Source organism: Silene latifolia, chromosome 9 (assembly GCF_048544455.1).
Source record: "Silene latifolia isolate original U9 population chromosome 9, ASM4854445v1, whole genome shotgun sequence".
Taxonomy (NCBI): Eukaryota; Viridiplantae; Streptophyta; class Magnoliopsida; order Caryophyllales; family Caryophyllaceae; genus Silene; species Silene latifolia.
The window spans coordinates 16,615,831-16,686,160 of NC_133534.1; the positions used below are offsets into that span (position 1 = coordinate 16,615,831).

Here is a 70,330-nt window from a genome sequence, read left to right on the forward strand (position 1 = left end):
TATAATATAAAGACGGTATTTAATTATTTTAAATGTTTTATACAAAAAAAGACGGAAATAAATTATTTTAAATGTTTTATACAAAACGAGTCGGAAACAAAAAAAAAAAAAAAAAAAAAAAAAAAAACACGGGCTGGGCCTTGGACGAAGGATTATTTCATCCAAAACCAGGCCTGGACAAAAAAAACCCTTCGTCCATAATAATGGGCCTTGGACGAAGGATTTTTCGTCAGGGCCTGGTTTTGACGAAAAAATCCTTCGTCCAAGGCCCATTATGGACGAAGGGTTTTTTCGTCCAAAACCAGGTCTGGACGAAAAAGTTCTTCGTCCAGGCCCAGTTCGTTTATTTTTATTTTTATTTTTTCAATTGCATTTTCAAATAAATCCGTCACAAATTCTATCATAATTCCGTCTACATTCATGGCATCTATCCTAATTCGGGATTCAAACGATAATAAAACATAAATTTTTAACAAAACTAAATCGTAAACTAACCTCGTTACTAGCTTCATTGTTGGAATCGTTGTTAAAATCGTTCCCGTTCATGTTGTTAATTACAAAACCCGACTTTTTTTTTGTTTGAAATATTTTAGTGAGACGGTGACTTGTGTTTTAGTGAGACGGAAATTGCATTTTTGTTTTGAGACGGAAATTGCATTTTGGTGAGACGGATATGGAGTTATGATATGGAGGGCAAACTTGGAAATTTACGTTAATTGTCGACGATATTTAGTAATTTGTCGACGACGTATAGCAGGACCCAATAAAATACCCGGTCAATTTCAAGGTAAATTTGAGTCAACCCAGAATCACTCAGTGAATTTCAAGGTAATTTTTTTTTACCCTCAGTTACGATTATTTTCGCTTGATCAAACCGGATGATTGATGCGTAGTTTATTAATCGTTTTGAATTGTAATTGTCTATGACGATATGAATTCGTAAAATCTTGAACATATGAATCATACCTTTCAATTTCTGCTAACAGTTATGTGCGCACCTTTAAATTCGAGTTTGAGTATAATCTTTTTGAATTTTTGACAGTGTTTTGCTTAATTTCGAAATAGTTATCTGTACATGGCGAATTATGATGATGTAGTATTTTCGGGTTTTGGAGAATTAAGTGTTTCTTTTATCTTCTTGTTTTAGTATCTTATTATGTTTTAACAATCGACAGCAGATGCAATGTTTCTTGTGTCCACTGTCCCTGTCCGATACTCGGATATTGATACGTCGAAACTCGTTTTGGTAATCCAATCGCGTGTCCTTTCGTGTTCTTGTCACTTGTCGATATCATGAAGCTTAAAAGTGATGCACTTTAAGAAGCGTTACTCATGGTTGTATAGATTTTAATCTTATGGATGTTAGTGAGATTCATATAACCCATATAAGCTTCACTATCAGAGTGGAAAGTGAGGAGATTTATCAACGAGTCGTTATTGTAGATAACTATTGGAACCTGTAGTAGCAAGCTAGTCGAGAATGTTTCCTTGATGCGGCATTGCGGTGGAATGTCATAGTTGAGTTATGAATTGTTTTGGTAATTTTGTCGAATTAATCAGAAAGAAAATGAATGTCTATAGTATAGGAAACCCGATTAAGTGCATAAAATTAAAAAGGAATGTATACGAAGGATATTAATGTTTGTTCTCTTGGCTTTAATTTTTTGAGTCATTTGATCTCAAATTGTATGCACTAATTTCAAATCTTCTGAACTAATGTAAAAATACTGAGCTTGAGTGGAATTTTCTAAAATAAATCGAAGAGAACAAACAGTTTACTCCTTTAGTATTGAGTATTGACGTTTGTGTACACCATTTTCATCTTTTTGATAGAACTACCTGTCTTTCTTGGGTGTAAAGAGAGCCACATAGTTAATTTAGATGGGTTTAGACCCCTTGTCGTGAGTTATGAGCACCAGTCCGCACTGGATTACTAGCTGGCTTAGCTTCCATCTGCATATGAATAATTGAATATTGCGTGTATGAAGTCTTGGCTGTTGTGTATCCTATTAGTTTTTAGCTATTGTTAGGACTGATATCATTAGAGCTGACCTTTGTGAAACTTCGACCAGGATGCAGCGAAGAAACAAATCTGGAAATTCATCTGCAAGGAGTGCCAATGTTAATACGTTAGACATGGACCTAAGGGACATACTAAGGGAGCACGTTCTTCGCCTTCTCCCTGCAAAAGCACTTTTCAGGTCCCTTACAGTGTGTAGGGACTGGAAACTTCAGATATCAACGCCGTTCTTCATCCATAACCAGTCTGTTGCCTGTAAGGGGTCTTTATCGGGGCCTTTCTTCCTTCCTCTAGATCATCAATTGGCTTATGGGGTCCCTGATCAACAACTCAAGTTTTTACCAGAACCAGTTGATGTCAAATCTTCAGAAAACGGGTTACTTTGTTGTGTTGGACGTGGCCCTGAGCGGGCATACTATGTCTGCAATCCTGTTAATCAACAATGGAAAAAACTCCCCAAGCCTTCTACTGACCATGGGCCTAACCCAGCTATTGCCATGGTGTTTGAACCATCGGTTCTGAGTTTTGGTGTTGATTTTAAAGTGATTTGTGTTTTTGCTTCCACCGACATTGAGGAAGCCTATAAGTTTGAGATATACTCATCTGACCGAGACTCATGGGAGGTATCTTCCGAGATGTACTTCATGAATTCAAGAAATTTGTATGGGAGAGTCAAAACTCAGGGCATTCAGTTTGGAAAAGTGATGTATGCAGAGGGTGTTGTGTATTTATCGATGAGTTGTGGCACGATTTTAGCTGTGGATATAAGGACACAAAAAGCGGCTGAAATAACCAGGTATGGGTTTGGATACGGGAATGTATATGGAGGGCTTGTTCCACTGAATATGGGAACAATGGACGGGCATCTATGCACTCCGTTTATTAGGAAACAGTCTGTTAATGTGACCGTTATTCATAATGACAGACATGCCAATACAATGTCTTCGGAAGCCAGAGGAGCCGATTTAAACAAAAACCATGTGTCTCGTCTTAGTGTCAGAATTAGCGGTCATGATGTTCCTCAAGTTATGTTCACGTGGGATGGAAACGTAGTGTTCCGTGTTGGAAGGGATGTTTTTTCGCATGATATGAAAAGGAACAGGACTAGAGCATTGGTGCAAGGTGGACGGGAGATCGATGATGGGTATACAATCGTTCCTTATGTTAACAGCCTTGTGCCCCTTATGTGATCGGACTGATCGCCCCCGTATGTCTGTTATTATTCAGGTTTCTGCAGGATTTTTACCAGACTAGTTTAGTTTTCGAGTTTATAGTAGTATTGAATTCTCTACAGTTTGCAGCATTTGTGGTAATGCATGCACTTATGAAAGAGTTTCCTTGACATGTTATGTTTGTATTTGACTAATTAGCTTGTTAATCTCGAATTCGTCGTACAACAGTTCTACCAGAGACTCCTGGTTGATATATACAGCATGTTAGCAAGTTATTTAACAGCTTATCAAAGAGGCCTAATTGCCCATACCCATTGTCCTATGTAATTCTGATTTTCGGTTAGTCCTTATGTAAGACTGTTCTGCACAAATATTTTGTAAAGCGGTTTTACACAAACTGGGGGGTTGCGTACTTGCATTCCCCCCGTCTAGTTGCTATTTAGTTTCGTTTTATTTTTCGGGGCTTTGCTTCTCTTGCGCACCATAAAAAAAAAATATTTTGTAAGACGGTTTTACACAAATGTTGTATAAACCGATACAATTATCAAGAAATTGTGATCTTTGTAAGTGGAAAAGTAAATACAGAACTAATCCGTTTATAATAGTTCGAGTATAGACTTCTATCAGCCTATTTTCTTAGACCAACTCATACAATGATCTTATGTTCAAACATCTCATCTAATGTTGGTCGAAATATGTTGTAATTTAAACCCATATATACAACACTCTTATTATACACAAAAAACTTTAGAGAGATGGTCTCTCAAATAAACATATTAACATCGTAACATCTGCAATACCAAATGATTAAGAAATCGAGTAAGAATTAAGAAATTAGGGCTTAGTGATATTAAAACTGATAACCGTTTAAACAAACTGCATTGATAACATTGAACCTATTGGTCATAATAGCAACCCTACCAAAAATAAACATCTAATTAAGCAAACATTAAAACAGAAATTAGGGCTTAGTGATATTAAAACTGATAACCGTTTAAACAAACTGCATTGATAACATTGAACCTATTGGTCATAATAGCAACCCTACCAAAAATAAACGTCTAATTAAGCAAACATTAAACAAAATAAATATACGAGTATTACTTGTATACTATTCCCTCCGGTTCGTTGCACAATTCAATAACCCGTATTCGTCTCCGTGTTACTGGCTGTCGAACCCTAGACACACACTCTTCCAATACCCATTGTCCCTCATTAGCCTGTCAATTCCATGAATGCAACTCACGAAAGCATCATGGTCCAGAATAGCATCCATCTTTATACAAAGGTGTAATCCACTAACACGACACATGTCAGCCGCTGATTGGGCTTCCTGGAGGACCATAGCGACCAGTTGGTCATGGCCCTCCAGGGTTAGATTACTCTTCTCGTCCTCCCATTGAACCTTGACCAATGGAAACGGAACATTGGTTCTGATGTCGGATATAATAGTGGATATGGAGGGAGTAATATTTTCCGATTTGAGCATATCGCGAGATAATATGTAACTCCCATCGTCTTTTTTTGGTTTGAATTTGACGATGATTGGTGCGGCTAGGTTACCACTTGTAAGACGAAGTTGTAGTTTGAGTTTAATCTTTGGTTCGATGAATATTACGCTTGTGTCGTTACATGACGGACATGAAACGCCATTGTTGTTGACAATTTCACGAGTAATTCGTGAAGCTCTAGCCTTGATGCAATAATAATTTTGTTGCATTATTGTAGCCATGGTAATGGTAGTTTGATGACGATGTGATGTGAGGAATTATAATTTCAATTTTAATTGTTGAGTAATTATATATAGGCAGCCGTAAGAAAAAAAGAGAGAGATTTTGTTAATTTTATGTTTCCAAATAATATTCTTGTTTGACAAGAAAAAGCCAATGGAGCATATTTAGAATAGGATTTGGAAATTAATATTTTTCTGATTTTCTTGGCTTGAATTTGGAAAGTACATGCAATTGTATATTGTGTCTTGCTTGGAAACTTCGCAAGATACTCATTCTACTCTATTGCATCGACTATGTGCATCGACTATGTACAATTACAAATCAATTTAATATTGAAATACATAAAATTACTACTCTCTCCGCCCCAGTTTATTTGTTTAGCTATTCTATTTTCGAGTGTCTCGCTCAATTATTTACCTTTCTATTTTGAGAATGTATTTGATAGACAATTTGATCCTGCACATTTAATTTGGTTCATTTGTCGATAATTGGTCCCCTCCACTTTCCTTAGTCTTTGTCCAAATTTAAAGTTAAACAAATGATTAGGACGGAATGAGTGAAAGAAACTCGAGTAAAAACTTAAAATGGACAAGTTACAATGGGACTTGAAAAATAGACGAGACCAAATTGAAACGAGTCAAATAAAAAGGATGAGACAAGAAACTTGTTTCCTCTATTTAAGTCGGCAGGTTGTTCATTCAATGGTTCGGACCGGCGGTGGAATTAGACCGCATAATTTGGTATGGACCAGGCCAAACTATTTATGTTAGTTTGATCGATCCTTAGATTAAACAAAATGAATCACGACCCAACCGTGAACCAAACCTACGTGTAACAAGGTTAAAGTTGTACCGACTACCAACTAATAAGTATTTCTCCAAATATAATAATACAGACAAATATTTGTTCTATATTATTTGACATATTAGTTTTTGAACCCGTGCAATATATGGGTGGTAACCTAAAATGTTATTTCGAGTGCATCTTAAATATCGATATATATTATGAATAGAAGGTGTAATGTTATTAGTAGATTTTAAAAGGTATTGTCCGTGTTTTTATTTATTTTTTGGTAAAATATAAGTATATATCAAAAGAAACGGTCGATATACAACGAGATCGAGCCAAACAGTCAAATACGACATTTGTGAATTAGTCCAACAAATAACGAATACAAAGTACCGAGTCCAATCACAAATTAAACACTAAGACAAACAAAACCCGATTAAAACCATGGGGATATATTGTCCTAAATCTATACCTCATCTTCATCTTTATCCCAAAATGCATCATTATCCCATAACACAGCCAGAAATGCATCCCTATCCCGAAACTCGTTTAAACCCGATCAAATGCATCCGTATCCCAGAATCCGCCTCTCTCTCTCCTGATCTGTACCTCGTCTTCATCTTCCTCAATTTCATACTTTCTTCCCAACGTCTAAATCTCATGACATCTATACCCTTCAATCCAAAAACCATCACACCTATCATGTTTCCTCTTATCAAACCTCTAAAATCAATAGCAAGTCGGATCTGGGTTTGCATGCAGCGATTGGCCTTCCTCTCACGTCAACGCACTCAATAAACTAAATTTCGATCCTAACATAAATTAATCATTGAAATAATTAAGTAATATAGTAAGCAATATAAATATTGTCCGGTTGATACATTTTCAAGATCGGAGTAGATCAATATAAATATTCTCCGGATTAGAATTCAACAGTTACCTTTGGTTAGTTTTCGGGCCATAAATTTTGGTCCAGTCTAATCACATACCAGATCAATGGATATTTCTATTTGTCAAATGATATTTAATCCGTTTGGATTTTAACATAAATATTCGTATTTCAGATTTTCTAATGAGTGTAAAGCAATAATTTTACGCAATTGCTAAATCGCGCACACCTTTTTACTAAATCCCACGCACTTTGTCCTAATATTCCATAACTACCCTTCGCCATAAAAAACGGAATTACTTTTTCAAATACGGATTTTACTCTTTCACATATACTTTATCATTAACTTTCCGTCTAATACCCTTCTATAATTAAAAAAAAAAAAAAAAAGCACCACCCAACCCACCATTGTTTCCACCGTATGCATCCCCTCCATGATGATAGTTTTGTAAAACTTCACCTTTTCAAACATTAGTCAGAATGCTATCACTGTTATGTTGGCAAATGAAATTTTCATGAACAAATATAAATCTTGAAAAGTTCTCACTTTTATGGAGATTAAGCCAAACATACTACGGAGTATAAGCATCTTATATGCGTATTGCGATCTGGGTAATATTCCTCCGCCCTTGTTGACTAATTGTGCCCCAATTTACCCTCCTTTGTTAAACCCTAACTATAATTAATTAATATGATATAAAAATATAAAAGTAAATCATGGAAATAGATTTATTTTTGCCCGATATGAAGTCGGTCAGAGCGAGGTTGGTTGGAGTAATGTCGACTGACGGCTGGACTGACCGGTGGTGTTGAACGGATTTGTTGTTGGTGGTGAATGGAGAAAACAAATCAATTGGGTGAAGGAATGGACAAAAATGACAAGGGTAAAATTGTAAAAGACGTATATAAAAGAGTAAAACTCGTATGTGAAAAAGTACATCCCTAAAGACCTAAAAGTAATTATTTCCGTTCTCCCTCACAAGCCTAACCAATTCATTAACAAGTCGACAATTATGGATCGCAATTCGCACATACCATACGTAATTTTTCCATTTTATCAACAATTTTATTAATACCATCTTTAAATTAATTCAATTAATATTTTTTTTATTTAAAAAAGTTTTTTTTTTTTTTTACAATTAGGGTTTAGATTGAGGTTGGATTAATTAATTGATTAAATTGTATGCCGGTTACATAATTAGTTGGATAGTCATTAAGTAGATTAAATTGAAATGGCAAAGGCTTTTTGACATATGAAATCATCTGCAAATTGCATTGATGCAAATATAAGATGTTGCACATATTAAACTTTTTCGCCTTTGATTTAATTGATGCTAATCAAATTAATTGATGCTAATTAAAGATGGTGTGTTATCTTATTTTGGATATTGAAGCGTCCAGATTTGGTTGCTGCAAAATATTCATCGTTGTCAATCACCATTGCCGGAGTACGGCGTTAAATAAGAGAAGAGAGGGGGAGGGGGAGGGCTGTTCACTCAGTGGTCCGGACCAAAGACCAGACCGGACCGGACCATTTGGTCCGGACAAGACCGGACCGAATTTTGTTTGGTCCGGTCCACGGCCCACCTATTTACTTTACTTTGGTCTTCGGTCCGGTCCTGGACCAACCCGAATGGACCGCGGACCGGACCATGGACCGAAGTTATATAATAAAAGAATTTGTAAATTTGTAATATTATTAATTTTATTTTCTACTTTATTTACACGTATTATAAGATGTGTAATTATGTAGTTAAATCTCGTAAGAAAATAATGTTATTTATTTTGATCATTACGAACTTCTCGAGTTCTATGATAACACACGTCAATGACAATAATATTTGGTCCACTTTGGTCCATTTGGTCTGGTCCGGTCCAGTTCACGTGTTTTTGTGGTCCAGACCGGACCGGGCCAATATTAATATGGTTCGGTCCTCGGTCCACCTCTTAACCCTTATTTGGTCTTCGGTACAGAGAGTTTGGTCCGGTCCCGGACCAATGAACACCCCTAATAGGGGGGATAGGTGATTGGCAGGGGAAGAAGGAGAGAATGAGAGTGTTAATTTTTAGGTTTTTCATTTTTGTCTTGATGGGTATAAAAAATGAGAAGGGTACATAAGTACATTCGAATTAAGGGGAAAAAATGTGCGGGATTTAGTAAAATGATGCGCAAGATTTAGCACGTCTCATTTTAAGACCCATCCACTAAAAATGGTAATAATAAGAGCAGTAAGTGGATTATACAGTATAGTTTTTGAGCATTAAAATAAAATATTTGAGTTTAATTTAAAAAATTTGAGTTTTATTATAAAATTTTTGAGTTCGTTTACTTAAATATTAATCTCAAAAAGTTAGATAACTCAAAAAAAATACATATAAGCTCGGAAAAATTTGATTTTTGAGGTCATAAAACTCAAAAACTTATTAAGTGTGAGATAATACATATGTACAATCCTTTTTCTCTAATAAGAGTATTTTTTTAAATTTTTCATGATAAAATCTTAAAAATATTTCCATATATCACTTTTTATTATCGTATGTTCTTAAGAGTTTAGGCTAGACATTAGGAAAACCGCTCCTATTTCAAGAGAAACTAACGGGTGGGTAATCCCCAATTGACTGAAAATAAAAAAAATCCAATTTATCATATCGGTATCTATATAAACCTTCAGACGGTCTAAAGCCCAGTAAGTGGATTATACATCTGATGTAGTACATCAGATGGTATAGTTTTTGAACATTAAGATAAACTTTTTGAGTTTTAATCTAAAATTTTTGAGTTTTATTATAAAGTTTTTGAGTTTATTTACTTAAACTTTAATCTCAAAAAGTTACATTATAACTCAAAAAAATTACATATAAGCTCAAAAAAAATTGATTTTTGACATCATAAAACTAAAATGTAATTTATAAACTCTATAGTACTCGAAAAAAATACACAAAAACTCAAAAAGTGATTAAGTATGATGTAGTACATCTGATGTACAATCTTTTTTCTCGTCTAAAGCCCGTAGCAAGACAAAGATTCACGGGCAATAGTACACGTTTGTATGGTAGTTTGACTATGTAATCTCCGTTTTTATAGTTTCTATAAAATAGTATACGTTTGTCTAAAAAAAAAAAATCTATATAAACCGGGTAATTTCGGACTGATGATCCAATAGCGCCCTTTTTACTTTCCCTTGCGAAGTTGCGAACACCCCCTTCCGTTCTTCCCCAAATCGTGAAAACCCTAATTTCTAATCTAAGTCTACTTCTCCTGCAATTCTTCCGTGTATGATGGGAGACCGCAACAATGTCCCGAATCGCTCCAATGTTCAACAGCTTAAAATGGTAAGACTTTCTTTCTTGATCATCTTAATTTTGCGTATTTCTTTTTTCGCTGTTCCGGTAATTAGTGGAAATTGTTATAGAGGCAGTTCTTGTTGATTGAATTTTCGTATTTAAGAATAGGTAGTCTTGTGTAAGGCGGTTTTACACGAGTTCTGGTAAAAGTAGTTATGAAAGACCCGTTTTACGATATACTTGTATAAGGCCGTCGAATCGACGAGTATTTGTGATTTAAGAATTACTGTTTGGGTAATTGGATGTAATTGTTGTTGAGTTACGGTTGATTAATTACTGCAAATTTGTTTAGCCTTACGCAAGTGTTTGTGATTTAAGAATTGCTGTTTTACGGTTGATTAATTACTCCAAATTTGTTTATAGATTGGGCAGGGTCATCCGACTGGTCTGACGAACAATTTACTGAAGCTTTTCGCACCACGGCCTCCGTTGGAGTTTAAACCTCCAATAGAGAAGAAAAAATGCCCTCCCTATACTGGTGAATTACTGCCCCTTTTTTGCACACGCTTGTTCTTTTCGTTTAAGTTAAACATGACGGAGGTGTTTTGTGTTCAAACTAATGATTCGGTTTTTTGATATAGGGATGGCGCAATTTGTAAAGAATTTTGCTGAGCCAGGGGATCCTGAGTATGCCCCACCGATCAAGGAGGTCGAAACTCCGGTATGCTGGCATTTGTACCTCTTGCACATTTTTTTTTGGTGTAAAGCTTAAGTGTTCTATTCATTATGCCAACGTTCGGATTAATTGTTGAGCTTCACTAGTCACTAGTTGTGCTGCTTGTGCACTAACACCCTTTGTTTGGATGGAATGATGGATGGATGGATTTGGTGGGAATGGGAGGCTTTCCTTGTTTGGCTAACAAAATCGATTTGGATGGAATCGAGGCAGGGAGAAGAGCGGAATGTGGATCCACCATTCCACATTCCCCCCCTTTCCCCTCCCGCACCGAGCTATTCAAAAATAACTTCGGAAATTCGATAAGGAAAAAGCGAATACGTAGGACTCCTTTTTGATAAATATTGTTGTCTGATGTCGTTTGTTAATTACATTAATAGATCTAAGCCGTTTACAAAAGTTCTGATTCATAAACAGGAAAAACAATGAGTTTCAAAATCAAATACTCCTTACCTATCTCTTTAATTTCATCAGCCTTGGCCAATTTACCTTGTCTAGGCCTCTCATTACGTTAAAAAAAGTGACTTTTTTTGTGGTCTACCTATGATGTTTCGAATTCTAACATTCACCCCGAGTCTTCTATAATGGTACTCCTGAACTCATTGAAAAATTCTTCAAATTAACACAAATACTCCAATAACCCAAATCCATCCTTCCCCTCATACAAGTAAAATTGAACCCCTTTTTAGCATGGGAAAAATTTGCAGGGAGTTTGACATTGATCCATCCCATGATTCCCATCTTCCCTCCCTTCCCTTTCCTTTTGTATTCAAACAAAGGATAGCTGTCACTTGTCACTTTCTATGAAGCAATAATATAGGCTATTTAGGAAGTGTGTGTGTGTGTGTGTGTGTGTGTGTGTGTGTGTGTGTGTGTGTGAGGATATGTTATTTAACTTATACATGTGGTATGGTCTTTTTCCCCTTTTCTTATGCCTTTCTTCTCCCCTAGCATGCAAGAGATAGGAGTATGAGATATGGGTTGGAAAAACTTTACTCTCTGCCTAGGTTGTTGAGTTTTAATTCACTTCCTTTAAAAAAAAAGGTCTTAATGCACTTACTGCCAAAATGTTTTTGAACATAAATTGGTTTGCAATCTTAGTTTGAATGGCGCGAGGCGTAGTGAGGCTATGGGGTCCCAAGGGGATGAGGTGCAAGCCGCAAGGCGAAGGTGTGCGCCTTTTGGACACGAGGCGCACTGATTTCTCAAACGTACATCCATATTTTACCATCAAATTTTGTGCGAGAATAGTCCCTTTTTGTTTTAATGAGGGCTAACATGTGTTTTCACCTTGTGCGCCTTAGCTGCACCTTGTGTATCACTTTAGGCACTCTGATGCGATTTGGTTGGTGCCTCAGGCGCGCTTTTCTAAACTAAATTTGCAATTAGTTTTTAAAGAGTTTGGGAGTTTGTCTTTTGTAGAGGCGTGTATTACTTTATCTGAATGGTTGTATTTGGTACAGTTTATAGCTAACCTCCTAAAGAGAGCAAGAGAGGGGTACAATTTTATACTCCTCGTGACAGATATTTGACATTCGTTTTAGTTCATTTTTTATGTAAGCACATGCAAAAGCGTTAGGGAATTCTACATTCACCTCCGAAGTCCCACCACACGAAATATGCTAATAAAAGGGACATGCAAACTATTGACTGTGATAGATTAAAACGGAATACATAACTTTTTGATGTGATGTAGGGAGTAGGAATTAACAAAGAACTGATTTGAATGTTGCCGGTTCTCCTTTTGTTGTGTTCTTTTATTAGTCTCAAGACTTTCAACAGCGGCTGATCTGCTTCATGCTATGCTGTTCTATAATGTGAGGTTTGGTTGTTGTTGAATGTTCTGAATGTCGTCTTTTATCTGTAACCATTTAAGTACTTAAACAGGTTAGGACTTATTGTGTTTATAATCACATCTTGCACTGCTGCTTGTTTTTTTATTCCCCCTAATCCATTTTTCCATTAACAGGCACAAAAGAAGGCCAGAATCCACAAATTGAAACTGGAGAAGGGTGTCGCAAAGGTTGCTGAGGATCTAGAGAAATGTAATTCATCTATCTACGATATATCCACTCCATTTCATCTATCTTTCTAATGATGTTTTTTTCACACCAAAATATATTTAATGTATTCTTGTATTCCACAGATGATCCGCAGAATGATCCCAATGCCACCGGAGACCCATACAAAACTCTGTTTGTTTCTAGGCTGGTAAGACTCGTTGTCAACTAAAGCGTACATAGTGCTATAAGGAATCCACGACCTACATAGTTGATATATTAAATAGCAATTTAAAAATTTATTCGTTTAAGTGATCAACATAGGTGGTAGTCAATTTTATGGTAGAGTGGTTGGTTTATAATGTATCTAAGCAATTGATGTGCTTTCATGCAGAATTTTGAGACATCAGAGAGCCAACTGAAAAGGGAGTTTGAATTGTATGGGCCTATTAAGCGGGTAAGTATCAATAACCATTCCCCTGAGGGGATCGTTATTGTGTTTTACGGTAAGAGGTTCACGTGTTTTTTGGCCAGTGCCTTTCTCATTCTTTTCTTTTTCTCCATGAAACTTTTTCAACATTCAAAATCAGAATCTTTGATAACTTCCCTTTCATATGTCTAAAAAACCTTACTTTTATTTGTTGTCCATCTGTTTCAAGCTCTATGACACACTTTTAATAACTGCTCTTGAGTGTTTCTTAAATCTATTTTGTTCTTCCCAGGATTAGAACTTCACATATAACGTTGCTTCGTTCATCTGTTCTATAAAAAAAGTAAAATATGAAGAAGTTAGTTGAATTTTTGATTTTGGTAAAGAAGTGGTGGGTTCAATGTCAATCTACTTAGATCTCAATTATGAACGTCTTGCATCCACGAGAATTATTTTAACATCTTTTGAGCCCCTGAAATTAAGTTACTAGTTCCTTAGATTGCAATCTAGTGTGTTCATGTTACGTGGTCAAGTATCTTTCCAAAGGTTGGCTTAAGTATATATATAAAACTATTTGCTGGAATAAGGAGATATGCGTTTTAGTATATAAAGCTCGCCAGCATATATTACACTAATGTTCTTTTGTTCATGATATACTGCATTCTGCTTTTCTGCATGAAGTGAAATGATGGATTGGGTAAAATGGTGTATACTCTTTATATTATCTCGTTCTGTGTGCAACACTCGTTACTCGGACATGGCATGATACTCGTGCATTCAGTTTTAAGCGAAAAACATGTGGTTTTTCAAAATATAGTGGAGTCTAATAGTTGGACAAGTCCGGTACGGTCAACTAAGTCTAGGTAATGTGGATTTTTTTTAAGGGTTTGTGCTGTGTTTGATTCATCTCTGCTTAACAAATCTGTGGTAGGGATGGGAAACTTCTAGGTATTGTTTACAAATATAAAAATACCCTCATCATTTGTATCACGTAGTTCAACTTCTTTCTCTTTAGTTATATAATCTCCTCGATGGAGAATTGGTAACTGTGATCTGAGTGGAGTCCCGGGGTGAGTTTTTTCTTCTTCTGAGATTTACAGCAAAGGTACCACAATAACAGATTGCCTTCCTTGGACATTATATGGGTCTGTGTTATGTATGCTTTGACATAATTTCTTGCCTTAGATGATGGGTGGGGTTGTTGAAATTGGTTCTTCGTCTTCATTTTTAGCACCTACTTTTTAGATTTTGATCCAATGGTAAGATCATTCTGGTAAAATAAGCACCATGGTAAGCTGATATACATTTTCTTCCCACATACCCTTTAATTGTCAAAGCCGGGGCATCATTCTCAATCGCAAAGCTGGAACTGTAAGTTTAGCAGCAGATTTGCCTTGAGGGGTTTCTCGAGCAACAAAAGCAGACAGCTTTAGCTGCACAGGGTAAAACATGCGGGAGTATCATTCTCTACCCTTTCCTTTGATTGTCAGTTATGCTAATACTTTACTGGGCTTTTTTTTTTTAATCCGAAGGCCACCAAAAAACTATACATTGTGGAGAAAGGATCCTGGTATTTCTATTCCTAAATACTTCCTTTTGTTTTAAATTTTCCCTGGTAAGGGGAATCATTCTCTTTAAATGCGTTGGTAAGGAACAGTAGTCTGTTCAAGGTATAGTAAATTCGGCATGCACATCAGTTTTCTACGGCTTGGCAATGACGGTTCAACTCACCTGCGAAGCTTTATCGATTTAAAGGTGAGGGCGGCTAGATAGGCACAGTGTCTTCTGCCGTGCCTTTTAAGGAATTTACTTCTTAAAAGATATTTTGGCTTAGCTGCTTCAGATGCTAAGCAGATAGTCATAAATGTCCGTTTTTAAGGAGTTTTATTTGCACTTGTTTTTTATCTATAGTTTTCATCTCTGGTGTTTCTCAGGTGAAAATGATCTATGACAAGGAGACGAAGAAGCCAAAGGGCTACGCTTTTATAGAGTACGCTCACACAAGGGACATGAAAGGTTCTCTTTGTATACTTTGAGTTACTTTTTTGAATTGTTTTACTTGACGATTCTGTTTGAACATTATTTTTCTATGCTGCTTTTGTACAGCGGCGTACAAACAAGCTGATGGAACGAAGATTGATGGAAGAAGGGTTCTGGTGGATGTAGAGCGTGGAAGAACTGTTCCGAATTGGCGGCCTAGGAGGTTGGGTGGTGGATTGGGAACAACTAGAGTTGGAGTTGAAGATGTCAATCAGAGGCGTGCCGTGGGGTAAGTAGCATTCTAAGATGTATAGCCATGTTGGCGCCTCTATTTTTGCTGTGAATTTCTATGGCTTATTTTAGTTTTTATGTTTTGGAAGTAGAGGAATTTGGGGCCTGTTAGTAATTTCTATACTGTGCACATGGCACACCATGTCTATGGCTCATATGGCTACACTCATATCTTTTTGTCAAATTTGGCAGCGTTCTTCTTATTGATCAATATGTGATGGTTAAATTGTATTGTTTTAGTCGATTTAAAGTTTTTGAGATCCTGTTGGAAAGATGTTCGAACTTATTGTTAAGCTAAGCCTGTAGTTCATTTGCTTCCTTAACGTGTTTCAGAGATGTGTTTGTGTTCTGTGATGGCTTTAGTAACGCCAGTGATTTTGTAGCAGAAATTTATCATGTGGATATGCCTGATTTTCCTGCATTCAATTTTTACCCTGGTAAACTTGTCCTATGTATTTACTTCAGGGAGCTACAATCAGGAAGGGGGTCTCGCTCACAGGAGCCTAGGGGTAGAGAGGATAGGTATGTTTTTGTTACATTTCTCATTATTTGGTGATGTTTCGTAGTTTAGTTGTAGATCTATGCAAGTTTTTCAGCTTCTAATGGTAGGATATTCGTTCTCTTGTTTGAAATGACTGTCCCTGATAATTGGCATGAGCATTATAACTTGGGAAGTCATGTACTCATATCGGTTTGTCTGTATATCTCCTTTTAGTAGAAGCTGTTTTCTTTTCCCATCCAGCTGTTGATTTTCTGCTCATCATATTGTTTCTACCTAATTTGCCCTGTATTAATGCCAATGTCGAATTTTCAGGGACAGGGAAAAATCACGTGAAAAAAGCAGGGAAAAGGAAAGGTCTGGTGAACGATCCCATGATAAGCCTAGGGACCGCGATCACAGAGATGATAGGCGACATAGAGACCGCGATAGAACCCGAGACAAAGACATGGACAGAGAGCATGGTCGTGATCACGATAGACGTGATCGCGACAGAGGTAGAGACCGTGGTAGGGGGTATGAACGAGAAAAGAACCGCGATCATACTCGTGACAAGGACCACGACAAGAACAGAGGTTATGAACTTGGAGAAGTAGAACATAATCGTGGACATTCTTATGATAGGCGTGGTGAAAGGGAACGGGGTTATGATCACCCTGAAGCTGATGATGACCAAGGGTGGTCTGCATCAGATCATGGCCACAAACAGTCTGAGGTTGAACCTGATGATAATCATTATGGGCGTCACCATAGTCGTGGACATCACAATAGGAAGGATGCTGATACTGATCGGTATGATCGTTATGATAATGATGATGGTGATCACCATGAACAATATGATCGAATGGAAGAAGATAACTAGATTAATGTCGATGAAGCTATGAACGACAACTTAATGTTAAGACTCTGCGTAATTTTAGATATTCCAAATATCCTTTACCCTGATGTTTTTTTGTTTTTCTTTTGCGACAACATTTTGGTGTTCGCTTTTGTTCTCGACTCTTCCTCAATAATATCGTGGTATATTAGTTTGAGTACAAACCATATTTCAAAGTGCTAAGGATTTACAAATTGGGAATTGCTGAATGTAAATAAGAGTTAGTTTGAAGTTTGTAATTTTTTAGTTGCCAAACTTTGTGGGGTTTTGCATGACAATTTAAGGGAAAAAAATAAACGACAAAAAATATGAACAAGGGTTACTTTATGTTCTGTAATTTTGTAGCTGCCAAACTTATATAGTTTTGTAATCAGGGAAGTAGGGAAGTAGCAAATTGCCCTAAACGTTTGGGTTCATGTGCAATTTAGCCCCAAGTGTCTTAAAATATGCAATTTACCTACAAACGGTTGACACTGTGCAATCAACCCGTGAACATTCCAGCAATTTATCACCCTTCCCACCACTTTCAAACACTCCTCTACCCCATATCCCACCCTAAGTCTCCTCTATCATTCAAACTCCTAATTCCACAATCGGGGCTAGGGGTTTGAATTACCTGCAGTAAGGAAATGTCGCTCATGCTCAAGTTCATAAGTTATGACAACAATGAATCACATGTATTGCAATCTTATTCTTCTGTTTATAAATTCTCAAATATGGGGCAATTGGTCAACCAATTTTTTATTTTGTTGTACAATAGAGACGTAGACTGATATCATTATGCGTTACTTGAGCCCAATCTTGAAACTTCTATATTTTAAATAACTATTAAGATGTAGATGATGGTAAATTTTATCTTATACTTGCTTTTCCGAGTACAACCGCCTGAGTGACCTCTACTCGGTCCACTATCTCCCCCACTCGGTTCACTGCACATTCATTAGGTCCATTGTATGTCATACCTCACTCCCGAGTGGCCTCTTGTCTCGCCTAAGGTCCTCTCACGCATCTCAAGTTTGCTTTATAAGTTTCCAAATATCCGGGTATTACAGAATATAAATTAAGATCAAGTACCTGAAACCTCAAATGTTACTTTAGATAACATTTCATTTTAGGTAGCTTATTTTGGCAAACAAGCTATTTGCCAAACATTTGCAAAAAATAGAAGCTACCTGAAATTTTGATCAAATAAGCTACTTTTGACCAAATAAGGTACCTGAAATGCAATGTCAAGCAGAATCTTCTGGGTTGAGTTTAAGCCGATGCATAATTGTGCACAATGTCTCATGATTGTCTGATTGAGGTCGTTAGGATTTTATTATTGTTTTTTTCATGTTTATAGTATCAATATTTTTATAACCTTTTCTCTTATAAAAATTGACGGAATCGGAACAATGTTAGTCATAGGTACAAAAATGGAATACTTCGTACTCCCTAACCCTCCATTCAACTCCACTTTGCATGTTTCTCTTTTGCACACTATTAACAAGCGGACATTCAACTTCAATTTTCTCTCAATACAAGTTAAAATATATTCACGTAGGATCTTATTTGATTCATCTTTAAGAGTACATTAAAAATATCTAACTTTTATAATTTTTGCAAAAACGTAGCTAAAGATATTTACCGCGTAAAAATCGCGTTGGCAAACGTGATAAAGCAAACATGTAAAGTGGAGTTGAACTAGTATAGCAACTCGTGCTAGAGTATGGTAATTTTATAAAGGTTAATTCTAGAGATTTAGTGTATTAATATTATTTTAATAAATTGAATATGAATTTAATTTAATGTAATTGTGCTTTTATATATAAAACGTAACCATAAGACATATTCCATATATGGAGGTATAGTGTGATTGACGACAATATTATTATTGATTGATTGTGTAGAATATTGTAATAGAAATATTTCATATATGGGTTGACTAAAATATTTTGACTACAATATAGGAATATTCCGTATGGGGGGAAAGATGAGCGAAAATAACACAGATATATTATTCTTTTAGTCTATAGGGGATGGACGGAGTTTTGCGATTAAGAATGAAAGACCCGTCAAACTTGGGATAAATAAAAGAAAAAACTTAATTATCCAACCCATGTCCAATGTACACTTGTACCCTTTACTACACCTGTAAAATGTACCTTCTCCAGTTCTCCTCCAAAAGTGGGTAGAGAAAACAAAGGGGCAAAATTGTCCGAAAAAAACAAGATTTTCCCGCCCAAAACGCATGTTCCGATTCATTAAATAAACAATGAAAACAATCAAATCCATTAATAAACCCCTTTTTAATTAATTAATTCCTCCCAAAAACCACTCATACTTGTCTTTGTATTCCTCCCCTCCACAGTCCACACTTCTTCCATTTTCTCTGCCTCTTCACTTCCCTTTCATTCCTGGTAATTTTCTCTTCCTTCCATTTTCTCCAGTATACACATATTTATTCGACACGGTTGTAAGCGTGAAACGGATCTAAAACAACTCATTGTTCCGGTGTATAACCAGCACTAATATTTTTTGTGTCCGTTTCACTCTCACAACGGTAGATATTTACTATTTTTTCTTTACTAGTACGCCCTCCTTCTCAATCATTTGTTTACCTTTGATTAAAATACCCTCACGATGAATATAAAAGGTAAAAAAATGAATGAGACGGAAATAATAGGTTTTTAATTTAATTTTGTTTGGAGATACTCACATTTGTCATCTGTTTGCATAATTGTTGTACATTTTTGTGCGTAATTATTTGAACATGTGTTTGAATTGCTGTTGATATAGTGCAGAAATTAGGGTTTGTATCAAATGGCGGAGAATGACGAGGTTAAAATCGATTCCGCAATTGATTCTCCAACTTCTGTCCTCGCCGACGAGGTATACTTCGTTTTCCCCCAATTGTCTTCGTTCGATTATTTTATGCATTTGCCTGATAAATTCTTAGATACATTGTGTACCGTGTCATTGTATACCCTAATTAACGAGTGCCTTTTTTGCTTAGGTTTTGCTCTGTTAGTGTCTGAAAATGTTGGCGATTCTAATCTTCTGCTGGTTTGAGTGTACAATGTGGCGTCAATTACTTACTCCTGTTGTTTTGTTTGTTATTTGATTTCTAATACGGAACTCTTTTTTTTTAATTATCTGTGTTGCTATGGCCCAGATTAAATGTCTGATTCCTATAATTTTTATGCTTTTTGGATAGTTTGAGTTGATGAATGGGCGTATGGCGCTGTCTGTAGTACTCCGTATACGATTTTTGAAATTTTGAAACATGTCTTTGTAGACACGAGTACTTGTGTATTATCGTGTTCAGAGGTATTTACGTAAAACCATATACTTGTAGATCGAAGTATTCCATGAATACGAGTTCTAGTTACTACCATAAATGGTTGCATGATTATGATTGTCTTGGAACATGTTTTATACCTAAAATGGTTTTATGTAGAACTAATTCTATCTGATTTAACAGGTTCTTTACAATTGTTTTTTTGTTTTTTTGCGAGAGAGATTTTGAAAAAAATGTAGTTGAACAATATGCGGTTTTGTTTAATGTAGATGTTTGTCATGTTTTACAGAAGTTAAATTGTTGTGTTAAGAAATTGTTTGAAAAAAAATTATTAGTGAAATGTAACTTTTGCTACTCGATTTCGTTGTTCTTATATGTTTCAGTTGTATTTGTTTCTTGATTAACCAAAATTGATCCTCAAAATGTAGTCATCTTTCCCTTCTGGGTTTGTATGACCTTCTAGTTTGATGATATGGTATGTTTTGAGTGTTGAATACAGTTTGAAGCATTAGTGCAGTCGGCCTAGTTCGTTATGAATTAGACCTGGCATTATTACATATGATGAGGAATTCACTTTTATGCATTCATAGGATGATCCTAAGGAAGAGGCTGAAGTAAAGTTAGAGGATAATGTGCTCATTGATGCCAAAAATGGGGATTCTATTCTCATATCCAAAAAGATGGCGGAAGAAGAGGAGAAGCTGCTGGAAGCTAGAGTGAAGGAAGAAGAAACTGAGGTAGAAATTTTGCCTGAGGCTCCTGTACAGTTAAATGACACCCAGTTTTCGAAGCTGGACGATCTTTTAACTCAGACACAGCTATACTCGGAGTTCTTGTTGGAAAAGATGGATGACATAACGGTATGTACCAAGTGAATTTATTTCAGTTTATGTGATGGCCTTTTCAGTTAATTCATGTTATTGATGTTCATTCTGCTAATGTGGATGATTACTCATTTTGGTGGTTGTAGAATAGAGTGGAGGAACAAGAGGTACAACAAGAAGAACCCAGTAAGGAGACAAAGAAAGGTCGAGGTAGAAAGAGGAAAGCTTCTCAGTATGATGACGTGAGCCTTCTCTGCCTGTACTTTAATTTACATCACAAGTGTTACTGTCTATTAAGTTCTAAACTTGCTTTTGCTAGAAATTTTGCAAAATGTGAAAACTGGGGGAATATACTGTTGTATTTCAGATCATAGCTTGATATTTCATGTTCCACCAATTGTTGATGGGTAGGTTTAGGTGTAATTAAGCTTATCTTTTCATTTTTACATGCACGGGCACTTTAATTTACTTTTTGACAGTCAGTACGTTAGCTGTATATGTCCCCTGATATTGCTTTAATTTGTAAATTAACACTCAAAATGCTCTGACCTACAAATTGATTTTTGTTGTGAAACTAAACCTTGCAATTTAAAGCACCGCTTCTATGGAGTTAGTTGGTATTCATGTACACTTCTCTGGCACCTGTTATACCTATAAGAATGTCGTTTTTAAGATACAAGATTAACTAACATCTACTCTAAGATGTGGGATCTCTAACCTAAGTCGTGCTTACGATTGTTTTTTGTTGCGAAACGTGGTTCTGTCTTTCTGCAGAAGAAAGCAAAAAGAGCAGTTGCAGCTATGCTGAATAGATCTAAGGAAGGGACAGCTGCTGAAGATACTGACCTTACTGAGGAGGAGAGAATTGCAAAGGAGCAGGCTGAGCTCATACCCCTTTTGACTGGTGGGAAGTTAAAGTCTTACCAGATTAAAGGAGTAAAATGGCTGATTTCGCTTTGGCAAAATGGTCTGAATGGTATCCTTGCTGACCAAATGGGACTTGGAAAGACTATTCAGACCATAGGATTTCTGGCACATCTTAAAGGGAACGGTTTGGATGGGCCATACATGGTGATCGCTCCTCTGTCAACTCTCTCTAATTGGGTAAATGAGATATCTAGGTAATATTCATTGGTGCTCATGTTTCACAAAATCTCACTTTAGACGGACACTATCCGTCTAAAGTTCTAGACAGGTCAAATATGTCACCACTTTCATAATAAGACAAACAACAAATGGAATGGTGGGGGTTGTCTTATTATGAAAGTGGTGACATATTTGACCCGTCTACATCTTTAGACGGATATACCCGTCTACAATGAGACTAATTGCTCATGTTTATTTGTCTAATGTTGAGGATTTGTATTTCAATATTGTATATTTTTCAGATTTACGCCATCAGTGAAAGCGATCATCTATCATGGTGACAAGAAAGAGAGGAGTCAGTTACGTCTGAAGCATATGCCAAAAAACGTTGGGCCTAATTTTCCAATTGTTATTACTTCTTACGAGGTTGCTCTTTCCGATGCTAGGAGATTCTTAAGGCACTACAAATGGAAATATCTTGTTGTGGATGAGGTAAGTTTTTGATGTAAGAGTCTTCTGGACTGGCTATCCCTTTCTGTCTTGCCATTTTTGTCTTGTTTCTTTATTTTCATGTATCTGCGCCTGAAGATTCTTGTGACTGCTTGTTCTTAATAGGGCCATCGTCTGAAAAATGCAAACTGCAAATTACTGAGGGAGTTGAAGCTTTTGCCTATTGAGAACAAACTTCTATTGACAGGCACTCCATTGCAGAACAACTTGGCCGAGCTTTGGTCGTTGTTGAATTTCATTTTGCCTGACATTTTCTCTTCTCATGAGGAATTCGAATCCTGGTTTGTTTATGCACTTTCTCCGCCTCATCTGACTTGTTTGAATAGTTTTCTGTCTGTCGAAGCTTATTTATTTTACTTTCTTTTGCCTGGCTTCTTGTCAGCATTTGTGAATTTTGTTACCATATCTGCGCTTCTTGTCAGCATTTGTGAATTTTGTTACCATATCTGCATAGTGACATAACCTGATCACTGTGATCAGTCTCCGAATAGAAAGTGTCTATTTCAGATAGTTTTGAACTAATGTAGTTCCATTATTCTTTTCCTTTGGCCTCATCATTTGTTTTTTGCTATCTTCATATTCATTCTCTATGAATGTTGTTACACGTGTGATTTGCAAAAATGTACCTCCAGTACTTGTTGCGAACTTTTGATATGGATAGTGGCTTGACTGTTCATTCGGTGTCATCTCCATGAATACAGGTTTGATCTGTCAGGAAAGTGCAGTAATGAAGCTGTCAGGGAGGAAATGGAAGAGAAAAGAAGGCTTCAAGTATGTGAAATAAATGTTTGTCTTGTTATGTCTACGGCTGTACGCCATTTCAACATTATTCCTTGTCATCTAATCTTTATACTATATATAGGTAGTGGCTAAACTCCATGCAATACTTCGCCCTTTCCTCTTACGAAGAATGAAGTCTGACGTCGAATTATCTCTTCCGCGCAAAAAGGAGATTATTTTGTATGCTTCCATGACTGAGCATCAAAAGAACTACCAGGAGCACCTAATTAATCGCACTCTGGAGAATCATCTTATCGAGAATGTTAGTCTTGGTAAGGGCTTTGTTTCTTTGGTTATGTTTCTTTTTTATGCTTAGATTGCTCTCTTGGATCTAATAAGATATCGCATTCATTTCTAATTTTCTCATGTATATCATGCTGTATATGTTTTTATGTGTCGCCGCTTTTCATTTTCATCTTTTTAAAATTAGCACATCAAAGCTATTTTTTTTAACCCATTGGGCATGTTGATGGCAAGGGATAGGTGAATCCGGGCTGTTGTTGCATGTGGTTCAGTTATCTGTACACTGAAGAGCGTAGCTTTGTCTTCTTTCTTAATTTGGGGCCCAAAACAAGAGGGAAGATATATTAGGCTAGGAAGGAGTTTTAGATTGGACTATCATGGTTTCTATAACATCGATATATTGACAGAAGACTCAGAACATCTCATACCTTTAGAGCCCCACTTGAGACGGGGATTTGGGAGAGATGATGTCAATGCCATGGACAACAATGAAGGAATTTGTGACGTGTATTTTTTTGTTACGTTAGATGAATGATCTCATTTTGAAATTTGCACACTGTGACATTACAATAGTAGGAGATGTTTGGTTGACCATTACTATTGCCTCATTTATCATTAGCAGATCCATGATTTGAATGATCTCATTTTGAAAGTTGCTGTAATGTTGTGCGATGCTCAGTAGTTATAGTGTATACTGTACCATCTCAGGAAATGTTTCCCTTTTGAACTATAAATTTACCTTTTCTGCCATGCCTATCTACTGATCATAATCCTTTTTTATGGCAAAGACACATAGTTTTTGAGCTAGTTTGCAAATTATGCTACATCTTTTATGGACTCTAGTCCTCTACTTATTGCTCATTTAAAACATGCAGGGACAGCACCACGTGGAATGAAAGGAAAGCTGAATAACTTAATGATTCAGCTCAGGAAAAACTGTAATCACCCTGATCTATTGGAGTCTGCCTTTAATGGAACATGTGAGTTCCTACAATGCTGTTATTATTATAAAACACACATTGCGTTCAATTGCTTTAATCTAGGACATAATGCATCTTTTTGTCAGACTTCTACCCGCCTGTTGAAGAAATAGTTGGACAGTGTGGCAAGTTCCAGTTGCTGGATAGGTTGCTAACTAAGCTTTTTGCCCGCAAGCATAAAGTGAGTGTTAGATGCCAGTCTCATTATAATTATAAACTAGCATGGAATAGAGCTGTGCTAATCATTTGCATGCTTTTCATTTTCCCAGGTTCTGATATTTTCACAATGGACCAAAATTCTGGACATAATTGATTACTACTTCAGTGAGAAAGGATTCAAAGTTTGCAGAATTGATGGCAGTGTGAAACTTGATGACAGGAGGAGACAGGTTAGCGCTTTTATCCTGCCAAGAAGCTATTTTAGAACTTTTTTCTGTTCTATTATATTGTTCCTCTAAGCTCTGGCACTGCTTCCTTATCAACGTGCCTCTCTTGTTTGGGCCATTAAGGCGGTTTTTGTTTTTCTTTCTTCTTCCGATTATGTAGTAACAATTCTATCTTCCTCTCTTCAATAGATTTGTTATGCCTAATATAGCTTACTAGAGTAAACTTTCATTTGAATCAAACAGATACAGGAGTTCAATGACATCAATAGTGACTTTAGAATATTCATCCTCAGTACAAGAGCTGGTGGCTTAGGAATTAATCTTACTGCTGCAGACACTTGCATTCTTTATGATAGTGATTGGGTAAGTTTTTCTTTTCTGACGGTTGAACAGTGTCAAGTGGAAATGGCCAATAAATGCGTAATCGTGTTTCAAGTTTTGGGTTTTGTTGTTTTCACTGGATTTATTTCACACTATTTTCAATATTCCTTCTTTGGTACCCTCTTTGTTTTTCCCTTTATTCTCCTTGTTTTTGCATACTCACAACTCAGAAGGCCCAAGGCTTTATTGCCTTTGTCATCAATTCATCAACGTAATATTCTTTTTCTATTGGTTCTATTCTCATGAGCATGCTTTCCTTGTGTTCTTTTTAGAATCCCCAAATGGATCTGCAAGCAATGGATAGGTGTCACAGAATTGGTCAAACCAAGCCAGTTCATGTTTACAGGCTTGCCACTGCACAGTCTGTTGAGGTCCTTTCCAGCTCCAGCCAACAATTCTGTTACTCTCTTTAATTACTGTTCTGTCGTTAACAATGTTTCCCTGCAGGGTCGGATGCTCCGAAGGGCCTTTAGTAAGCTGAAGCTTGAACATGTTGTGATTGGCAAGGGGCAATTCAAACAAGAAAGGACCAAGAATGACATTATGGAGGTATTGTGGCTAACACTTCTGTTGTCTTGCTTACTACCATATTCTTCCGTCGTTTAATTGCCGGTGCCTGGTGCTCATCAGTTCGGTCTTGACAATTTCATGACTCATTTCCTGTTCATCTTATGGTGGCTCCTAGTTTATACATTTAATTGTGATCTGAATAGTATTATACGGAGTATTTTCTTTTGGTAAGATATTTTGTTTCCATTTTCAATTACCCTGTACATTAAAGGTTACATACATTAGACGCCTCCTCCCTTTCCCTCCATTTGTCGTGGCCCTTTCGGCATCATCGGGGGTAATGTTAAAATCCCATTAAACTTATTGATGTTGTAAACAGGAAGAAGAGGATTTACTGGCACTTCTCCGGGATGAGGAAGACCCTGAAGATAAGATGATCCAGAGGGATATCAGTGATGAGGATTTGGAAAAAGTAATGGACCGAAGTGACTTGGTCATCACTCCAAGTGACGAAGAAGAATCTGATGTCAAGAAATACGTGCTCCCTCTCAAAGGACCAGGATGGGAGGTGGTCGAACCAACTCCGACTGGGGGTGTCTTGTCAACACTCAATAGCTAGTCGTGATTCTAGTCGACATGGGACTTACAGAGAACTGATCTTGCTCCTTTCATTTTGTATATTTGGCATTTAAACACTGGGGTGCCTTAGAGAAAGGAAATTAGTTTTTGTTGGTCGCACTGAACTCTTTATCATTATGTCCCATGTTTAGACATAATTGATACTGCTTGTACGAATGTTGAATCGTAGCTGTTTTGTTTATTGGTTATGTTCAGACAATTCTTATATCCTACACCGGTACACCCATGTGTATGATACTCTATACTCCCTCCCACTCCCCCACTCCACAGTCCACACTCATCCTCAACTTCCACTTTTTTTTATTTTTTTTTTAAACCAAAAATTAACTTCCACTTTTAAGAAATGGTTACCACTACCATATTCAGTTTAAGTGTTTTGTAATGTTTCATTCATGATATGACACTATCATATTAATTTTAGTGAACATGACAATGTTATTGTATAATGAATATGTGCTTTATACTTTATAGTGCGATATTCACAATATAACACTATTATATTCACTTTTAGTTTAGTGAATATGATCGTGTAGTTTGATGAATATGTAGTATGTAGTGTGATATTCATCTCATTACACAAATACTCCCTCCAATCCTCTATTTTCTTCCTCTTTACTTTGGGCACAAGAATTAAGAAATTGAGTATTATATTGATAAAAAGTTGGGTGGGGTTTAGTAATAGGAGAGAGGGATGGATAATTAAGAGTTAAATAATGAATTGTGGGCCACAAATATTAAAGTAAGGAATAAAATAGGATTAAAAGAGTTGGGTGGGTGGGGTAATAGGAGAGAGGTATGAATAAAATAAGAGTAAAAAGTTACCAAAAATAGAAAGGGGAAGAAAACCTGAATAACCGTTTTAGGAAATAGGGAAGAATATGGCGAATTGGAGGGAGTATTAAGAAGGGTGAGGTTGGGTGAAAAATATTAGAAGACGCCTTCCGCAAAGAAGCGAGTTAAATTCTAATTGACTTTCTATTCACTCAACGGTTGCGGTATTTTGATAGTTTACTGGCTTAACCTTTTTATGCTTATTTAGCCCAAATGCCCAATTACTCTCAACTATACCTGCTTCGGTTTTCTTTTACGGATTAGATTGTTGAATGGTTTATTCAGTCGTTTTTCAACTTAATAGTGGTCTGTATATGGTCACGGTTAATTCTCCCTCGCCTTTGTACCGTATTATCCTCGCTTGTCGGACCCCTTTATTATACCAAAAAAAAAAAAAGAAAAAAAAATCGAATATTCATTATTAAAGGTCCCGTTTTGTTTTACTAGTACGTATTTTTTACTGGCTTTCAATTTTAACAATGTTACTGACGGCCCAACTTTTGTCTTACTGTAGGAAGAAGTGGTTCTGCGAGGTCAAGATCTCGAAAATGCTATTTCGGACGCTGATTATGCCAAAGCTATCCTGCTCGCCTTGGAGCTGAAAAAACTTCACAAGCTCTTCAAATTGCTCTCAGAATTATACAGGTAATACTCGATTGTGTCTCTAGCCCTTTGTCTTAGTGGTGGCTTTTGCGAAGACTTGACTATTTGCGCAACATTTTTGCAGGAATAACATCGCCGTTGATCATGTGAGAAATGCTCTACAACCTCTCAGGAAAGAGTCAAAGTTAATGCACATGGTAAATGTTCTCTAATTTAGCAAGGAAATTATTTAGAAACCCCCATAGGTCTATTTTTTTTTTTTTTTTTTTTTTTTGTAATAGTTGTAAAATATTTGACCTGGGTATTGAGTGTGTTAATAACAAAAAAATATGTAGAGGTGAAAGGCATAGGAGAGCTTATTGAAGGGCTCATTCCGTATTCTCAGAGGCACTATAACAGGCTCGAAAGGGTAGAAAGAAGCTTGTTCTTGCTAGATTACACTCTTAGTGGCATGTCTGTCATTGAACCAGTGGACGATAATAGAGTTACAAGTAGCATTTCTGAAACAAATTTGGATAGAGAATATGCACATGACGTTCAACAAGTCACCCTCACAAAAACAATCCAAACAATGCCAAACAAGAGAGAGCTCAAAGAAACAAAAAACTCATAAGTTTGTTAAAACTTTTCTCAACCCAAGAGCTTCAACTGAATCGTTCGTGACATCTTGTGTCAAGAACTCAAACGGATTCCAAATCAGTTACCTGATGTATCCTAGTCCACTTTAGTTTTTCTGTCTTTAGCCATCGAGTCGGTCGGGATGGGTCGGGTTTTAGTGCCATTTATAAGTACTCTTGTCCATTTTACTTCTTTATTTATTTACGTAGCCATTTTTAATTTGGGTCGAAACTCGTGTTCTTCATTGGGCTGCTTTAGTGTCATTTATAAGAATTTGATGAACAAGGTTGAAATCTTGTTATATTCGATAATTTTCGCTAAATTAGTTGTTGGACTGCGGGCTGTCCCCCAAACTCCGAATACAAATACAATATAATTGCCACAAAACAAAATTGTTAAATGCCTTAAACAAACAACATTTCTTTAAAAAAAAAAATTGTAATATCATAAAATTGTAATATCATGAACTAAACTGAACTGAATGGAGCTGAACTGAACTGAACTTAATGAAGCTGAACTGAACTTATAAAAACTGAAATCCCCACTAAACTAAGAGAATAAGAAAATTTAATGTTTTTCCCGCCTAAATGCATTCTCCTATAAGTGAGCCTACTTTTTTGTCATCTTAACTCACTACAATTCAATACATTAGTGGGCCAACGAAAAAATCAATGGGTAAGGCCCTGTTCTTTTGGACTTAATTTCAGTTCTTATAAGTTCAGTTCATTTCAGTTAGCCTTTCAGTTTTCAGCTACCTTTTCAGTTAGTTTTACCAAATAGAGCCTTAATAATACTTTCTGTGACCAACCGTGCAGTGCACGAATTCCAAAACTAATTTGGTTCATTCCAAACCTGTATACTATATTGTAACCCCTCTCATCCATGAACCCCAACACCTATGTCCAACAATAGAGGGTTTGTAGACAAACCTCTAAGGGGGTGTTTGGTTCACTTGAAAAGGGTATGAGGTATGGGTTTAGAATGAGCTAAACTCATACCATGTGTTTGGTTGACAAATATAAGGGTTTCATACCCATACCTCAAACCCATGAGGTATGGGTTTCTCATACCCAAGGAGGGGGGGTGAGTATGAGTTTGATACCCATGGAAATGAAATTAAAATAAGCAAAAATGTGAAACAAAAATTATGGCATTATGTAAATCATATCTCCTATACACTTATTTGATAAAATTTTTATTTTCATAATTTTATATAGATTTAAAATATTTTATTTTACTGATTTTAACTTTTAATTTAACTCCAAACCCATACCGCTCGGAATTGAAACAAACGCATGGTATGGGGAATCAAGTTCCAACCTCATACCACCCAGGTATGATTCCTGATTCCAAACCCATACCCATGCACGAACCAAACACCCCCTAAAATAATTGACACATCATTCTACAAACGCTTTGACAAACCTCTATGGCTAATGCCCTAAAAGTTTGACAAGCCACCCAAAACAGAAAGTCAGAAACCTCCTTCACTTAGTTGTCTCCTCACCCATGGCTGCTGTAACCTTGAAGAGAAGCTACAAGTGCACCCAATCAGTACTTTCCTTATTTCTGCTAGCCACAGTCGCCAGATCAGGGTTTGGGACCTAAAGTCGCTCAATTGCGTTCGCTCTTGGAAGGTAAGGTCTCGTTTTAGATTTATCACTTGTTCGTGAAGACAGGCTAACAAAAGCGACTCTTTTAAATGTCTCAACAGTGAGTGAATTCCTAGTGACAACTGAGCATTCAGTTTTGGGTACCCTTCAGTTTGCTTGCAACTGCTGGAGCTAAAGGGGAAGTGGTTGTCTGGGACATAGATGGTGGATTTTGCACACATTATTCTAAGAGACATGAAGGGATTGTTAGTTGCATCATGTTCCATCCTGATCCTAATAACCTCATTGTAATTCAATTTTTTTTATTTTTTTTTTTTGTCAATTTTGCTTGTTTAATCACTCCATTTTTTAATGAATTTTATAACATTATTGGGCAATTCTATAGATTTTTTCTGGAAGTGCTGACACAACTGTCCGTGCTTGGAATCTTGCAACTAAGAAGTGTGCTACAATGAAGAACCACTTTTCTGATGTGGTGTCATTAGCAATTTCAGAGGATAGAAGGTTCCTGCTCAGTGCCGGAAGAGATAAGGCATGCTTTCCGATGTAACCACTTCATAGTCTTGCTGCTCATGCAAATTAAACATGAGAATCTATATCAGCCTTTTGTGTTTTTTTTTTGAGGCTATTGTATCAGCAAAGCATACAGGAAAACATAGCTTTAAGGACCCAAAGTATAAACGTTAAGCGTTCAGGACCTCATATGACATTCCCCCTTAAATCTAAACTCTAACTTTATCTCTTCCTCAATTTCTATATTTTGTTTAGGTCATTATATTACACTTTGAAACATTGGCTTATCTCATAAAAATCAGAATAGTTGTATACATGTTTTCAATCAGTAACTCTTTTACAGGGTACCTTTATATGTAAAACTAAATGTAATAACTTCTTCCAGGTGGTCAATGTGTGGGATCTTCTCAGCTATGATTGCAAGATGACCATACCAACATACGAGGCTCTTTTTGCTGTTTGTGTTATTCGTTCTGGAACTCCATTTTATGATGGTTTATCCTTGAACAGGTTTGGGAAGAGTAAAAGTATGCAGGAGGTGTATTTCTTAACTGCGGGTGAACGTGGGGTGGTTCGTATATGGTAATTGTTCTCTTGTTGTCATTGTAGACCTGTCTACAGTTGTCCCGGCCCATTTTTTCCCATAAATCTTGACCTGCAACCTGAACACAATATGACCCATTAATTTAGGGTCAAAACCACGACCAAATGGTTCAAATATAAGTTTATGTTATGTGAATATAAAGCAATTGTAATTATTGACTACTATGAAGCATACGGGGTGAATTTAATTCCGTTTCTATTACAGGGAAGTTTGTTTATTAAAGCTGAAGGCTTCTGAGGTAGCTTTTAGCTCGGACAAGGGTGACTATAAAATAGGCTTCACTTCGGCGCACCTGCTGCCCTCTGATCAGGGATTAATGTGCATAACTGCTGACCAGCAGTTCCTTTTTTACTCACCCTTGAAGCGTTCTGAGGAAGTTCCAGATTTGGGCCTTACTAAGCGACTAATTGGATACAATGAAGAGATAATAGATATGAAATTTGTAGGTGAAGATGAAAATTTCCTTGCTGTTGCCACCAATATCGAACAGGTTTGGCCGCCAAATCATTTTATGTATTTATGGTTACTTTTATTCATGGTATCTCTGTGATACTAGCATACTGATACTCTCTTAAGTGCAGGTGCATGTTTACGAGCTCCCGTCAATGTCATGTTCGTATGTACTTGCTGGCCATTCGGGTATAATTTTGTGTCTTGACACCTGCATTGGGAGTTCTGGAAGTGTATATGTTGTGACTGGAAGCAAGGACAAAAGTGTAAGTGGCCATTGTATATCTATAACCCCTTGTGAGGAGCAGGGAAAGCTGTTGTCTTTTAGAACCTTGAAGGGAGAATTCATATTTGATAGTGAAAATGGCGTTTTGCATCTTTTATTATTTTCATTATTATATGCTTCCTCCTCAATGCTTTTCCAATCATGAAATCTAGAAACCTACTATAGGTTGAGAGGATTACCACTATCTTCTACTTATGTCCATCTGATTATTTGTCATGGCATCTTATATTCTTTGTTCTAGGTCAAGTTATGGGACACAAAAACCCGAAAGTGTGTAGGGGATGGTATCGGTCACCAGAAAGCTGTTGGAGCTGTTGCTTTTTCAAAGAAGCAACGGAACTTTTTTGTCAGTGGTAGTCGGTGAGTTGTCTTAATTCTTTATTTCTCGTCATCTTTTTCCTCTTTTGCGGGAAAAATGTCCCTTTTTATGTAAATCTTGCTTCTGGAGCTCATTATGATCCATCTACGTCTGTTTAGTAAGTAGGAACTACTGTTGCACTCTTGACTAAAAAATGTGAAATATTTAGCTCTGAAAGAGTTGCACTCGGTGATAGTGTGATACCGGTTTGGAGTTTGGATCCCTGAACCAGTTTGGCCGCACCGGAATGGAGGTTTGCGGCCCAGACCGGTCAGAACATTTCCTAGAGAGAGCTAAGAACCCATCGGTTGGATCACCATTAAGAAATTAGGCGTGGTGGCTGAGGGGAAGACGAAACAGAGGGGGAGGTGCGTGTGCGGTTTATTTTGGGTGGCTGTAAATAAGCAATGGGCATGCATGGTTAATTAAAATGTCATCTCTCTTTTTTAATACTCCCTCTGTCCCGGTCATTGGTTGTCCTTTTCTATATTTGGGTGTCTTAGTCAATTGTTGTCCTTTATATTTTAAGAATGAACTTGCTAAGCAATTTGATCATTCACACTCAATTTGTTCCACTTGTCATTTAGTAATTTGGCTCCTTCCTCTTTCCTTGGTCTTTGTGCCAAAACCAAAGGATAACAATTGACCGGGACGGAAAGAATATAAAGTAGTGGACTAGCGGTTGACTATTGGTTTGCATTTAAAAGGGCAGTTTGGTCCTTCACTCCTTTGCAAACTTTTCTCTCATTGGAATAGTAGACTAGTAGAGTACTGGAGTTACAACTTCCCAAAGCATAGTTCTCCGTGTTTGTCTTTCTCTTCTCCATAGTTATGAGTATATTCATAAAAAAATTAAAAAAAGACTCAATTTGTATTAAAACTAGTATAGATCCCATGCCACTCTATATGTAGAGTTTTACCTTTTAGTATATTAATTATTTATTGATTGTAATTAGACAATTCGTTAATTTTTAACTTTTCCCATCATTTTATTTTGATTTGAGAAAAAAACTTAAAACAACAAAAATAATCAAAAGATTTAAGTAGATAGAGGATTATATCAAGATAGGAAAGTAGATAGGAGAATATATCATAATAAAGGATGTGTTTTAGGCGGAAAATTTGGAGTTTTTCTTAACCTTTTATTATATAGGGGATGTTTAATTCTTTATCTTAAATTATTGATTAATTATATGCACCTCAAACCCATTTCACTACATAGAGCGAACTCGATCCGAATCGGACCCCAAACTGTGTATCCTTGGTTGCACTTTTTCAATTGTACAAGGACTTATTTGTGTGATTATGAGCATGTTTGGCCTAGCTCTCTAAAATGAGTATTTTAGTAAGCTACTTTTTGGGAAAAATATCAAGTGTTTGGCTACCATTTTACATACCTATTTCTCAAAAAGAGCCTTTTTACTTCAGAAAATGCTAAATAAAAATATTATGATTAAAGTATATCAAGATGGGCTATGTTGCTCAGAGTCGTTTAGATGTATCCGACATGGGTGTGTGTCCAAGTGTCGGACTTGGCCATTTTTATGAAAATATGCATATGTTGGCTTAAAATGAAGTGCTGAAGTGTCATATCATTGTCCGAGTGTCGGACACGTGTACGTTGGGAAATCAGATGTGTCGGAGTAACGTAGAAGATGAGTCTCTATTTGTAGCGCATGAAAAAATATAAAGGAATATGTAATTTTATTGAATTATATATCATATCTACAAATTTATCATTTATATATTGAAAATTATTAAAGAAGTAAAAGTTAGAAACACTAAATTGATCCTTCTACTTTTTAGCACTAAAAATTTGACTTTTGAGCTTATTAAAAGTAATTTTTAACTTGCAAAAAATGGGTGTTTGGCCATGTTCAAGCTTTTATTGTCTAAAAGCACTTGAAAAAACCAGGCCAAACACATACTATATATTGGGTGGTTTACTGGTTGTCTGGAGCCATTTGGTGGGCCAAACAACAGTGCACCTAGGTATGACGGCGGCGCTTTAATGGTCAATTGGGGAGGGAAAGTGGAAATAGACCGAGAAAAGCGGTGACTATGGACTATGCACCCGTTAGTCACCCTCTTAACCAAACGAGATCTAATTTCTTACCTAACGGCTAAGACATCCTTCTTCTCACATGTGATATTTCTATTGGATTTCCTATCTCCATGCCCATTCACTGGCTATCTGGGTTGGCTTCTGTCTGCTTTCAAATGCTTGTATAGTTTCCCTAATCTTGTGGGAAGTGTGATTAGAAATATTAGCTCATCTATGTTCTCTGTTATGTATATTATCCTTATGGGTTAGTGTTTATCTACCAAGGCTTCATTGGTTTTCTTGAGGATCGCTACTCTACCCACTCTAATGTCACTTCAAATATTTTATGAGAATTGTCAACATTAATTCAGAGGAAGTGTTACGTGGCCAGTTTATCCTTCTGTCATGTAAAGATATAATGAACTTTAGATAATACAATGGTTGACCTAGTTGAGATGTCATTAATAGCGGTAAGTGTAGACGAACATGGGAAATCCCATATAAAAATCAATTTAAGAAAATTTTAAACCCCTCCTCTCTCCTCCCCGAAACAACTCATATCTGAAAATGAAATCTGTTGCTAGCCTGTAGACAGCTTTGCTGCTTGAGAACTAGAGATGTTTGTATTCAGTGTTGAGTTCTAGTCTTGTTTCAAAATATTCTGGTAATAGAGATTTACATGATTATGAGACTGATGGTGTGTTGCTAAATTACTCTACTTGGAGCTCTAATGTTTGAACAACTAATGCCACTTCCTCACCCATTTTGTTTTTTTGCACACTTATACTTGTTCTTTTTGCAGTGACAATACACTCAAGGTGTGGAGCTTTGAAGGACTTGTCAACGACTCTGACAAGCCTTGCCGTCTTAAAGTAAAAGCTGTTGTGGCGGCCCATAAAAAGGATATTAACTCTGTTGCTGTTTCACCAGATGACAATTTTGTTTGTAGTGGTTCACAGGTTTGTTACTTTGTGATTTTATTGCACTTGGTTTTCTGAGTTTGGATTCCTAATTTCTTCAAATGACACATTGCTCAAGGCAATTTAGCTGAGAATATAAAATTGTGATAAAGATCAACCTATTCACTCTATAATACTCTTTGCTATATCGGGGCCTCCGCTGCATATGTGTGTGTCAGCGTTTGAGATCTAGAAGTCTGGTGGAGCTTTTCTTTAATTTTGACGCATGTGTATTATCATCTGACTTGCTAGCTGCATATTTCACATGAACAGGATCGCACTGCCTGTCTGTTTAGGCTTCCAGAACTGGTACAGGTGGCCTCACTGGTGGGTCACAAACAGGGAATTTGGTTGGTCGCGTTTTCTCCTGTTGACCCTTGTGTCCTGACGGCATCTGCCGACAATACCATAAAATTATGGTCAGTGCGTGATCACTCCTGCTTAAGAACATTTGAGGGCCATGGATCTAGTGTACATAGAGCATCCTTTATCACCCGTGGGCCGTGGGGCTCAGCTTGTATCAATTGGTACGTAGGCATTCCGTAACTTGACTTGTACTGTTGTTTAGTGAATAAATAGGTTCATCTCCTTTGACCGGCTGACCCTCATTCCAGGTGCCGATGGTCTACTGAAGCTATGGAACATAAGATCTAGTGAATGCATTGCCACTTATGATAGCACGAGTCCAAGGTGCGTGCACTTTGACATTCCCTTATCCTGCCAGTTATTCTAATGAAACTTGCCGATTTTGGTGAACTTTAAGATTTAAAAATACATACAGTATGCTCCATTAGTTTGAGTGCCCATCCCCATCCTCGCTGCTTATTCCTTACCTTTTATTGTATTTTTTTGATATTTGATATTATTATGTATTGAAGAGAGTAGAAATGAAAATTTATCTGAACTAAATTGAAGTAAACACAAACCCAGTAGGAATCCGGTAAAACATTAATAAATTAGGTCATTGGCCTTTTACATGTTTTTTTAATGAAACCTTAGTATTGTTATTTATACATTTGTATCCATTAAACAAATATGTTGTTGGTAACTAGAAAATTTAGGGTGTATTTTAAAAAATAATACTTGCTTAATTAATCCAATTTTAGAATTGGGATCCGTTGAGAACGCACTACATACATTGAAATATGTCCGATGAAATATTTTTTTTTTTTCGAGTTACATTTTTTGACGGTGTAGATACATTTTTTTAGCCAAATCTCAAATTTTCTTTATACTTCTTTACATAAATGACATTTCATAACAATGCAAATACATTTTTTTCATCCTAGGTACATTTTTTCCAACATATAATACAAAAAAAAACGGATTTACTTAATTACACAAAATATTATTCTGGATACACAAATATGTGATCTAGATACACAAAAAGACAACATACTACTACCGCACCTCCACCATGCACCCCTGACCTACACCTCCCACCGCGGCTAGCATGGACGTCGCTGGAGAAGTACAGGCCATCTGACTCATCGCCACCCAACTCCGGCGTGCTACTTTCAGATCTCATGTATTCACAGTGTGAAGTATTCACACTCCGTGCTACTACTTTCAGATCTAACAATATCACATGTTATATTGAACAATGTCACGGAGAAAAAAAAGCGAAAGAAAAGGACCGTAAAGAAAACACGTGTGGCCCGTCTTTTTTTTTTTTCGTGATATTGTTTGGTACAAACCGTGATATGTATTTACTATGTTCCTCACTTCTACAATTGCCCAGCTACACTACAACATAAATACTAAATATATCAATATGTCAGAACTTAACAAACATCAATCACATCTAACCCAATTAAATCAAACACAAACCTGAATTTGTATCTCTATTACTCTCTAACATATATAGCCATCAACCTCCAACTTACACCATACTTCTCCAACCTTTAGCCAACCCACACCTTGCTGCCTGCCACCCAATTTCCTCCATCACCTTCTCCACCGCAACATCGCTTCACCGGTGACCAAAGCAAATTCTACGACGCTGGCAAACAATCGTCAAATCGACCGCCACCATCCTCCATGTGACTTCTGCCATTTACTCCCTCTCCTCCTACGGCCTCCTTCCTAAGTCCTACCCAAAAACAAAATTCCTTCCTCTCACCCAAAACCCATATCTAAGGGGGAGAGACGTAAAATTTGCAAATTACCAAATACCACTCTGGCCTTATATGCTTCAAATGGTGGTCGTTGTTTCAAGGTAGTTTATTGGTAATTTGTGAGTATTTGTTTCAATACTATATAAGTTTGAATTATTTGTAGTTTATATCTAAATGTAAAAAACCAAACTAACTCTTATTGTAAAAGGAAGAAACATTAGGAACTTTTTGTAAACTTCTCAATTTCTCGTGTGAGAGTGAGGACCACACTAAGATGCCCTTGAATACATATGCTTTTGCTTGTTGAATGAATTTTCATCGATTTTAAAAAGTTAACACTGTAGGTATGGGCCCTGGCAATTGGAAGGAAAACGGAAATGCTCGCTACTGGAGGCAGTGATGCTGTTATAAATATATGGAATGATTCAACTGCTGCTGATAAGGAAGACGCCTTCCGCAAAGAAGTGAGTTAAATTCTAATTGACTTTCTATTCACTCAACGGTTGCGGTATTTTGATAGTTTACTGGCTTAACCTTTTTATGCTTATTTAGCCCAATTACTCTCAACTATACCTGCTTCGGTTTTCTTTTACGGATTAGATTGTTGAATGGTTTATTCAGTCGTTTTTCAACTTAATAGTAGTCGTTTTTCAACTTAATAGTGGTCTGTATATGGTCACGGTTAATTCTCCCTTGCCTTTGTACCGTATTATCCTCGCTTGTCGGACCCCTTTATTATACCAAAAAAAAAAAAGAAAAATCGAATTTTCATTATTAAAGGCCCCGTTTTGTTTTACTACTACGTATTTTTTACTGGCTTTCAATTTTAACAATGTTACTGACTGCCCAACTTTTGTCTTACGGTAGGAAGAAGTGGTTCTGCGAGGTCAAGATCTCGAAAATGCTATTTCGGACGCTGATTATGCCAAAGCTTTGATTTTCGAGATCTTGACCTCGCAGCAGAGGGAGTGTATTCAAGGAGGTCAAAACTCCTGAGGTGGGACACAAGAAATTGCGTAGCGGAATAACAAGCAATAGGGGTCCCTATCCTCAAAGTGTCATACTCAATTAACAAACGCCATTCGCTGTTCAAGAGCTCCCAAATCTCAATACCAAGATTTCGATTATCCGAAGTGAACACAAGCAAAGAGTCACCCAGGCTACGAATGACAAACAATCGAGGGTTATCGTGCAAAGTCGCACCAAGACCCAAAAAGCTGAGTTGTTGGTTGTCGAGGCTATAAGAAATCAGTCCTAAACTATCATCATCCCTTTCATCATCCATTCAACATCCGTTCCAAATTATCCATTCTATCTATCGATAAAAGAACCCTCAAAATAATAGCCAGGAGTATAAAAGAACTTAAAAGCCTCACGGAGATCGTTACTAAGCCTTGACCAAGAACGATTATTAACAGAAAACTGAAACGCATCACGAGGAGCATCACTGGCGACATACAAGATGACATAGTCGTTAGAAGCCGGACAAAAACCAAATGAAGCCATGGAACAGTCATCACTCGTATCCAATTCATTTAGCATAACTCTACATGCCCTAGTGTCGTGAGGGTGAGCAGGATTGAATATGACAAAGCGATTATACCTGGTCAGGCAAATAATACCATTGACGGACCCAACGGAACTCCAAGACGAGTACGGACTACTGTAAAGCCTATCCAACACAATTCCATGACTTAGAACATGTGAAGATACAAATGAATTGTCTTGTATCAATAACAACCTTCTTGGTGATGAAAGGGCAGCAGAAAAATGAGATTGGCGAAATTCTTCAGAAGAAATATAATCAAGAATGTATTTAGATACACACCTGAAACGGAAAAGGGTTTTTACCGGAAGCCAACGTAGAATTTCTCGCGCTAAAATTGCAGTAGGAATATGAGGAACATCGTTGCCTTCTTCATCTGTGATCTTCACCATTGTTGATGATTTAGCCAATCTCATTTAGATACATTCTTGATTATATTTCTTTTGAAGAATTTCGCCAATCTCATTTTTCTGCTGCCCTTTCATCACCAAGAAGGTTGTTATTGATACAAGACAATTCATTTGTATCTTCACATGTTTTAAGTCATGGAATTGTGTTGGATAGGCTTCACAGTAGTCCGTACTCGTCTTGGAGTTTCGTTGGGTCCGTCAATGGTATTATTTGCCTGACCAGGTATAATCGCTTTGTCATATTCAATCAATCCTGCTCTCCCTCACGACACTAGGGCATGTAGAGTTATGCTAAATGAATTGGATACGAGTGATGACTGTTCCTTGGCTTCATTTGGTTTTTGTCCGGCTTCTAACGACTATGTCATCTTGTATGTCGCCAGTGATGCTCCTCGTGATGCGTTTCAGTTTTCTGTTAATAATCGTTCTTGGTCAAGGCTTAGTAACGATCTCCGTGAGGCTTTTAAGTTCTTTTATACTCCTGGCTATTATTTTGAGGGTTCTTTTTATTGGATAGATAGAATGGATACTGGAATGGATGTTGGAATGGATGATGAAAGGGATGATGATAGTTTTGGGCTGATTTCTTATAGCCTCGACAACCAACAACTCAGCTTTTTGGGTCTTGGTGCGACTTTGCACGATAACCCTCGATTGTTTGCCATTCGTAGCCTGGGTGACTCTTTGCTTGTGTTCACTTCGGATAATCGAAATCTTGGTATTGAGATTTGGGAGCTCTTGAACAGCGAATGGCGTTTGTTAATTGAGTATGACATTTTGAGGATAGGGACCCCTATTGCTTGTTATTCCGCTACGCAATTTCTTGTGTCCCACCTCAGGAGTTTTGACCTCCTTGAATACACTCCCTCTGCTCATATAACCTCCCGAGTGCTGCCAACGACCATACAAGTGCCGCAACCGGCAATTGCATACATTGAGACCCTACTTACGGTCCCTGATATTAGTTCGGCCGAGGAGACCACAAGCACAAGTAGTGACTCACTTGAGACCACAAGCAGTGACACTGAAGTAAACCCATCTCCGCTGAAGAAAACCCGTCTCATTTGATTTTCAAGATGCGTCTTTCCTTGGTAAGTACCTCTTACATTAGGTTACATTGTGTTCTGAGGGTTAGTTAGTACTCCGTTCGTTATTGTTATTTGTTTACCTTTGTTTTTATTTTTGTGAGGTGCTTGGGAAAGAAAATTGAATATTAAACGAAAAGTTGTGTTGTTGTGGCGACAAGCCTTGTTAGTCTCCTAGCCTTATTAATGTGTATAGTCTGTGTTTGGTTTATCTGAGGAAGAACTTCTATTGTGCTGGGGTTTATGTTCTTTTGTTGTTTTAACTCTGTTTGATCAAGGAAATTGATAGGAGTGAGTGTTGAGTTTTAAGGATTCTGTCACTCTCATGCCTCAACGTCTTCTATTAGATGTAGGCTTATCGCTTACAAGTCCCATCTGTCATACGAACCATTGTAATCATTAGCTTTAGTTTTCATGCAAAGAATTACTACGAATGATGTTGTTTACTCAACAACAACAACAATATCACCCCATTATGTCGAGAAGTTGATCACATTAGTGATATATAACAAATAAAAAGTACAACACATACAACTAATTATAAGTTTGTTAGTTTCTTGGGCTAGCTATGTTGAGCTTTGTGAAATACAATAACAATATCACCCCAGCGAGACGTGGTCGACGGTTCATTGATGTGAAATCTCAGTAGGTCTTATTGTATAGTTTTTTTTGTTTTTTTTATACGAGAGTTTTTAGTAGGTCTTATTGTAGGGTGTAGACTTGTTCATTGATAATTGATAAATGGATGGTAGAGACCGGTGACTGATTCACCCATTGTATTATGTTGCAATCTCTTATGTTAGCCGTTTAGTTCGATACTTGAGACTGTTTTTAGCAAAGGAGGCAGCCGGTTTACCAGTAAAAGTATCTTTCTGCCACTCCAATTGTGGTTTGACTGTTTTAATTAATAATCAAGTAAGGCGATATCAGGGTTTGTATTTTCAGGTGTTCTCATTAGTTGCAGTTCTAGTTCTAACTCTATCTTGTCTTAATGTTTCCGTCTCAAATTGACCTGTACATTAGGAAGCTTTGACACTATTGTAAATTTGGTTAGATAAGTTCTTATAAATTTTTTGTCAAGGGTCATGAAGGGTGAGACAGGGTTGTGTACATCCGACCTCTACCTCACAATTTGTGGAAGCCCTTGGTTTGTGGAAGCCCTTGGAGCACTGGGTTATGTTGTAAGGGTTCAGGAGGGGTTATGTTTAATGGCAAATATGAGTTTGAGAATGCATAGTTAAATAAATGTTAAGTAATTAGCTCATAGAGTTGGGTGAAGGTGTTATTTGTGTGAAGGAAGGTTCCTTATATTATGGGCTTGTATGTACTATATAGAGATGGATATGTACTTGCCTTTTTTCGTGCTATCTCGACTCCTTGTATAACAAAACCAGTTGTATCTAAGGCCAAGTTAGGCATAGTAAATTCGTGAATCTTTTTATTGTGGCCAAGTATGGATGCTTACCTGAAGATTACAAGCTTCTAACATGTGTAATACGTAGTAATAATGTAGATCATGATAATCTAAGGTTGATGGTAGTTGTATGCTTGAATTTTGCAGGGGTCTGTCTATGAGAGCAGTGCGTCGGAAGGAGGAGACTACCTGACTTTCACCCTCGAAGACCAGTTTATATATATATATATATATATATATATATAGAGGCGGGATCTCGTGAGTTTGGTTCTTATGGTGAGTTGTGAGTTTGGAAATCTGGACCATTAGATCTTACCCAATCTACGGACAGGATTGCTACAAACACAAATAGATGACCCTACTCTGAGTCTCTGACTTATTTTTTAGTCGCTCCTATTCTCTACTCTTTCATTTTAATTTCTTCATCCTTTTTCTTACCATCTTCCAAATCAATTTATTTTCTTATCATCGATTCATCGTCACACTCAATCCAAATCAATTATTTTTCACCTAGATTTTTCCCCAAATCTGAAACCCTAATTTCGCTAATAATCAAAATTTTATCCCCGTAAATTTGATTATTAAATCAACTCGAATGGATTGATCGTGCATTATTGTTTTCTCAGTATTTAGGCTTGATTTTGGTTCCGATGTCGGTGTGCTTGGTGGTGCTTGGTGGTGTTGGGGCTGGCTGTTCAATGGTGCGCGAAACCGACATCAAACGCGGCTGGAATGAGGAATCGAGATGAGTTAGGTGGTCGTATTGGTTGTTGGTGCTGGTCAAAGAGGACTCAAAATCTCACATTCAGCTTCTAAACGCAAGATCAAACTCCTCTGATTCCGATGTGGTAGATAATTCTTCAGTGTTCGCATTACAGCTACCCATCGTTAATGGCGATTACTGGTAATAATTCTCTATAGCAGTAATTAAACGTAGAGTAGATTCCTTCGTACTCATAACTCATGTTATTCGATAGTTCCGAATGATTATTACTTTTTGAGTTTTTGATTCATCGGATTATGTTTCAGTGTTTTCCTAATGTTCTTTTCAATCTGATTCGATTTTTTTATGCTAATTGCGGATTTTTGTGTTGACTGAGGTTAAAAATGGTGAAAATCGAAATATCGAAATGAATTTAAGCACGATTAGTATTACTCCGTACTTTGTAGATCGCCGATTACTTAGAAGTTTTGAAAATGCGGTATATAATTGTTATTGTTGGTAATTTAACTTCGAATTTGTTAGTAAACTTGTTTATAAATTCCTGACTTAAGCTTGTAGGCTATTTGAGTGTGGTTTGTTAAGTTGTCGGCATAGACGAAACCAGCAATGCTGCTGCACGTCTGATTTGTTGGAGAAGAAGATGATATTCGTGATTCGCTTTTATCTCCTTTAAAGTTATACTAACATTTCTGCTACTGCTTCTAATTGCAGATATTGGTGAACCAATCTTAGCTAAAGATAGCACACAATCTGAGACCTTGACGCATTAAGGAAAGGTTGTTGTGCTATTTTCTTCCCTTCTCTCTTTCAAAGGAATTTATTTGATGGATGTAGCGAATCCTGATGCTGCATGTTCATGAAGTCCGAACTTTCATCAGAAAGCAGCTTGCATTGCAGCTAAAAGCCGAGTTTCTCAGCACATGAGCATCATATTATTTTATTTTTCAGAAGGGGGAAAACAATATTGATGCTGACTGGTTTCCAATTTGGATCATAAGAACGTGTCTTCGATGAATAGCTGCTGTAATGCTGACATTTTCTGAAAATGAACTTCTGGTTTTATCAGGTTTAAGAAAACAGACGTAAACCAGAAGTTGTATCTACTAATATGAATCACACTTGTCTGATTCTATCTAAAACTTTGCAAGTAGTTCCATAGTAGAATAACGGCACAATAACATGCGGTTTAAAAAAAAAGTAAAAAAATCAAAGTAGTAAAAAAAATCAAAGTGACACCGGAATAACATCACATTAACAGCAGAATAATAGTAGAATAACGGCACAATAACACGTGGTAAAAAAAAAGAAAAAAAAAATCAAAGACGTAAAAAAAATCAAAGCGGCGCCGGAATAACATCACAATAACATCAAAGTAATAAAAAAAATCAAAGTAGTAAAAAAAAAGTGACACCGGAATAACATCACAATAACAGCAGAATAACAGTAGAATAACAGCACAATAACACGTGGTAAAAAAAAAGAAAAAAAAATCAAAGTCGTAAAAAAATTCAAGAATAATGAGAATAACATCACAATAATTTGGAATAACAATAACAGCACAATAACATATGGTAAAAAAAAGAGAAAAAATCAAAATCGTAAAAAAAATCAAAGTAACAGCAGAATAACATCAAAATCCAGGTAAAAAAAAATACACGAGGTAAAAAATAAGAGTAAAAAAAATTCAAGTAAAAAAAAAATCCGGTACAAAAAGAAAAAGAAAAAAAAGGTAACATAATGAGTAAATTAAAGAAAAACATAAGAGAAAACAAAAATCAAAGTGGTAAAAAAAAAAGCATAATAACACAGTTAAAAAAAAGAGAAAAAAATTAAAGTAAAAAAAAAGTAACATTAGAAAAAAGAGAAAATAAGTAAATGACAATGGTTTTATATGACATGTAAGATTTGATCTTGGCCACTCATCTCTAATATAATCTAGTGGCTGAGATTCTTCCAACTCACAACTCACCATAAGAACCAAAATCACCAAATCCAATCTCTATATATATATATATATATATATATATATATATATATATATATATATAAATATAATTTGTTTCATTTCGCAGTTTAGAATTTAATCTCAGTTTTAAGATTGATGATCATATTTCACATTATTATACTGTTTTTAGTTATCTTAATTAAAGCTAGACATCAGAGGGATGTAGCACAATGATGTTCTGATGCTTATTTATTTGCATGCTGAGGATGCTATCAGTCCCCTATCTTGCCTTGGTGCAGTTTGCGACTTTGCGTCCCGTTGGGGTTATTGCCATAATAGATAAAATTTCCACCCTCGGTGGTTAATGGGAGATTAATGACTGAATGTTATTATCTATCTCAGCCTACCGTCCTATTGACATATCTATGTCGATACCATAGTGTAAACGAGTAGATCTTAACTCGAGCTTAGAGGAGCTCAATATGGGCTTGTAAGTCTGAGTTAACTACCGAGTATAAACGTGACTTGTCCAACTCGTTTGACATAATCCGATTTGTATTTTGTTCTATAAATTGGGGTCATGCTTTTTCACATACTGATTTTACTCTTTCAGATACGCAAATTACCTCTCTATCCTTTTCATTTCCAATTTCACTCATCTTTACCCTTATCTCTCCTAAGCATATTAATAATAATTAAAAAAAAAAACATCGTTCCCCATCAATGTCACCACCTCCACCCCCCTTCCCGGCGGCCACCAACCATGCCTATCACCAGCATTCACCCACCAGAGACCGACCGGGACACTGATCGATTTACCCAACCCGTGACCACCGCCACGACTCCACCAACGAACGACCCTCTACGCAACCCCATTCAATCCCAATGAAATGCTCGCACACCATCTTCCCTGTTTTCACATGTGTGTTTGAATTCATTATATTTGAAATAAAAATCAAGGGTTTTCGTTGGGGAAAGGTAAGGTTTGGAAACATTATGGAAAAATGTATGTGAAAAAGTAACTCCGATAAACTGAGTCTAAATCCGAGTAGTTGTTCCTTAACACGACCCAAATTAAAAGAGACAGCCCATAAAAGTGACGAACACTTTAAGGTCCAATAGCCATTGTAAGGTTGAGCCCAAAAACGAACCAATCTTTCAGTCTTGAGGTTGTTTATTACGCAGATTTTGGACCAGATCGGAGTAAACTTGACGGATCAAATACCGCATTCAATGGGTTGTTTATCGGGTCTGACTAAACCTTGCAAATTTGAACCAGTTTGAATGACCCGTCTTGAATAATACGACTCGTACCCGTCGCCCAAACTGAGGTCCCGAAATTGACCGACTCGAATATTTATTGTTAAAAACTGACTGCTATTTCTCCCTAATTAACTTGATATTAACATAACCGAAAATTAATCGAACCCAAATTGAGCCGACCCGACCCAAATGCTTGCAAACCCGATCGCGACCTGGCCGATCCAATAGACTAGGTATAGTGCTAATCATCGTCAGCATTTTTATCACGTTACTTTTATTTTTTACCAATAATTCTAGTTTTTTTGTCATCATTTGGCTTGATTAATTCGTTAGTAAGCCAAAACATTAAGGTCTTGATATTTTGAACTTAATTTCGCTTTTTATAAGTACAATTCATGTGCGTTAAAGTTTATTTTAGTTTAATTCAATTCAGTTCAACTTATTATTAATCTTATTATTCAATAAGTTTAGTTTAGTTCAGGTTTATTAATTTCATTTCAGTTTAGATCCAGTTAGTTCAAATCATTTCAGTCCAAACGAAAAAGGTCTAAATCACGTTCATTTGGATCAATATTAAGTTTAATAACTGTCGAGTCATCAATCTTATTGAGTCAAAAAAATTCATATCGGGTTGGGTCACTAATCAATTGGGTTGTATCGGTCATGGTCCTCAACAAATTGGAGGTTGATTCCGAGTTTAAATATTTCGGGGTTCTATCGAGTCGGGTTAAATTTGCAAGGGTAGTTTCGACTTTCACACATCTTGAAGATTGAAGAATGAAGAACAATTTAGAAGAAAAGAAGACGAAGTAGAAAGCACAACAATGGCGAAAATGGGAACTTTTTTGGGAATGTCATTAGGTTCCTTCGTTTTCTGGCAATCCATGGTTGAAAAGGTATTTCCTTTTGTAATTTCTTCAATAATAATTTCATTCTTCATATTTTCAATTCTGAAACCCTAATTAATTCTTTTTTATTTTCATACTTTCTGGAGATTTAGGTTTACTTTGAATTTTGCTAGCTAGATGATGCATATTGAGCGATTGTCGATTAATTTATCTTTTTTATTCTCTACGGAGAGTATTTTAATCAAAAGGTAAACAAATGATTGAGAAGGAGGGAGTATTTGATTTTATTAGATGCGTCATATGGAGAAAGCCTCTTTTGTGTCCGTAACATAGGGGTAAAGTTGTGTGCATTTGACTCCTTATAATCTTATTACGTAATTGGGAGGTGAGCTTGAGGCGTGAATGGGTGTGAATGTGATCCTTGATGAGGTTTTCATCCCATTAGCCTTCCTAAATCGTAAGCACGGTTTTAGATAGCGGTCTTGGTTGTGATCACGGTTGTGGTCGTGTGTAGTGGTTGTGTGTACTATGACATGGTGGTGACTGGTGGCTCGTCAAATATTGTGACTTGTTCTTATATCGAGCATTTAAGTTGTATTAGCTCCGTTAGCCTTGTATTGCCAAGTATCGAGCCAAATATTGTGCAAATATCATTTATTTCTAGCAGCCTTGTGTTAGAAATTATCGGCGTGGGAAAAGTTAAAATCCTTTTTCCGACAACTGGTTTCTAACTTCATAGATGTAACTTGTAAGGCGGAGTGCTTTAGCTTATTGAACTTATCGGGTTACTTTGTGCACAAGAGTGATTATATCAATCTTTGGTTACCGAAAGAATTCAACTTTTTTTATGGGAGTAACTTTCTGTAATTAGGTGTTACTTTGTGATTCAATTACACCTTCAACCAATTGATTTTTTACATCTTTGGAGTTGCTAGAGACTAATAAATGGTGTCAATTTCACTCTTTGGATAATGAGTCATCGAAAAACAGCATTTTCACCTGTTGTGTTTATAAGATAGGGTAAGCATGTGTACATCCGACCCCCTTTCCCCGCCATAGCTTGGACCTCGGAGCTATTCTGGATTCAAAGTAATGTTGTTGTCCTATGATAGTTCGATAAGGAATGTTGGTTGTACTAAAGCTTCTTCCTTCCTCCCCGCGCCTTTCTTTCCCAGCCGTGAGCGGCATATTAGAACCATTGTTTTGAGGAAGCTAGAAAATTGCCAGAACCAATCCGCACGCATAGCATACTAATTTAAGCAATCAAGAGAGAAAGAGAAGAGAGGAAATCGAGGTTAGGAGAATGAGGGAAGAGCTGAGCAAGCGAAGCAAAGGCTCCATCTTGCCTAATTTTCCATCTTTCCCCATTTATACCCGCTGTTCAATGTAAATGGTTTCCCTTGAGTATCACTGACTTGATCGATCCATTAAAAGTCATGTCGTCTGTTTTTTTAGACGAGTGATTATAGTCGTAAACAATGTACTACCTTTTATAAAATGTTTCATTTTTACAAACGCCATATTTATATAAGCTTGAAAAGCACTTGATGTATTATCGAGCTTCAGAAATGGGATGATAGTTGAAATACTGGTAAACAGCACGAGCAATACCCCAGCAAAAGCAATGAAATCGGACCCTATTACAGTTTAATCAGGTTTAATGTAGATTTGTTTTTTATCTGATTCATGATTTTATCATCGGAGTAATCTGTTGATTAAGTTTCTTTGAAGTTTAAAGGTTAGATCTTTACGAGATACGCTTGTCTGATTTCTCGTAAGAGATCCCAGTAGTCGTGGTTGTTGATTGGCTGTGGTGGTGACTGGTGTCTACAATGATTTCTCATTTGGGAGTGTGAGAGCTACTTGATAAATATCATTCTTAATTGATCGCTAGGATTGCTGCCCTTAGGTTTTACCTTGTAAAATTAATGGAATTATTTTATTCTCATTATGTTTTTCGTGACCGTGTTCTCTCTAACTCTGTGAGACAAGATATTGCACGGATAATAGGTGGAATTCATATGGCTTTCAAATTTCTTCCATTTTACCGAAGATGGGTGTAATAAAGCCGTTTCTCCTATTTGTGGATCTTGTAAAATATTGTTTTGTCGAAGTATGGTTGTTGTAGATTCATCATGTTTTGGGTCCCTTCGTTCGCTCTAACTCTGTGAAACTAGAAAAGGCTCAGTCTGATTAAATCCTTTTCGTTTGCTGTAATTCATTAGGTGTGAAGGTACTGTATACTATATAACTCCAGTGTAGACTTGGATGGATCCAGTTGGTGACGAACAAATAGATTTTGGTGAGAGGATTACGGAGGTTCTCACAAGTTGCAGTACCAGGGTAGTGGAACGATCCCGGCCCTAGCAGAAGATGAAATGATGGGAGATGATAATGATTTCGAGGATCTATATGATGGTGCTAATTTTGGGGAGGCTTTCTCGCTTTATCATGAGCCTGAAGTACCCCCAACTCCTTCTAATATGGGAATTACTAGAGACCAAGCACAAACATATCATATTCCTGAAGCTAGACGAGATGCCGACATGTCGCAAAATGTTGGAGTCAGTTTTCACGGGGATAAGGGAGGATATACGGCGGTGAAAGGGCCTGAAGGGGCCCCTTCTAAGCACATTGGTGGGGGGATGGGATCAGATTATGGCATTTGTAATGGTGGTGCAGGAATTTCAAATTCCGATTGGCCAAAAAGCTGTGAATAATCAGATGATAGCTAATGCAAATGCTAACAATCCTGTTCTAGGTGGGCCAACTAGTGCGCAGGAGTATAGTTAGCAAATAATCAGACGACATCTTATTCAAATGCAAACCTGAACCCTGGTATAGTGAATGACAATATCAATCGGTCACAAATAGACAATGGTCCGACTATGCTGTTTGTGGGCGAGCTTCAGTGGTGGACTACTGATGTGGAGCTTGAAAATGTACTTCAAGATGAAACAAGGCTGGGAACATTATCTGGATCCACAAGATGGTGAAGTAAAGGAAGTTAAGTTCTTTGACGAGAGAGCACGTGGAAAATCGAAAGGTTATTGCCAAGCTGAATTTTATGAGCCCTAGAAATTCCATTGGGATTTGGGAATGCTGATGGTATGGGGGGTGTTGCTATAGGCAACTTTAGTAAGGGTCTAGGCGGTCCTGGACTTGGGGGTCCTGGTGGTGGAATGATGCATCCTCAAGGGTTTGATCCAACGTTCATGGGTCGAGGAGCTTGGTATGGTGGCTTTGCTGGTCCTGGTTTTCCTGGAATGATGCCTCCATTTCAAGCTGTTAATCCTATGGGTTTTCCCGGTGTGGCTCCTCATGTTAAGCCTGCCTTCTTTAACCGGGCCATGGCACCCAATGGTATGGGAATGATGGGTAATGTAGGAATGGAAGGACACCGAGGTGGGATGTGGCCCGATCCTAGCATGAGCGGATGGGTTGGCGATGACCATGGTCAGAGGACTAGGGAATCAAGCTATGGTGGTGATGATGGTGCCTCTGATTATGGATATGGGGAAGGGAACCCTGAAAAGAGTACTCGAACAAATGCAGCGCCACGAGAAAGCAAGTAATGGCCTTCTGAGCGGGACCATTCTGAAACCTCCAATAGAAGATATCGTGATGAGAAGGAACAAGATTGGGATAGATCTGATAGGGACCGCATACATATATAGAGAAGAGAAGAATAGCTATAGAGATCATTGACACAAGGAATGTGATTCTGGTTATGAGGATGATTGGGGCAAAGGGCAGTCTTCATCAAGATCTAGGAGCAGGTTCCGAGCTGTGGTGGTAGGTGATCACAGGTCACGGTCAAGGGATGCTGATTATGGAAAAAGAAGGCGTGCTCCCTCAGAATAGCACCTATGCTGTTCATTTATCTTCAGTTGCGCCTTCGCCTGCTATGTGGCTATTGTGGTTCACCTTATTTGTCGTTGCTTGTTCTTTCTCTTCCCGTTTCCTGATCAGGGTTTGGATTCAAAAGTAAGTATTACTTAAAGCAGGTGAAAGGAAAGATGCTTTTCCTTTTCACTCCGCTTATTGCATACTAAAGGATATTCGTAGACTCGGTAGTTATGATCTTTGCTTCGAACTTTTGTACTTCGACATCATCTGTGAGTTGCCTAGATTACTGAATGCTGTTTTCTTTGCTTCGTGATTGAATCAGCCTTTGCTGATTGTCGAGAGAAAGATCTTTTATGGCTGCCTCGAATATATTTCCCCTGTTATGCTCCTTGAAGATAGTGTTTTAAGCTGAAATATAGGACTTTCTCTCAATCAAATAAATGAATGTGTCGTGGATTTTATGTAATCCTTATGTATTGACGTCTTTTTTAAGCACTCGAGCACGTATGGGTGCCAGTTTAATCGCAGCAGACAACCCTTTTGAGGGTATAGTTGTAAAATTGATTTTTTTTGTATGTCCATGATGTATCCTTAGCATTTATCGTAGGAAAGTCTCGCCTTCTTGTATCCTTAGCCGAGCCATGCCATGGTCGATGGCCATTTCGGAATGTATATGTGGAACGTGGTGTTGTCTTAAGTGCTGAAAGAGTGCGATTCTGGTGCTTCTGCTCGATGTGGCCCATAAACTTTAGATCCTTGATGCATGTTCTCTCTTTGGGCTCATTTTTTACCCGGTTGTATGTGACGATTGCTATGTTACTTTGACCCGACTGTGAACATCAGTCACGACTCACGACACGGTGGCTAATGGCTATGCTAATGTAAATGTTTATGCCGAAATGAAGGGGGTGGATAGGGGGGCATGAATCCTTATAGAATTTATGAAAATTAATGATTAGTATACTATTAAGAACACTGATATATAGAATTGTCTACGTTTGTACTCTTTATGGGCGTGTTTCCATTTCACTTATACTTGTTCTTTTTTGCAGTGACAATACACTCAAGGTGTGGAGCTTTGAAGGACTTGTCAACGACTCTAAAAAGGCTATTAACTCTGTTGCTGTTTCACCAGATGACAATTTTGTTTGTAGTGGTTCACAGGTTTGTTACTTTGTGATTTTATTGCACTTGGTTTTCTGAGTTTGGATTCCTAATTTCTTCAAATGACACATTGCTCAAGGCAATTTAGCTGAGAATATAAAATTGTGAGAAAGATACAATACTCTTTGCTGTATCGGGGGCTCTGCTGCATATGTGTGTGTGTCAGCGTTTGAGATCTAGAAGTCTGCATATAAAATTGTGATAAAGATCAACCTATTCACTCTACAATAAAATTTTGATATTTGATATTATTATGTATTGAAGAGAGTAGAACTGGAAATTTATTTGAACTAAATTGAAGTAAACACAAACCCAGTAGGAATCCGGTAAAACATTAATAAATTAGGTCATTGGTCTTTTACATGTTTTTTTAATGAAACCTTAGTATTGTTATTTATACATTTGTATCCATTAAACAAATATGTTGTTGGTAACTAGAAAATTTAGGGTGTATTTTAAAAAATAATACTTGCTTAATTAATCCAATTTTAGAATTGGGATCCGGTGAGAACGCACTACATACATTGAAATATATGTCAGATGAACTTTTTTTTTTTTTTTTTTCGAGTTACATTTTTTGACGATGTAGATACATTTTTTTAGCCAAATCTCAAATTTTCTTTATACTTCTTTACATAAATGACATTTCATAACAATGCAATTACACTTTTTTCATCCTAGGTACATTTTTTCCAACATATAATATAAAAAAAAACGGATTTACTTAATTACACAAAATATTATTCTGGATACACAAATATTTGATCTAGATACAGAAAAAGACAACATACTACTACCGCACCTCCACCACGCACCCCTGATCTACACCTCCCACCGCGGCTAGCATGGACGTCGCTGGAGAAGTACTGGCCATCTGACTCATCGCCACCCAACTCCGGCGTGCTACTTTCAGATCTCATGTATTCACAGTGTGAAGTATTCACACCCCGTGCTACTACTTTCAGATCTAACAATATCACAGGTTATATTGAACAATGTCACGGAGAAAAAAAAGCGAAAGAAAAGGACTGTAAAGAAAACACGTGTGGCCCGTGGGTTTTTTTTTTTTTCGTGATATTGTTTGGTACAAACCGTGATATGTATTTACTATGTTCCTCACTTCTACAATTGCCCAGCTACACTACAACATAAATACTAAATATATCAATATGTCAGAACTTAACAAACATCAATCACATCTAACCCAATTTAATCAAACACAAACCTGAATTTGTATCTCTATTGCTCTCTAACATATATAGCCATCAACCTCCAACTTACACCATACTTCTCCAACCTTTAGCCAACCCACACCTTGCTGCCTGCCACCCAATTTCCTCCATCACCTTCTCCACCGCAACATCGCTTTACCGGTGACCAAAGCAAATTCTACGACGCTGACAAACAATCGTCAAATCGACCGCCACCATCCTCCATGTGACTTCTGCCATTTGTTAGTCGTAAATTGCAGTAACAATGAGAAAGATTAGAGATAACCGATTTGTAGTGACGTGGTATGAGAGCCACTGCCTTGAAAACTATATTTTCGGTACGACCGTGGTGGCGATCAGCAGATGACCGGTAGTTTTCCAAGGATTTACACTACTGCACTCAGGCACGCCCACTCGAGACTGAGAGCATTGGAACGACAGAATTTTCTTTACCCGGAAATTATATAGAGGAAGAATAAGAAGAGAAGAAGAGAGAGTGTTCTTGTATATTTCTGAAGTGAAAGGCATGTCCTATTTATAGGAGAAATGGAGCAGGAGAGGAGCCAAAAACGTCTCCACATTTACAGCAGTCAAACACAATTAAGGGGCATTAACACAAAAGATTCAGCTCTTAATTGCATTGACTGTGTACCTGGACACTTATCTATCTAAGAACCTGGTCACTTCAATCCAAAACAAAACACGCATCTCTAGCCCAAAAAGATAGGCACAGCCCGCCGCAGGCGATTGCCAAATCCCAAATCACGAATCCGGATCCGGGCCGGGCCGGGCTCAGGCACGCGCGCGTGCGAGCTGAATTAAGCACCTCGCAAGGCTTCCACAAAAGCCTCCCATGACCCACTAGTGATATGATATGATAAGGGTTGTTATATAAACACAAGAAACAAGCCTTTCACTACCAATGTGGGACAAATGAAAAATACTCAAGGCATAAAAAAGCCCCTATTTTCCAACAATCCCCCACTAGGGGCGCCACAGAAAGAGAAAGAAGAATTCCTGGGTAAAGGAAGAATTGGATACTTAGGTATCAATATCTTTCGATTTGAATTGACACTTTAGTGAGATGAGGAAACAACTTACTTACAATGAGAGAATATCTTGCGATTTGAATTCCTAGCTGAGCTTCGGTTGATAACCCCCACAACACATATCATACCTTCAGAATTGTGATCGTTCCGCGATTTCAAAGTGCAACGCGCTCTTTTAGAGCATTGCGTTTACCTCGGTACTAATAGATATGTTCAGAAGACTTCTCATAGTCTTCATAGTCAACACACCTACGTAGGTGACTCAAGTGCTTCTCAATAGCACTTCTTGCATGAGCCATTAAGGACATATGTCCAACCTTATGTGTGATTCATCAAGTGCGTCTCAAAAGCACCACCGTTTAAGGCTATGAATCATATAACGCCATAGGAATAGAAACTTTAGGCCTAGTCACTCTTGACTCAAGGACTTAAGTCCCATTCCCCTCGACGTTTCAACGACTAGTCTCCTAGTCAATCCCTTAGTAAAGGGATCTGCCAGATTGCTTTCACACTTCACATAGTCCAAAGCAATTACTCCATTATCAAGGAGTTGTCTAACTGCAGCATGCCTGATTCGAATGTGTCGTTTCTTAGCATTATAGACACTATTCTTAGCAGCACCAATAGCTGCTTGTGAGTCACAGTGTAAGGAGACCGAAATATTTTGTCCCCCCCCCCCCCCCACACTGGTACATCTGCCAATAGGTTTTTCAACCAATCAGCCTCTTGTCCTGCCAACTCAAGAGCTATGAACTCCGACTCCATGGTAGAGCGTGCAATACAAGTCTGTTTAGTAGACTTCCACGATATAGCACCTCCACCCATGGTGAAGACATAACCACTAGTAGAACATATCTCATCGTTACCTGAAACCCAATTTGCATCACAATATCCTTCTAACACAGCAGGAAATTTACTATAATGCAAGCAAAGGTCAACTGTTCCTTTTAGGTATTTTAGTAAACGACGAAGAGCATTCCAATATTCACTACTAGGGTTATGTGTAGGGATGGCAATGGGTAGGGTCCGCCTAGACCCGGACCCGACCCGAGATTTTCCCTTTGGACCCGTACCCGACCCAGACCCGCAAGGGTCTAAAATTTGAGGACCCATACCCGGACCCTATGGGTAAGGGTAGGGTTTGGGTCTACCCGTGGGTCCGAGTTTCAGCCACTTTAGTAACAAGATTAACAGCTATGGGGTCAATAATATTAAAAAAAAAAAATCATACTACTTTAAAATTATGAGTTTATTTTATTAATCTGCCGTTAATGGTGGTTGTCGGTCGCCGGCTATTAGAGAGGTGGTTGACAGTCGCGTATCAGTGCTATGGTGGTGGTTTTCTTGTGTCAGTGGTGAAGTGGTAGTATTGTCAGAAGAGTTTGGTTGGGTTTTATCACTTTATGGGATGGGGAAGAGAAAGAAATTTTAGTTGAGTTTCTACAGTCTGCCAGTATGAATTCAGAAAAGTTATAATTTTGATTTTTTTTCTTTAATAAAGGGTCTAAGGGTCGGGTATGGGTCTCATAACTTAGACCGGACCGGACCAAATATTTTCTTAAGACCCATACCCGACCCATACCCATTGGGTCTGAAAAAATGAGACCCATACCCGACCCATTAGGGTCCGACCCTCAGGGTCTGGGTCGGGTCCCCGACCCACTGCCATCCCTAGTTATGTGTGTAACGACTCAGTCTACTAACTGCATAAGCAATATCTGGTCGAGTGCAGTTCATAAGAAACATCACACTACCTAGGATTTTAGCATACTCTTCTTGGGATACACTCTTACCCAAGTTCTTACATAAGTGTTTACTAGCATCGTAGGGTGTCCTAGCAGGCACAACATCAAAGCAGTTAAACTTTTTCAACACTTTTTCCACATAATGAGATTGACTTAAAGAAATTCCTTTAGAGTTTCGAATAACCTTAACTCCTAGGATTACATCAGCTTCTCCTAAGTCCTTCATCTCAAATTGTGATGACAAGAATTCTTTGGTTTTAATTATTACCAAGTATTAACATTTCATCAACATAAAGGCATATAAGCACACAATCAGATTCTATTACTTTTGAATAAACACATGAATCCGAATTGTTTACCATAAAGCCATTACATACCAAAGTGTTGTTAAATTTCTCATACCACTGTTTAGGTGCTTGTTTCAGACCATATAGTGATTTATTCAGTTTACACACCTTATTTTCTTGACCCTCTACCACAAACCCTTCAGGTTGCGACATATAAATCTCTTCCCTTAGCTCACCATTCAAAAAAAGCAGTTTTGACATCCATCTGATGTATAAAAAGGTTATGAATAGCAGTTAAGGCGACGAGAGTTCTAATAGTCGACATTTTGGTCACAGGTGAATAAGTATCAAAATAATCAATATCTTTCTTTTGTGTAAAACCTCTAACCACAAATCTAGCTTTGAATCTTTCTATTGTACCGTCAGGTTTCATTTTCTTTTTGAAAATCCATTTACTCGTAATGGGTTTACTACCTTTAGGTAAATCAGTCAACTCCCAAGTCTGATTAGACACAATAGAATCAAGCTCACTTTTAATAGCATTTTTCCAAAAGTTAGCATCAATGGATTTCATAGCTTCATTATACGTTTTTGGATCATCTTCTATTAAAAAAGCTGAAACAAACTCATCACTAGCACAAACAGTGTAACCATGTTCAGACAGCAAAGTTGAAACAAAATCAGGTCCAAAGTTTTTAGGACATCTAGGTCTCTTAGTCCTTTAGGTTCACCAACATGATCAATAGAAGTGCTACTACTAGCATGTGAAGAGATATCAATAGATGTAACAAGTAAACTAGGAGATGAATCAACATTCTTCTGTAATGGAAAAACATGCTCAAAAAACACAGCATCTCTAGCTTCAGATATAGAACGATCACTCAAAGACATGAATCTATATGTAGAACTATTTTGAGCATAACCAATAAAAACACAATCATAGGTTTTCGGTCCAACTGTAGGTCTCCTAAAGTCAGGCAAACCCACTTTAGCCAAACACCCCCATACCCTAAGGAAGCTCAGGTTAGGAGGATAGCCCTTCCAAATCTCGTAGGGTGTCTTGTCTAGTTTCTTATGAGGTACACGGTTAAGAATATGACAAGCCGATAGAATTGTTTCCCCCCACATATCGTCAGATAGGCCAGAACTTAAAAGCATAGCATTCATCATTTCTTTTAAAGTTCTATTTTTTCGTTTAGCTACTCCATTGGATTGAGGAAAGTAAGGTGGACTAGTCTCATGTATTAGACCGTTTTTGTCACAAAACTCGGCTAAATAGTTTGATTTATACTCGCCTCCTCTGTCAGACCTTACCCTTTTGATTTTTTCTGTCAAGTTGGTTTTCGACTTCATTCTTAAAACTTATAAACGAATGTTCTGCTTCATCTTTTGTCTTAAGCAAATAAACACGGGTGTACCTTGAACAGTCGTCTATAAAAGTGACATAATAATTTTTACCACCTCTACTTGCAACATTTTTTAAGTCAGCTAGGTCGGTGTGAATTAGCTCAAGAAGACCCGTTTTCCTAGTGGTTACTGGTTTACTAGGTTTCTTTGTGAATTTAGCCTCAACACAGCTAGCACATTTAGAGAATTCTTGACTCGGCAAACTTGGAATTAAACTCATAGTTCTAAGTTTTTTTAATGTAGTTAACATTCACATGACCTAATCTACCATGCCAAACATCAATAGACTCAGCGATATAAGCAGAAGTAGATGCAATATTATTAGAAATTGAATCAGTGTTCAATACAAAAAGTCCCCCAGAAAGATAACCCTTGCCCACAAATTCCCCATTACGCGACATTACCACCTTGTCAGCCTCAAAAACAAGTTTCAAACCTGCTTTGTTTAATAAGGCACCAGACACAAGGTTTCGACGTAACGAGGGTACATACAAAACATTATTTAGAGCAAGTGTTTTCCCCGAGGTGAGTTTGAGAAACATCTTGCCTTTGCCTTTGATCAATGCGGATGAAGAGTTACCCATGAAAACGCATTCCCCATCAGCTACTTCCTCGAACTCAGCAAATAACCCCTTGTCAGCACAGAGGTGTCTAGAAGCGCCAGTGTCCAAGACCCATTCAACAACATTACCCACCACATTAGCTTCCACAACCACAAAGAACAATGATGTCATCGATCTGACATTGGCTTCAGCAGATTTCTTTTCGGAACATTGGTAGGCTTTGTGACTAGCTTTTCCACAGACATAGCAAACAATTGGCCCCTTTGGTTTCTGAATCTTAGCAACTGGTTTGGTATGCTTCCCTGGACCATTTTTCTTAGCAGGACCCTGGTTCTTCCCCTGACCAACATTGGCCTTACCCTTGAATTTTTCAACATTGGACGGAACACTCGACTCAACCAGATTAGCCTTGACAGAAGCATTAGAAGCATTTATAGACACACTAATGGTTTTGTCTTTGAGACGATTTGCCTCCTCGGTCCTCATGTGACTCACTAATTCTTGAAGGGAAAGGTCTTTTTTCTTATGTTTCAGATGGTTTCTATAGTCAGACCGGGAAGGGGGGAATTTTTCCAGTAACACATTTGCTAGAAAAATCTCATCTAGTTTCATTCCTTCATTAACTACGTCAGCACAGAAATTCTCATAGACATGAACTTGTTCCATAATAGATTTGTCATCTACCATCTGGAACCCAAGCCACTTCCCAACGACATATTTCTTTTTACCCGCATGATCAGCCCCATATTTTTTCTCTAGTAATTCCCATATGGTTTTAGCCGATTTGTGAACCATAAACAAGTCAAATAGGGTATTAGTCATAAGATTAAGGAGGTGAAACCTAACTGTTTTATTATCCTTATCATGTTTTTTAATAGCCTCTTCATTTGACTTGACTACAGAAATTGCAGGAGGTGTGGTCTCAACAGATGATGCAGCAATTTCGATTTCTGAGCAGCGGGTCGAGAAAATAAAACGTAATCAATTTCAAACTGCTAAAAAAACATCGTAATTTTGAGACCAACGTTTATAGTTCGACCAACTAAGGGTTCGACTTTTGACAAATCGGGAGCATTTTTTGACATGATCGACATTGTTACAAAGAACAATAATATAGTTTTCAAATTGTTAGTCGTAAATTGCAAAGAATAATGAGAAAGATTAGAGATAACCGATTTGTAGTGACGTGGTATGAGAGTCACTGCCTTGAAAACTATATTTCCGATGACGACCGTGGTGGCGATCAACAAATGACCGGTAGTTCCCCAAGGATTTACACTCTTCGCACTCGTGCACGCCCACTCGAGACCGAGAGCATTGGAAACATGCAATTTTCTTTACCCGAGAAATTATATAGAGGAAGAATAAGAAGAGAAGAAGAGAGAGTGTTCTTGTATATTTCGAAGTGAAAGGCGGGTCCTATTTATAGGAGAAATGGAGCAGAGAGGAGCCAAAAACGTCTCCACATTTACAAAGTGATCAAACACAATTAAGGGGCATTAACACAAAAGATTCAGCTCTTAATTGCATTGACTGTGTACCTGGACGCTTATCTATCTAAGAACCTGGTCACTTCAATCCAAAACAAAACACGCATCTCTGGCCCAAAAAGATAGGCACAGCCCGCCGCAGGCGATTGCGAAATCCCAAATCCGGATCCGGTCCTGGGCACGCGCGTGTGCGAGCTGAATTAAGCATCTCGCAAGACTTCCACAAAAGTCTCCCATGACCTACTAGTGATATGATATGATAAGGGTTGTTATATAAACACAAGAAACAAGCCTTTCACTACCAATGTGGGACAAATGAAAAATACTCAAGGCATAAAAAAGCCCCTATTTTCCAACACCATTTACTCCCTCTCCTCCTACGGCCTCCTTCCTAAGTCCTACCCAAAAACAAAATTCCTTCCTTTCACCCAAAACCCATATCTAAGGGGGAGAGACGTAAAATTTGCAAATTACCAAATACCACTCTGGCCTTATATGCTTCAAATGGTGGTCGTTGTTTCGAAGTAGTTTATTGGTAATTTGTGAGTATTTGTTTCAATACTATATAAGTTTGAATTATTTGTAGTTTATATCTAAATGTAAAAATCCAAACTAACTCTTATTGTAAAAGGAAGAAACATTAGGAACTTTTTGTAAACTTCTCAATTTCTCGTGTGAGAGTGAGGACCACACTAAGATGCCCTTGAATACATATGCTTTTGCTTGTTGAATGAATTTTCATCGATTTTAAAAAGTTAACACTGTAGGTATGGGCCCTGGCAATTGGAAGGAAAACGGAAATGCTCGCTACTGGAGGCAGTGATGCTGTTATAAATATATGGAATGAGGTATGATGTAAATAAGTGGGGTATGAGTGAAAAAGGGTGGAGTTTGATATAAAAGTAGTGGGGTATGAGTGGCAAATATTGTAAATAAGTAAATGGGATATGAGGACAAAATGGTCATTTGACATTCTTTTTTAAGAAATAGGTAGAGTGGAGTTGAATGGAGGAAGTATGACTCTATTTGTTCAAATATATTGAACAACTAGTTTAAACCCGTACAAAGTTGCACGGGCATACATAAACAAATATATAGATGAGAGCTTAAGTGATTATCTAAAATTGGATGGGAAAATAAATTTTGACACAATTTGCTTTATTATTTCACCTATTTGATAATAGCTCACTGACCTACATCATCTTTCTAAGAGATGACTTTAACCCTGTTTGCTTTGATCTCGTTTCAATGCATCTTAAAATGCACTTGTTCCGGGTGTAATTCCAGAGCAATTATTTGTTACCACCCGTGCTTGTAGAATGACGTCTTTGTTTGAATCCTCCTTTCGGTCTCCTGAAACAATGAACAAACTGAGGGCTCGGCTTGGGACCGAGCGAACTCACTCTGACGCTCAAGTCAGTAAACTTAGAGAGATAAGTTATTGTTACTTGGCGAAGTATATTTTGTAGAGAGATAAGGAAGATATTACCAGATGAATAGTGATTCTTAGGTTAAATTGTGGATCCTCTCCTCAATGAGAGTTGAGGAGTATTTATAGACTTTCACCTTTTGTCACGTAGTGGCCAAGTGGCCAAGTGGCTAGCAGGTGGAAAGACCGTTCTACCCTCGGCCGATGGACCCATGGCGGCCGGCGGGCCCGTTGACTCGCCGCCGAGGGGTCTTGGATATGAGTTCGCGGATGTGTGCCCCGGCTGGCTAGTTGTCCTAGCCGAGGCACTGAGAGACAGCCGACGGGCTGCGTCGGTTAGGGTTGTCTAAGTCGTTGACTTTGTGGATATCTTTGACCTTGCTCAATATGTTGACTCGGTCGGCGGGTGGTGAGAATATACCCCATCAATTTGCCCCAGCGTAGTCTATGCCGTGGTATGGGCTCCGATGTATGTTGAGCGTATATTCTGCGCAAGTAAAAATTTTCTCGCCCCGCTTCTTTCGCCTCGGCTTGGTTCTCGCTTAAGCCGTACCATATCCCCCTCCACATGGATGTGTAAAGGGCATCCGATGTGGAAAAAGAGAGTGTTGGCCGAGACCGGGGTTGAGAGTCTTGGTTGTTTTTGATTGCCCCGGCCGTGCCATCTAGCTTGGTTGATCATGTGGCCGGCGGAGAACAGATACTTAGGAATTTGTTGAGGAAGATGAATAGGCAGAGGGATATGAAGGGGCGTGTTGAAGACGCTTGGTCACTGTTGCATTGATTGACGTTCAACTGTTGCGACGATTGACATTTCGTGGTTGCATGTCCGACACGTGTCTGTTCGCTGATTGGCTGTCGTTTCATGGGCTGTGCCCTGATTGGTCCTTCTTCATGGGCTTTCCCCTATAAATAGGGCAGTTAGTCCCTGAAATTGGCCACCAATTTCATTCTCTCTAAAATTTTCTTCTCTCTAAACTTTCAAGGGCTTCTTTCTCTGCTAATCTTCAGAGTCGTTACTTCGGCTAGTGCTTTTCTTCAAGGTAAACAAACAAACTTTTCTCACTCTTATTTGGTTAATTGTTGCTACCATGTCTGCTGCTGATGCCGGACCTAGTAAACCTGCGCCGGGGGGTTCCCCGTCGCGTCTTGATGAGGAGGAGATACTAGACGCCATCCCGATAAGGTCCGGGGGCCCTAGGTCTCCTTCTCCCGAAGTCGACCCAAAAGCTTTGGAGGATTGGGAGGATGATGACGATGTTGATGATGACGGTGATGACGCTGAGAGGGCTCATCCTAATGAGGGGAGGCAGTACGTCATGGATCACGGCGAGGCCTGTAAGGTCCGCCTTGACCGTGCCTGGACCCATAAGTTCGCCAGTTGTTCCGGCGAGACATTTTTCGAGGGCCATTTCTTCTTTGGCAGGGGATACAAAATTGTTATCCCTGAGGAGGGTCGAGCCATCCGTTGCCCTCCCAGGGTTGCACCGGCGTATACATCCGAGCACTTGGAGTACGGGCTCCGGTTTCATTTGAATGATTACGTTATGGCCATCATTAGAGCCATGAACGTCGCCGTGGCCCAACTGCACCCGTTGGCTATTAGGACCATAGTCGGCTTTGTACGCTCTGTCTCTTCAAGGGGGAAATCCCAACGGTTAATTTATTCCGTCGGCTACACCACCTTCGGCCGTCGTTTCTTTGGTCGCGTCGGATGGTACGGCGTGCAAATGGAGCGGGTTACGTCTCCGTTGATAAGCTTTCTTCCGCAAAGACCGGAAAGATCGGTGGGTGTACGTTGAGGTCTTGGGATGACTATCCGCCCCCGGTCCTTCCAAAGACCAAGTTAATTTGCGGTGCGAGACTAAGGCGGAGCATGACAGATGGGTCACCCGGAAAAAGCTTAAGATGGATGCCAGCAAGGTCCCTCTTCTTTGCGAATGAGAAGGCGGCGATGAGGCTTTTGAGGCGGACAAGAGTGGGGTGCCGAAAAGATGGATTCCCTCAACGCAGATCATTCTTCAGGATGAGCTGCTCTGCCATGTCGGCCTCATACCGACCCTAGCACGGGGTGAGTGGGGTCGGTGTGAGGCCCATCTCTGCTCTCAATGTTTCTGTTTTTTGAATTTTGGTTTATTTCTTCTACTTAACTCTTGCTTTGTTTCCTTTGCAGACCACGTTGGACCGAACCTGTCTGAGGATATCCTCCGGAGAATGGGGCTGCACAAGGATAAGACCGTTGCTGATTTACATCCTAAGGCTCTGGCCCGCGATCGCAGGACGTCGCCGAATGATCTCATGGATCAGCAGCTGAAAGGCTTGAATGTGGAGGCGGCCCAGGCGAAGGTTGCTAGTAACATGCCGCGCCGAACGCGGAAAACAAAGTCTTCGGCGGCGACGGCGTCGACATCAGTTCCACCTCCCATTCCTTCAGTCCAGAAGGAGTCGGTGGTGATCGTTGACATTACCAATGGGGGGGACTCCGATGCGGAGGGATCTCCCCTTGTCCGTAAGAGGAAAGAGCCTGCCCCTGCCGCTAATGCTTCTGCTGCTACTGCTGCCGGCAAGGAAATGCGTCCTCCGCCCAAGAAGGCCAACCATGGTATAGATCTATCCTGTGGCTCAGACTTAGCCGGTTCATTAGGCGTTCCTGATGACAGGCTCTCCGGTATGTCCATGTATGTTGACACGGATGCTTTAATTGAATTTTTTTGTAGATCAACCGCTGCCGTCTACCGGTCACACTTTTGAACGGCGTGCTGAGAAGAAAACTGCGCAGGCAAGTGGTCAGGATGCCACCGTTGTCACCTCCTTCCCGAAGCCTACCCCCGCCCAGATCAGGTCGGAGGGCATAAGTTTGGCCAGGCTGCTGTCGAAGTGGACTGATGTGGCCGGTGCTCTCATTATGGAGCAAGAAAAGACCATAGCTGAAGCTGCCCCACAGCTAGAGCGGCTCAGGCTTGAACTCGCTGCTGCTGAGGAGGAAGCTGAGAGGGCCAAGGCTGAGGCTGAAAAGGCGATCCTTGCTGAGCGAAAGCTTAGGGAGGATGCTGAAAAGGCAGTCCTTGATGAGAAAGCCAAGGTTGAGGCTTCGGCGGCTGAAGCCGCCAAGCTGCTGGAGGAGCGTAACAAGCTTCAGGAGGTCGCCGACTTCAATGCTAAGAAGAGGGACGAATGGAGGTCCATGTTTAAGGCCCAGGGGAAGGTAGTTCGGAATAAGGACGCCGTCATCGCCCAGAGGGGGGAGGACATTGAGAAGCTCCAAGGCGAGATTCTCCCTAACATGTGCGCCCAATACCGGGACTTGGCCGAAGAAGCGGCCAGGGAAGTGATAGGGGAGCTCTTTCTTGACGGCTCCTTTCCGTGGCAAAAATTTGACGAGCTGTTGGATGACAAGCTCGAAGCTAAAGAGAAGGCCGCGGAGGCGAAGGCCGTTGAGGAGGCGAGGGTGAAGAAGGAGGAGGAGGAGGCTGCGGAGAAGGCGGTCCGTGCTGAAGTTGCGAAGGCGGCCCATGAGGAGGCTGAGAGACTGAAGGCAGCTGAAGCTGAAGCTGACCAGTCGGCTTCTGGGTCGCCTACCAAGGATGATGCTGCTGATGTCGCCGGTGGCGAGCAGCAACAGGCATAGGGAGACGGACGGTTGTCACCAGGTTCACCCGGCATCTCGGATAGTTTCAGCCGTTCGGGGGCCAATTATTAAGCCTTTCCTCCCTGCCATCTTTTGGCGCTTTATTGACATGTCTGTAACCTTTTGCTTTTCCATGTGTTTTTGTAAAAACTTTGGTAGGTTGTGTTCGGCTTATCCCTATGGGGACGGCCGTCGTATGTATTCTCCTCACTTGTAACCTGTTATCATTTTCAATAAGAGTTTGCTTACTTTGCCTCTGGCTTGGCCGAGGTCTTTTTTTGTCTTCGTCTGAGTTGTCTTCTTACGTTATTAATTGAGCGCTTCTTTTGTTTCCGTCTCGGCCTGACCGATGCAGTTTAGAGTGCGTATCTCAACCGTGTTTAACGTTTCTAAGGCATGTTCGATCGCTTTCGCGAGTATCAATCGCTATTTGGTAGTGACCGCCGTGACGTCGCTTCGATAGTGACCGCTGACGTCTACCTCTTGGAGTGACCGCTGCGGCGTCTACCTCTTGGGGTGGCCGTAGCGTCTACTTCTTGGGGTGGCTAGTGGCGTCTATTTCTTGATGGTGGCTGCCGTGGCGTCTACCTCTTGGAGTATTTAACTGCGGCGTCTACCTCTTGGGGTGGCCTAGTAGCGTCTACTTCTTGGTGTGGCTAGTGGCGTCGCTTTCTTGATGGTGACCGCCGTGGCGTCTACCTCTTGGAGTGGCTAGCTGCGGCGTCTACCTCTTGGGGTTGGCGTCGTAGCGTCTACTTCTTGGGGTGGCTAGTGACGTCGCTACGATAGTGGCTGCCGTGGCGTCTACCTCTTGGAGTGGCTGCTGCGGCGTCTACCTCTTGGGGTGACTGCCGTAGCGTCTACTTCTTGGGGTGGTTGTCGTGGCGTCTATTTCTTGATGGTGATTTGTCGTGGCGTCTACCTCTTGGAGTATTTCTTGCGGCGTCTACCTCTTGGGGTGGCTAGTAGCGTCTACTTCTTGGGGTGGCTAGTGGCGTCGCTTTCTTGATGGTGACCGCCGTGGCGTCTACCTCTTGGAGTGGCCGCTGCGGCGTCTACCTCTTGGGGTGGCTGCCGTAGCGTCTACTTCTTGGGGGTCGCTAGTGGCGTCCATTTCTTGATGGTGACTGCTGTGGCGTCTACCTCTTGGAGTGACTGCTGCGGCGTCTACCTCTTGGGGTGACTGCCGTAGCGTCTACTTCTTGGGGTGACTGCCGTGGCGCCTGCTTCTTGATAGTGACTATGGGGGGAAATGAACACTTTGATGGAAAACTTGGATGATTCCTCATTAGATATAAACATGCGTCGGGGTGCCCACAGTTGTCTTGGGCACCTCCGCCGCTATACAAAGTTTTTTCCGAGATTGTCAGTGTCCTAATGGCTCATCAAAGGCACACCCTCCATGTCTGTAAGCCGGTATGTTGCCGGCCTCAGCAATCTTGATGCTTGCACCGGTGAGTCTTGAGAGAGCGTCGGACCTGGGAATGCACTGTATCTGGAAGGACTTTAATTTGGCGGTGTCAGCTTTTACCCTTTCCAGGTATCTTACCATCCCGTCGTCTCGAGCCTCATACTCTCCTCTGATTTGGTTGGCAACCAATAGTGAACATGTTTTCACCACGACATGCTCCGCCCCGGAAGCCCTGGCTAACTCGACTCCATTTATCACCGCCTCGTATTCGGACTCGTTTGAGGTTGAGAAGGTAAATTTCAAGGCGTGCTCAAACACGTCCCCGTTTGGGCTAGTGATAAGGATGCCGGCTCCTGAGCTGTTCGCCGTGGGGGACCCGTCAGTATGTACTTCCCACACGCCGGGATGCGGTTCTTCTTGGTCGGCCGGGGTTCCTTCAACCATGCCGACGTTGGTATTCATCGGGTCGCCCTCCTGCTGTAAGGACGGGCTCTTCCCCTTCTCTGACTTCTTTGCCACTTTGAGGGATTGCATGTTGCATCCTCTGGCGGATATCTGGGTGTTGACCACCCCGTCCTTCTCGTCCTTGGAGACGAGCTTATGCGCTTCCCCCCGGTCCGAGACATACATCAGTGTCAGGGCCCGGATGGACATTACTGTATCAGCCTCGCTGAGAGTGACTCGGCCTATGAGAACGTTGTAGGCGGACGAGCCGTCGATGACCACGAACTCAGCTAGGATATTCTTAGCCGCATCCCCTTCGCCGAACATCACCGGCAGTCTGATCGACCCCAGGGGTACCAGGCCGGCCCCAGAGAAGCTGTACAACGGGTTGGTGCAGGGGCTCAAGTCCCCGACTTTCAGACCGAGGTTGAGGAAGCACTCCCTGAACATGATGTTCGTGTAGGCGCCTGTGTCAATCAGGCACCTCTTGACCAGGTGGTTGGATATGTCCAAGTGGACTACGAGTGGGTCGCTGTGAGGGGCGATGACTCCCTCGTAGTCCTTCCTTCCAATAGTCATATCGGGGATGTTGGAAGCGGGGATCGCTGTGTTGGGCACAAAGTTGATGGCCTGATATAGTTCATTCAGGTGTCGTTTGTGCCCATAAGCGGACCCGCCGTTCTCGTTGTCCCCGATGACAACATGGATCACTCCTATCCGTTCAAAGACGGATTTCTTATTTGAACCGCCGGCATCAGTCTTTTGGCCTTTGGCAACATACTTGCCGAGGCTCCCCTTCCGGATCAGCTCTTCAATGGCATTCTTCATATGCCGGCAGTTGTCAGTAAGGTGACCGGTGTGGCCGTGGTACTCACGGTACTGGCTCGTGTCACCGTCCCCCTTCGGCTTGGGGAGCCTTTCCCACTTCTGGCCTTCGTTCTTGCTCAGGGCGAAGACCTCGGCGGCAGATACGACTGATGTGACCATTATTTGCGCACATTCACTACAAGAAAAACGCGCCATCGACGGCCTTCGACGGAAAAAGAGGCCGTCGGAAAACACGGTTATCGACGGATATGTGACGGAAATTCCCGTCAAGATTTTCGACGGATATCCCGTCGTATTTATGGCGCGTTGACCAAGTCAAAGGCGCCAAAAAGAACCGTGACGGAAATTCCGTCGTAATCTTTTAATCCGACGGAAAATCCGTCAATGGTCTTTGCGCGTTAAATTGGATGGTGGAAAACACTATACAATTCTGACGGAATATCCGTCAGTTTTTTCAAAAAACTGACGGAATATCCGTCACATGGTCAATTATTAGTTTGTGGTAGTGTGTGACAGGGTGTCACAATAATTGAGCTAGTGACGGATATTCCGTCGTTTTTGAAAAAATCGACGGATATTCCGTCGAGTGTTACTTTAATCGACGTGTACGATCCTTGCATTATTTTTTCGATAAAGTGAAAGCGTGACGGATTTTCCGTCGGTTTAATAAGAATCGACGGAATTTCCGTCGGGATTTCTATTTAATCGACGGAATTTCCGTCGATGTCCCCTATTAAAAACACGCGAACACTTTCCCCTCACTTTACCAAATTTCCCCAAATCAATTAAAAATCGTCAACCCTCCTAACCTCCTTAAAACCCGACACCACCACCACCCTCCTCCACTTCCAGCGCCACCACCACCACCACCAACACCACCACGCCGTCGCCATCACTATAAGGTAATTAACTTTATCTTTTTTTCTATTTTCTTTATCTTTTTCCTTCTCCTTCATCCTTTTCCTTCTCCTTTTCTTATTTATCTTTTTTTTGTTAATAGTAGGCCGCCGCCTCACTCGCCGCCGCCGCCCCGCCGCCGCCGCCCGGCCGCCTTGGCCACCACCGCACTTCCTTTTTCATTTTTTTTTGGTCAAGTTAATTAGGTATTACTCCTTTTAATTAGTTTAATTAATTTAGATTATTAGTTATTGTTTTAATCCGTCGAGGTTTCTCGACGGATATTCCGTTTAATTGTGAAAAATCGACGGATATTACTCTTTTTAAATTTTTTAATTAGTTTAATTAATTTAGATTATTAGTTATTGTTTTAATTGTTGTTGAAAAAGGGTTGATGTTGATGCATGTTGACTTAGGATAGAAGCCAATGTTGTGACGGATGTATGTTGGTAATGTATGTTGTTAATTTAGATTATTAGTTATAATTTTTTTTTTAATGTATGCATGTTGAGTTAAGATAGATATTTAATTTTATTATTAAAAATTAGATTATTGTTAAATGTTAATTAGAATAAATATGAATTAGACTAGATATGTAAAATGAAAAGTAAATTATGTTAGTTTTTGTTAATTGAAAAAGTAGTCATTGTTGTATGTTTTGTTTTTAATATTGTTAAAATTATTGTTCATATTGACCTAGTACCCGTTCAAAAATTACTCACTAGGAGTAATTTTTGAATAGTCCCCGTTTTGGGACTGTCTTTGTACGTTTTAAGTCACTTAGGTAGTAAACATGTGCTTGTGATTTGTTAATGAGAAAAGAGTTTGGTGACAATTCCTTTAATGTTCTCTAAATGCATATGTAGAGTAATTATTTATTCTATATTGTGTATTTGGAGAACGGATGGGAATTGCTGCCGAATTTTTTTTCTCATTAATAAATCACAAGTACATGTTTGCTAGTGACTTAAAACGTACATTGATGGGTTTAGGTTGGAGTGATAAGGACCCAATTGGTTAAAATGTTAAATTATTGGTTAAAATGTTAAATTATTGTTTATTATGCTTGATTTTGATTATTGTTAGGTTATTATCTTTTTTAATGATATATATAAATGTGTAGATATATAATAACATGAAAAGATTAGAACGGCAGTGGATGTATGAAAGATTAGACGAAAAAAAGAAACCCAAGAAAGCATATGCAGATGGGGTGAAAGAGTTTATTAAATTCGCGGAGGGAAGTAGTGAGTACAAGAATTTAGGTGAAATGAGGTGTCCGTGTAAGAAATGCAAAAACCTAGGTTTTAAAAGGAAAGCAGATGTTCAAATTCATCTTTGGTCGTATGGTTTCGCCGATAATTATTATGTATGGACGTATCACGGTGAGAAACTACCTAGTACAAATGCTAGTGAGAATCCTTACCGTGAGTTCGTGGAAAATGCATTGCGTGATCCTGTTGACCAAATTTTGGAGGATCGACTTAATCCCGATGACCTTAACGATGAAGAAGTGCGTTATGAAACCCCGAACCCCCAAGTTTCTTCGTTCTTTAAAATGTTAGAGCAATTTGAACAACCGGTGTTTGAGGGAAGTGATATGAGTTTGTTATGAAGTTTTGCTAGGTTGTTATCAATCAAATGTGAGAACAACATATCTCTTAGATGCGCTAATAGTTTTGTGTCGTTCGTTGGTGACATAATTCCAAAGGAAAATCAAATGGCGCGCAATTTTTATGAGATTAAAAAAGTTCTGAAGGGACTCCAACTTCCCCATGAAAAGATTGATGCATGTATCAATGGATGCATGCTTTTCTGGGAGGAAAATTCTAATCTTGAAGAATGTACAAAGTGCCGTGCATCTCGGTATAAAGGTAAAAAGAATTCAAGTGGGAGGCGAATTCCATGTAAACCAATAACTTATTTCCCGCTTGCGCTAAGGTTACAACGACTATATGCAACCAAGCACATAGCAGGTGAGATGAGTTGGCACTACAAAAACTCTCGATTAAGAGAAAGGGGGACAATGGCACATCCAAGTGATGGAGAAGCGTGGAAGCATTTCGATAGAGAGCATCCAGATTTTGCAAGTGAACCCGGAAATGTTAGGCTAGGTTTGTGTACGGATGGATTTCAACCTTTTGGGCAGTTTGGGACGAAATACTCTTGTTGGCCCGTGATTGTGACTCCGTACAACTTACCTCCTTGGTTATGCATGAAGAGACAATTTCATTATTATTGTCTGTGCTAGTTCCCGGTCCTAAAAATCCGAAAACAAATTTAGATGTTTTCCTCCAACCGTTGATCAAAGAGTTGAAACAACTTTGGGAAACCGGCGTGGACACCTATGATGTCTCTAAGAAACAAAATTTTCAAT

General features: G+C 38.9%; 6 protein-coding genes across 17 annotated transcripts; 5 read left to right on the forward strand and 1 right to left on the reverse strand.

Moving 5' to 3' along the window:
- Positions 1-9,757: 9,757 nt before the first annotated feature.
- Positions 9,758-16,865, forward strand: LOC141599227 (U1 small nuclear ribonucleoprotein 70 kDa-like). Its single transcript, XM_074419181.1, has 10 exons — positions 9,758-9,936; positions 10,312-10,426; positions 10,530-10,609; positions 12,594-12,669; positions 12,771-12,835; positions 13,019-13,081; positions 14,989-15,070; positions 15,161-15,323; positions 15,791-15,847; positions 16,140-16,865. Exons 1-10 carry the CDS (start codon positions 9,880-9,882, stop codon positions 16,684-16,686), a joined length of 1,305 nt encoding a protein of 434 aa, XP_074275282.1. The 5' UTR covers positions 9,758-9,879; the 3' UTR covers positions 16,687-16,865.
- Positions 16,866-18,973: 2,108 nt separating this feature from the next.
- LOC141599228 (ATP-dependent DNA helicase DDM1-like) lies at positions 18,974-26,532 on the forward strand. 2 transcript variants are annotated; one of them, XM_074419182.1, is made up of 16 exons: positions 18,974-19,100; positions 19,480-19,572; positions 20,572-20,841; positions 20,952-21,047; positions 21,580-21,926; positions 22,194-22,383; positions 22,507-22,682; positions 23,103-23,172; positions 23,264-23,453; positions 24,300-24,404; positions 24,491-24,585; positions 24,674-24,793; positions 25,034-25,153; positions 25,444-25,542; positions 25,619-25,720; positions 26,061-26,532. In XM_074419182.1, exons 2-16 carry the CDS (start codon positions 19,504-19,506, stop codon positions 26,298-26,300), a joined length of 2,289 nt encoding a protein of 762 aa, XP_074275283.1. In that variant the 5' UTR covers positions 18,974-19,100; positions 19,480-19,503; the 3' UTR covers positions 26,301-26,532. The 2 variants fall into 2 exon arrangements, with proteins under 2 accessions (XP_074275283.1, XP_074275284.1); XM_074419183.1 differs by having other exon boundaries at positions 18,977-19,100; positions 19,485-19,572.
- A 1,106-nt stretch (positions 26,533-27,638) lies between these two features.
- LOC141599229 (protein TORMOZ EMBRYO DEFECTIVE-like) lies at positions 27,639-43,611 on the forward strand. 7 transcript variants are annotated; one of them, XM_074419188.1, is made up of 14 exons: positions 27,639-27,796; positions 27,879-27,951; positions 30,137-30,272; positions 30,371-30,517; positions 30,884-31,080; positions 31,307-31,592; positions 31,684-31,818; positions 32,080-32,198; positions 35,043-35,199; positions 35,473-35,726; positions 35,814-35,889; positions 37,661-37,780; positions 41,919-42,675; positions 43,207-43,611. In XM_074419188.1, the coding sequence occupies exons 3-11, from the start codon at positions 30,243-30,245 to the stop codon at positions 35,851-35,853; spliced, it is 1,365 nt and encodes a 454-aa protein (XP_074275289.1). In that variant the 5' UTR covers positions 27,639-27,796; positions 27,879-27,951; positions 30,137-30,242; the 3' UTR covers positions 35,854-35,889; positions 37,661-37,780; positions 41,919-42,675; positions 43,207-43,611. The 7 variants fall into 7 exon arrangements, with proteins under 7 accessions (XP_074275289.1, XP_074275286.1, XP_074275285.1 ...); XM_074419185.1 differs by lacking the exons at positions 27,639-27,796; positions 27,879-27,951 and adding an exon at positions 29,605-30,009 and having other exon boundaries at positions 30,087-30,272; positions 41,919-42,047; positions 42,398-42,675; XM_074419184.1 differs by lacking the exons at positions 27,639-27,796; positions 27,879-27,951 and adding an exon at positions 29,605-30,009 and having other exon boundaries at positions 30,087-30,272.
- LOC141600636 (F-box protein At1g30790-like) lies at positions 38,628-39,254 on the reverse strand. The gene has a single exon (XM_074420881.1). The coding sequence runs from the start codon at positions 39,252-39,254 to the stop codon at positions 38,628-38,630; it is 627 nt and encodes a 208-aa protein (XP_074276982.1).
- Positions 39,561-40,340, forward strand: LOC141600637 (uncharacterized). The gene has a single exon (XM_074420882.1). The coding sequence runs from the start codon at positions 39,561-39,563 to the stop codon at positions 40,338-40,340; it is 780 nt and encodes a 259-aa protein (XP_074276983.1).
- Positions 43,612-46,405: 2,794 nt separating the features above from the next.
- Positions 46,406-60,441, forward strand: LOC141599231 (uncharacterized). 5 transcript variants are annotated; one of them, XM_074419192.1, is made up of 4 exons: positions 46,406-46,599; positions 48,777-50,538; positions 51,453-51,564; positions 60,084-60,441. In XM_074419192.1, exons 2-4 carry the CDS (start codon positions 50,375-50,377, stop codon positions 60,168-60,170), a joined length of 363 nt encoding a protein of 120 aa, XP_074275293.1. In that variant the 5' UTR covers positions 46,406-46,599; positions 48,777-50,374; the 3' UTR covers positions 60,171-60,441. The 5 variants fall into 5 exon arrangements, 1 of the variants encoding a protein (XP_074275293.1); XR_012523771.1 differs by having other exon boundaries at positions 46,414-46,599; positions 60,084-60,418; XR_012523770.1 differs by lacking the exon at positions 60,084-60,441 and adding an exon at positions 58,729-58,775 and having other exon boundaries at positions 46,414-46,599.
- The last annotated feature ends 9,889 nt before the right edge of the window (positions 60,442-70,330 follow it).

What these genes read in the sequence shown, in the direction of transcription:
- LOC141600637 (XM_074420882.1), top strand. Translation starts at nt 39,561, where the DNA reads ATGCTAAATGAATTGGATACGAGTGATGACTGTTCCTTGGCTTCATTT.
- LOC141600636 (XM_074420881.1), bottom strand. Translation starts at nt 39,254, where the DNA reads ATGGTGAAGATCACAGATGAAGAAGGCAACGATGTTCCTCATATTCCT.
- LOC141599231 (XM_074419192.1), top strand. Translation starts at nt 50,375, where the DNA reads ATGCTGATTATGGAAAAAGAAGGCGTGCTCCCTCAGAATAGCACCTAT. An exon ending in ATCAGGGTTTGGATTCAAAA is followed by an intron (nt 50,539 to 51,452) that starts GTAAGTATTACT and finishes TCTTTTTTGCAG; the next exon opens with TGACAATACACTCAAGGTGT. An exon ending in TTGTTTGTAGTGGTTCACAG is followed by an intron (nt 51,565 to 60,083) that starts GTTTGTTACTTT and finishes TTAACACTGTAG; the next exon opens with GTATGGGCCCTGGCAATTGG.
- LOC141599228 (XM_074419182.1), top strand. Translation starts at nt 19,504, where the DNA reads ATGGCGGAGAATGACGAGGTTAAAATCGATTCCGCAATTGATTCTCCA. An exon ending in AAGAGAAAAGAAGGCTTCAA is followed by an intron (nt 23,173 to 23,263) that starts GTATGTGAAATA and finishes TACTATATATAG; the next exon opens with GTAGTGGCTAAACTCCATGC. An exon ending in CCACTGCACAGTCTGTTGAG is followed by an intron (nt 25,543 to 25,618) that starts GTCCTTTCCAGC and finishes GTTTCCCTGCAG; the next exon opens with GGTCGGATGCTCCGAAGGGC.
- LOC141599229 (XM_074419188.1), top strand. Translation starts at nt 30,243, where the DNA reads ATGTTCCATCCTGATCCTAATAACCTCATT. An exon ending in CTGATCCTAATAACCTCATT is followed by an intron (nt 30,273 to 30,370) that starts GTAATTCAATTT and finishes GCAATTCTATAG; the next exon opens with ATTTTTTCTGGAAGTGCTGA. An exon ending in CTGGAAGCAAGGACAAAAGT is followed by an intron (nt 31,819 to 32,079) that starts GTAAGTGGCCAT and finishes TCTTTGTTCTAG; the next exon opens with GTCAAGTTATGGGACACAAA.
- LOC141599227 (XM_074419181.1), top strand. Translation starts at nt 9,880, where the DNA reads ATGATGGGAGACCGCAACAATGTCCCGAATCGCTCCAATGTTCAACAG. An exon ending in TGCTGAGGATCTAGAGAAAT is followed by an intron (nt 12,670 to 12,770) that starts GTAATTCATCTA and finishes TGTATTCCACAG; the next exon opens with ATGATCCGCAGAATGATCCC. An exon ending in AATCAGAGGCGTGCCGTGGG is followed by an intron (nt 15,324 to 15,790) that starts GTAAGTAGCATT and finishes TATTTACTTCAG; the next exon opens with GGAGCTACAATCAGGAAGGG.